Source organism: Cornus florida, unplaced genomic scaffold (assembly GCF_030987335.1).
Source record: "Cornus florida cultivar Cherokee Brave unplaced genomic scaffold, ASM3098733v1 CherokeeBrave_3.0.0_Hap2_Chr03, whole genome shotgun sequence".
Classification (NCBI taxonomy): domain Eukaryota; kingdom Viridiplantae; phylum Streptophyta; class Magnoliopsida; order Cornales; family Cornaceae; genus Cornus; species Cornus florida.
In genome coordinates this window covers 3666722-3728667 of record NW_026775573.1, presented here as the reverse complement: position 1 = coordinate 3728667, position 61946 = coordinate 3666722, and the positions used below count along the sequence as shown (strand labels likewise).

General features: G+C 33.5%; 3 protein-coding genes across 5 annotated transcripts; all 3 read right to left on the bottom strand.

The window, feature by feature from the left end:
- Positions 1-15150: 15150 nt before the first annotated feature.
- LOC132299102 (AT-hook motif nuclear-localized protein 7-like) lies at positions 15151-31010 on the bottom strand. 2 transcript variants are annotated; one of them, XM_059795558.1, is made up of 7 exons: positions 30858-31009; positions 30704-30769; positions 29329-29818; positions 25981-26048; positions 17890-18021; positions 16050-16214; positions 15151-15764 (listed from the first exon to the last, which is right to left on the bottom strand). In XM_059795558.1, exons 3-7 carry the CDS (start codon positions 29750-29752, stop codon positions 15504-15506), a joined length of 1050 nt encoding a protein of 349 aa, XP_059651541.1. In that variant the 5' UTR covers positions 29753-29818; positions 30704-30769; positions 30858-31009; the 3' UTR covers positions 15151-15503. The 2 variants fall into 2 exon arrangements, with proteins under 2 accessions (XP_059651541.1, XP_059651542.1); XM_059795559.1 differs by lacking the exon at positions 30704-30769 and having other exon boundaries at positions 30858-31010.
- Positions 31011-33933: 2923 nt separating this feature from the next.
- On the bottom strand, positions 33934-48935 carry LOC132299101 (AT-hook motif nuclear-localized protein 7-like). The gene is made up of 7 exons (XM_059795557.1): positions 48826-48935; positions 48358-48419; positions 46910-47365; positions 43973-44040; positions 37135-37266; positions 35145-35309; positions 33934-34795 (listed from the first exon to the last, which is right to left on the bottom strand). Exons 3-7 carry the CDS (start codon positions 47337-47339, stop codon positions 34532-34534), a joined length of 1059 nt encoding a protein of 352 aa, XP_059651540.1. The 5' UTR covers positions 47340-47365; positions 48358-48419; positions 48826-48935; the 3' UTR covers positions 33934-34531.
- Positions 48936-52302: 3367 nt separating this feature from the next.
- LOC132299100 (65-kDa microtubule-associated protein 3-like) lies at positions 52303-60422 on the bottom strand. Of its 2 annotated transcripts, XM_059795556.1 has the most exons (14): positions 60098-60422; positions 59627-59662; positions 57472-57559; positions 57099-57305; positions 56734-56985; positions 56132-56341; positions 55885-56040; positions 55615-55774; positions 55203-55354; positions 55020-55107; positions 54329-54402; positions 54068-54142; positions 53699-53966; positions 52303-53259 (listed from the first exon to the last, which is right to left on the bottom strand). In XM_059795556.1, exons 3-14 carry the CDS (start codon positions 57541-57543, stop codon positions 52847-52849), a joined length of 2127 nt encoding a protein of 708 aa, XP_059651539.1. In that variant the 5' UTR covers positions 57544-57559; positions 59627-59662; positions 60098-60422; the 3' UTR covers positions 52303-52846. The 2 variants fall into 2 exon arrangements, with proteins under 2 accessions (XP_059651539.1, XP_059651538.1); XM_059795555.1 differs by lacking the exons at positions 59627-59662; positions 60098-60422 and having other exon boundaries at positions 57472-57706.
- Positions 60423-61946: the final 1524 nt, after the last annotated feature.

The following is a 61946-nucleotide window of genomic DNA, read 5'->3' as shown; positions in this document are numbered from 1 at the left end:
ATTGTAAATTAAAATAAAATAATTTTGTAATGATTTTACTTTATAGCATGTTACTTCATCATAATTTTAGTTTGGTCAATACACTTTATTTTCTGTCCAGATTAATGTGAAAATTGAACAATACCTTTAGTCTCCCTATGCCGACCAAAATTCGGTTGGTACTGATTTTTATTACAAATATTTGGACTAGCTCAAATACAAGAATATAAAGAATTTTCTAGTAGTTCTTAGTTTGAGAGAGAGACTTGTTTGATAGAGAGAGGTGTGAGAGAGAGTTAAAGTGAGCCAAGAATTTCCTATTTTGAAAATATAATATTTTTCTTCTTATGGTAGTAACCTTTTTATTATTGGTTGGTATTAGTCATATCAATTAATTTGGAAACTAAAAATTGGGAGAGAGTATTTTTGTAGTAAAAGAAAAGAAGATAGGTGGGTTTAGAATGTATGGATAAATTTTCTTGCTCATTGTTGAACAAAGGACATGACTATATATATATATATAAATAAATAAATTGTAGCAAGTAAGAATTACAATAATAATTAAAAAGTTTTTTTTACTAGATTCACAATTTAAAAATAAATAAAAAATGTTTAATTTTTCTACACAAAAATCACCATTACTAGATATAAATAAATAGCATTAATAGAATTTTGAAAGCTGTCATATTTTGGGAGTCACAAAAATGTTTTGAGTTGGTCTTGGGCTTAGGCCCACTAAATCAACGATCCATTTTACCCTATTAAACTAGGAAGCAGGCATTTTGAAAAAATTAGGAAGCAGGTCCAGTGCCACTGAATTTTAAAAAATTTACATTATTATCTATAATTTTATTAAAATTTTAAAAATATCCCCACTCAATTTTTTAAATTGCCTCCTTCACATTTTTACCTCATTGATTTCTCCACTGAATTTTTTCCAATTTATATTATCACCTAAAGGTAGTAGTTAAAATTTCAAAAATACCCCCACTCAATTTTTTAAAATGCCCCACTTCACTTTTTATTTTTATTTTTTTTAAAAATTGTCTACAATTTTTTTTTTTTTATTCTCCGACGGCGCCCCCTTTCAAAAACAATTTCTGTATCCATCAAGGAAGTAACTAAGTGGACTGTGGTTCACGTTGGAACGATTGACTATGCCATGATTCTTACCAATATCATTAATGACCGTGCACACTAGCTACTAACTAGACCTCAAATTAACCAATGGAATTCATATTTAATGAAATTTATGGCTAAACTTCTAACTAAATCACCTAAACTTGAATGAATTTATCTCAAAATGACTGGGTGAGTTAATGATTAATTATCAGATGTATAATGATATCAGTACATCTTTTTGTACTCGAAATCAAGTGGAGTCGAATTTAATTTGTATGATTGAAGATAGTTACATAAGCTTCTTGACAAACTTAAAATGTGTTGTTACTGCTTACTAACAGGTCAGTGGTCTAGCGGTACCAAACATGTATTTTTTAAAGAGAGGTTAGGAGTTCGAGCATTAGTGAAGACATGTGTGTGTGAGTACCCAACTAGAAAAAAAAATATGTTGTTGTTGCTTGCTACCAAACGAAAACATTACAAAGAAACACAAAATGAAATTATATTGAAGATCGGATTCCAAATTAATCTCACACGTAAAAGTGACTGTTAATTTATTTGGATTATTTATGCGCATAATGCAAACAAAAACATGTAGACATAAAACCACGTGGATGGCTTTAAAGCCCCTAATTTATAACCTCCTAGAAACATTAAAGACTTAACGTACGGTGGTCATTAGGACACTGTTAAAAAGTCAAGAAAAAAATGTATATGTTTTTTCATGTGAATATTTAATGATAAGATAAATATTGATTAATATTGCTACTTTGCTAGTACATTAGATGAGTATTTGCTGAGTAGAATTGAGGAGACAGGCATATCTTGATACACAAAAGGACACATTACCAAACAAATACCCTAAAACTTTGATTTTTTTTTTTTTTTGGGGGGGGGGGGGGGGGGGATGAGTGAATAAAGTGTCGTATTATATGAAATAAAAATTTTAAAAAATAGATGGAACTTGGAGCACAAGCCACCATGCATGTTTCTAAACTAACTAGAGCAATCGGTACAAGGGCTTGTTTGCTAGCTCTTGAGTCAGTTTTGCTAGTCCGTGAATTGGTATGAAGCTAGCAAATTCTGGGACCCACAAGAAAGCTAGCAAAGGACATCGCAACAGGTAACATGTCATTTGCGAGCCAAACAAACGCCCTCAATTCAACGGCTCTTGTCCCTTTTTCTTTTTTGGTTTTGTTTTTTTTTTTTTTTTTCTTTGGCCCACAAGCAACGGCTCTTTTCCATTTTTTTTTTTTGTTTTTGTTTGTCTTTTGGTTTTTTTCTTTACTATTTCTTTTTATATATAATTTATTTTTATTGTAAAAAATAAATTTATGATTTTGATTATTTTATTTTTTATTTTGAAATAAATATTTATGATTTCTATTTCTTAGTCTTTTGAAAAAAAATTTAAAAAAATTTGTCAACAAATATATATGAATTTTTTAAAACAAAATATCTTATTGTTAGAAATGGTTTTTTTTTTTTTTTCTTTACTATTTCCTTTTATATGTAATTTAATTTTATTGTAATTTTTTTTTTTTTTTTTTTATGATTTTGATTTTTTTTCCTTTAAAATTTGTCAACAAATATATAAGAAAAAAAAAATTGTACAGTAATATTTTATTCATCACAAACATACAATATGAAGAAATACATTTTACTCAATATTATCGTTAAACTTCTTCATTGCCAAATTTATTCCACAAATGCTCCATAAGATCCCTCCTGAGATCTCCATTGTTTTCTACATTGCGAATCCGGCCTGTTGAGGCGAGTGGAGAGTGAATGAGACTTCAACTTTCCATGGAGAAACAACGAACTAAGCAGCTGACGATATAATCAAATTTGGATAAAGAACGGACTAAACAGTTAAAAATAAAAACAAGATAAAGGATGGCTGAAATGGAGTTTGAAAGAGATATAATGCGTCAAGATCCATCGAAGGCTCTAACAGAAGCAACAAAGGCATGGATCATTCAACAACAAAATCTAATCTTAAATAAACTAAATGAAGGTGGTGGTCATATGTAATTTATTTATATTTGTGAGAAAATATGCAATGTCTTTTTATTTTATTTATTTAATTGTGAGAAAATATGTAATGTCTTTTTTTATTTTATTTATGTAATTGTGAGATTATATGTAATGTCTTTTTATTTATTTTATTTATGTAATTGTGAGAAAATATGTAATGTATTTTTGATTTATTTAATTATGAGAAAATATATTAATTTAAATGTATTCAAAGAAGTATTCTATTCAAATATATATTAAAAAAAAAAAAATCTAAGTGGTTGAAAAAGTAGTCGTTTTAAAAAATACAAGCAAAAATAATAAAATAATAGATATTAGTTAACCTATGTCGTGACTAAAATATAGCAATATATAATTAAAATAAATATCAAGTGGTTGAAAAAAGTAACCGTTTTAAAAAATACAAGCAAACAAAAAAATAAATATGTTTTAAATTTTTTTTACTCAAAATATTAAATGTATTAAAAAAGTACAAAAAAAAAAATAATAAAGTAATAGATATTAATTAACCCATACCGTGTAAACTGGCTAGCAATATACTGTTGCTAACCACATCAGCACAATTGTTGACGTGGCTAGCAATCAAACCAAGCTACTGTACCACTTGCCCTTAAGTACAGTTTATTATATAAAATATATTTAATGGTTTTATTTATTTTTGGGACCACTTGACTTGAAGTCTAGTCATATGAAGAAATAAAAAATGTATACACGCCGTGTGTCTATATCATACACAAGATCGACTAAAACTCAGTCCATTTATTTGCTCAAGAAACTCTAGGAAATATATGATGGAACGTGAGGTCTAATCAGATTAAAGAGTGCTTACCACCTCCTTAATTGGTGATATGGTTTGATTTATTAATTCAGGCAATAAAGACAACAGAGCTCTTATATATATATACATATATATATATATATATGTGCACGCGCACACTCGTTGTTTGGCATGACATTAACTAGAATTGGTTTGTTTCGGATCTCATGAAACATTTCATAATTCACTATCGAGTAAGTCCCCTCCACTTTGTACTGGGCAATTATCGAAAAAAATCCTTTAGGGTGGTCCTAAGGGAGAATCTGCTCCACATATATATAGTTAATTACGTACTTTGAGAAAATGGTCTGTTTGGTTTGTAATTATGAAAACAGAAAACTGCACAAATAATTTTTCTTGGTTCAATTTTCTTAAAACTGTTTTATGAAAATTCAGTTAAAAAAGACTTGTTTTCAGATAACAGTGATTTATTATTCTCTTAAAAGTACTGTTCTCTATTTTTTGAATTTCTGAGAACTGTTTTCATAATTATAAACCAAAACTCAATTATCGTTCTCTAAAATTTCCCATTATTTCCCAAAATTTTCTCTGATATATGCTTATCATTAAATTATAGACATCCAAAATTCTAATTAAGACCTTAAAAAACAAATTTTCCAGTTATGTTATGATGGCATTTGGCTCCAGTGGTACCTTAAAATTATGCTATATACCAATGCATGCTAACCCTTTTCTTTAATATTATTTGTTTACCTTCCAAAAAAACATGGATGGATCATTAATTCTAGGAATTTGGCAAGTCTTTTTAGGACATTCCCTCTATCCACCATGCAAGATTTGTTTTTGAAAGGTACAAAAAGGCCAAGATTTGGCTACATGCATCTGGTGTCTAAATCAAGTTGTGTAAGTTGGTACATGCATCTGGTGTGCTGTTTGATTTTTGTGATGTAATTTGTGTATGTCATGCTTATGATATATTGAATATATATATATATATATATAACACTAATATATTGACTAACTCAATCGAATTGACTTGACTAGCAGTAGTAATTAATGAGAACATACAAAAGAAATTTTCTCTAGTGGGTTAATTTCATAACAATTTCTTTGAAGTTGACATCTCCCTTCTATATCATTTCACAGATTAATTGTATCGATGGATCCCAAACTATGAAATAATATATTATATGCAAATATATCTCAAAGTGTTCTTCAACTATATTAACATAACCAAATTAAATTATAAAACTAATTTTAATTACGTACATGAGAATCTTCCTGGACTAATTTAAAATAATGGTTTGTTCCGTAATTAGCTCAAACAAGACTGACTTCTAATCTAAATTGTATATATTAATTTGAAATTAATAGTTTTCAGAAATGATCAAACATCATATAATTTCTTATTATACTTAGGGGAGCACCACATTTGATAAAACCTAGCTAAAGCACTTCAACATCCTTAATAATTGTCATTATAGAAAAAATTAGAAAATATCTTCTTGTTTCCAAAGGTAGAAAATATATATCATTTTAGTACTGACAAATATATATAGACCAATTTGCAAGCTTAATGACTATTCAATAATTGCTAATTCATAATGAAGTTAAATAATCATATTCTTACACAATCGGTACTACACAAATGCTTAAAATTTGTTCTTCCAAACATTCAAAACTAACTCAATCTTGTAATAAATAAATAAAAGAAGAAGAAGATCGAAGTTTCAAGATGTAGGACCAAAGAAATATCAATAATTAATTCCCATAACTAAGATCATGGAAGTAAAACTAATAAAAATGTTCAAAATCAAGCAATTGAGTAGTAAGAGACAATACAATAATAGGGGACTAATTAGCAAGAATGATAGTTTGTGAATAATTTTTCTTTTATATCAAAATTTTAATCACAGCTCATTAATTTACTATAAATAATAATATCAATATTATGAGTTAAAATATTGGTAGATTAAATAAGCTGATTATTAGAGATTCAATGAGAAGCTCATATCACATTAATAAACTGTATATATAGATTATAAATTAATTATACAACCATAATTTATACATGTATATCGATCCAGTTGATAATATGGATACATCTTCTAGCTATATATCTCAGGCTCATCATGCAGCTTGAGCCTCTGAAGACACTAACTGATCAAAATTCCTTAGTCCCACCCAAAAAAAAAGGGAAAAGAGAAACAAATACATAAATAGTCACATAGAGGAAAAAAAAAAAAAAAAAAAAAAAACATTCACAGTACAGTATAAGGCCAAAATAGGATGTTTCTACATCTTGCAAGCTAGCAGAGACTGAAAATTCTGAGTTAATTAAGCTGTTCTATGTGAAGCAACCTGTCTTTGATCAACTCCTCCCTCCATTTCTCATTGACCTTCGCTATGAAGTTCTCGATTCGCCACTTCAGATCATCCTCATCTTTTTCATCTCCACTACTTATATCACCATCACTACCAAAACCCTCGTTATCTCCATCATAGCCATCAATAATATACTCATTGTTATTATCGAAACCTCCTCCATCTTTGGCTTTTTCTCCTTTGTATTCCACATACACTAAACGAGGAGCAAAGAACTCATTATCTTCGGTATCAGTGTAGCAACAATCTCCGTCTTTTGCCTTTTCTCCTTCGTATTCTAAAAGCGGAGGACTCGAGAAACAATCTGAATCTTCACTAGATGGCTTAGAACTCACCAAGAAGAGTGCTACAACAATTACATTAAACGCGAAAAACATAGCCAAGTGGCTTGGTTTGGCCATGGCGATTAACTTCCAAGCAGGAAGGATGTAATGTTGAGAAAGTGAAAGCAATAAAGAGAAAAAGAAGAGGGAAATTTTACAGACTGTTAGACACAAGAATTGAAATACAAGTCTAGGTACTATGACTATCTTCATGCCTGTTTTTCTCTACTAAACTGATCCAAGGAATGCTTGTCTCATGGGGTTCAGTTAATTTATATATATATACAGCCTATAGTTGGGAGGTTCTCTTTAGTTGCATAAAGTCTTCTTGTGGAAGTAATTAAACAAGATTACTGTGTGTGTGTGTGTGATGACCCTGTGGGCGGGTGTGCCATGGGCGGGTGCAAGAGACACTGTCAGGCTATTACAATGGCGAGTTACGGGTGCACAGTCCCACATCGCCTGGGTAGAGGAAAGATAAGTGTCTCACCTCCAATTGGTATGAGGCCTTTTCGGGTGAAGCCCAAGAGCAAAACCGTGCCGGCTCAGGTCCAAAACGGCCAATATTATACCATGTGGTGAAGTAGATCGTTACAAATTGTAAAGTGTGCCGATGGGGACGTCGGGCGGGTGTGCCGTGGGCAGGTGCGAGAGACACTGTCAGGCTCCCACAGACTTGAAGTCCAAGAGCAAAACCGTGCAGGCTCAGACTCAAAACAGACAATATCATATACTACGTGATGGAGTGGGTCATTACAATATATGTATTACATAATTATTTCAACACTTGTACATGTCATTCATGAATAGACAAATGATATTTTTTAGGGAAAAACAGTAAAGCTCAAGTGTAGTAATGTTCTTTTCTATAAATGTCCATGACGGTGGGTTTTTTTTTTTTTCTTTTTCAAGTTAAACATAATTCAACTTTTCTTTCAGCATACTATTCTAATCAGATGGGAATTTGGTTTAAGATGGTTGAAAAAAAAAAAAAAAATACAGATGGGAATCTCTTGTCTAGCGAGGTAATCTGGTTTGAGATGCTTGAATTGATGTCAACATCTTATATTAATAATGCAAGGAAAGTGATTAAGTTAGTAGTTGCCATATGTCATTTAGGCGAGCATTTAAAATTTATAAAATAAATTTAAAGTACATCTCAGTTGGATGTTCGATTAAGTTAATTTTGTTGTTAAATATCTAACTTAATCACCCAAACTTGAGTTTAACTCGAATGGTTGGTTGATTATAATGACAAACAAAAGATCATAAGAATATTGAAGATACTAACAAAAATTACTTAACAAACATGAGATGCGTTGTTACTTGCTTGTTTGTTGTCAAAAAAAAAAAAACATTACAAAGAAACACTAAAATTAAATTATATATATATGATTCCAAATCAGTCTCACACCTAAAGTGACTGTTCATTTATTAGGATTATTTATATATGCATATAATTGCAAACAAAAAATGTACACATAAAACTACGTGGATGGCTTTTAAAGCCACTAATTTATAAGTTTCTAGAAACATTAAGACTTAACGCAAATATCAGAAAGAAAATTCCAAATGTTTACGAAGATCCACGTACGGTGGTCGTTAGGACACTGTTAAAAGTCAATAAAAAATGTAATTTTTTATGTTAATGACAAGATAAATAATATTATTTAATATTGCTAATTTACATTAGATGGGTATTTGCTGAGTCGAATTGAGGTGAGATGAGTATTTGCTGAGTAGAATTGAGGTGAGACAGGCATCTTGGTACACAAAAGGACACACTACCAAACCACGCTACCAAACAAATAGCCTTAAGCCTTTCATTTGACCTTTCAATTGTTCTACATGGGTGAATAAGAGTGGTAACGCACCCAAAAAAAAAAAAATTTAAAAAAATGAAGTTCGGAAGTTGACAATTTTCATAATGATATCAATCTTTATTGATATAAATTAATTTAAATTGTCTCAGACTCTTGATCAATATTTAAAAATAAATAAATAAAATAAATAGAACTTGAAGAACAAGTCGCCATGCATGCCTTCAAAGTAATTAATTATAGTCTCAAACTTAACCAAATATCACCACCAAACTTTTTTCAAAAATAACTATCACTTAAATATATTTTTACTTTTCAGTCATAACCTCCGTTAAAAATATTAAAAAAAATAACTTTGTCCCTAATTTTTTAATTCCATTTATTTCTAAATACCAAGTTATTTAAATGACCATTATACCTTCGTTGATAACCCCTAAGAAAGTGCTCACTGCTGCAGTAAGACCACCACCCACAAGCCCACCGCAGTCGTCGACGGCGACTGGAAGGTTGAAGCCACCATGGATGGAGGACTGGTGCGTGCTGAGGGTCACTTTAGCTTTAGTTTATGTAGGAAGCATTTCAGCAAGAAGAGGAGGATGTTCAGTCTGTGGCCGAATCCAGAGGAGCTGTGCAACGTTGTTAGAGAAGATGATTTAATGGGTTGTGATTCAGTGCTCCGCGGTTGCAATACAATAATTTGATAGACGGTTGAGATGAAGGGAAGCAAAAGGAGCTGATCTGCTGCTTTGCGGTGCAAAGTAAACAATTGAGATTAACAGCAAGGATTAAAGTCAGCCGCGGGCAACGCTGAGGGGCCGCACACGAGCATCAGCAGGCATGCACCCACGGTGTGGAGTTAGCTAGAACATAAGAAACAATAAAGATTTATAATATAATTTGTAAATTTACAAAATATTTAGGGATATTTTAATATTTTATCTAATTATTTAAGTTAAAGAGTTGTTTTGACAAAGTCAAAGGATATTTAAGTCATTTTACATAGTGTCGAAACTGTGTAGGTAACAATTGGGATTTTTTTTGGTCATTCAAAGGCACAAAGGCTTCTACGGTACAGTGACATAAAGCTAAGCCAGAAAAAGTATACAAATCTTGAAGCAAAGCAAATAAATGAAGAACAAGCTCTTTATATGAAGAAAGAAAAATGTATATATGAAAAAAAAGTGTATATGGTGTGTCTACTGTCCACGTACATTGTACTTAGACTAAAGCTCGGCCAAATTATTTTATCTAGGAAATCTATGATGGAATGTGAGGTCTTATAATTTCAAATATAATGAATTGATTTATTTATAGTTCCTATATATATAAAAATATATATATAATGGTGATACTCACACCGAATACTTGGAGTGAATTGTGTAACCGAATATTTTTTAATTGGCTATTTATATACCGAATACAATTAAGTGATGGACTCTATTTTCTTATTTGTTATATAATTGGCTAATTAAAATAGTAAGTCTAGCAATTCATTACAATTATTTGATACAAAAATCATTTCCTATATATATACACACACACGCTTGTGTGGGTGGGTATGTACGGTCGGCTGTGGCGTCTCATAATCCACCTTGTAGGAAGCAAATGCAGTCCTCGGCCTCCATATGCACTTGAAAGTCTATTATATATTGGGGTGCCAAACTTTCAAGTTTTTCAGTCATTGGATGTAATGACGCGGGACACACTTAATGGATAATCCAATGACTAAAAAGGCTCTGGTACTTGTAAACTTTTTTCATATGCATTGAGTAATTATCAAAAATTTCTTGAGGAGGTGACCCCAAGGGATAAAATTTGCCTCTTGAAAATTTTATTTGATATATGCTTACCACAAAATACTAAATTCATCCAAAGTTCCAAAACCTTAAAAAATAATTTTTCGATCTATTGCTAAAAATTAACAGAAAAATAGATCAACCACACACAAGAACGCACAGATTTTACATGACTCACTCAAAATTAGGGCCATGTTCATAGATTACAAGATTTCACTATGTTAATAAAAGGGCACACGATACAAAAATTTCAGAATTAATAAATATCATACTTTAATTTCGTGCACTAGAACAACGTAGCAAGACCCAAATATATCAAAATACTCCCAAATAATCGGGCTTAGGTGTATAATACTTATGAGACTCCACACTTCCCATCGTTTTCCAGTTCTATTGTCATGACATTTGGCTCCAGTTTTAAACCCTTTTTTTTGGGTTCTTTTTTCCTTCCAAATAAAAAACATATATGGATCATTAATTCTAGACTGTTGTAGGTAGCCCAAGTCTTTTTAGTACATTCCCTCTCTCCACCATGCAGAAGCAAGATTTGGTTTTGAAAGCTGCAAAAAGGCCAAAGATTTGGTACATGCATCTGGTGTCTAAATCATGTTGTGCAAGAATGACTATAATGCATATATATATATACTCCTTTAATCAAACATTAATTTGAATTAATTATTTAATTAAGCTCTAGCTTGCAGTCATAGTCAACACTTATATATGTTGTTTGATTTTTGTGATGCTATTTTCTGTATGTCATTCTTATGATATAAGTATTGAATACTATTGCGTGTATATATATATATTATATTTATATATAACACTAATTTGTATGTATACATATATTATATTTTTACATATATAACACTAATATATTGTGTAACCTAACCTAATTGACTTCACTAGCACTATAGTAATGAAAGCATAAGAAAAGAAAATTCTGTAGTTGGTTGGTTTCATAACAATTTCTTTGAAGTTGACATCTCCCTTAATTATCATTTCACATATTAATTATTTAATTGTACTGATCGATCCCAAACTATGAAATATATATATATATATATATATATATATATATATATATGCAAATATTGCAACCATCCTCGCATTATTCTAACACAATATTGTTTGTCTTTGGTTCTCTCAAATCAGAAAATTTTCAGGCAGTCACCCATTTTGGTGTTACTTCAGGTTGGACGGGTGTGTGTGAGCGTGTGCAGGTGACACCAGAAGGCTACCACATTGGGCAAGCTACATGTACACAATCCCACATCGACTTGGTGTAAAAAGAGAAAGTGCTATATGTAGATTCAATATTTTTCTACAATACAATGCATTTTAAAACCGAGATGACTGTAAACTCATCATAACTCCAGAGTTAAGTCTGCTTAACTTGAAATAGTACCAAGATAGATGACCCCTGAAAAGTCTTTGATCCAGAGGGTACTTACATATATACTAAGTGTTCTTCAACTATATTAACAGAACCTAATTAAATTATAGAAGTATATAGCTAACAGAAATGATCATATATATATATCATGTGTACTTAATGTGTCTAAAAAAAATAATATGTTATTCGAGTATAATAAATAAACTGTTCAGTATTAATGCAGGAAGTATATGCATATTTTAATGCATTTTATGTATAATTATATAAAAATTTCTATGGTGTATATATATGTAAATTATACTTAGGAGAGGACCACAATTGACAAAACCTAGCCAAAGCACTTCAACATCCTCAATAAATTGTTAGTATAGAAAAAAATAGAAAATTAATATCATTTTATTATTGACAAATTCTCACCAATTTGTAAGCTTAATGCCCATTCAATAATCACTAATTGATAAAGTTCTTCAAATCTTATATACATGGAAAATTTAATAACAGTTACATAATCATATTCTTACAATCAATACACAAAGTTAACCTGATTAAAACTTAATCTTCCAAGCATTCAAAACTAACTCAATCTTGACCCCAAAAAAAAAAAAAAGAAAAAAGATAAAAAGAATGCAGTTTCAAAATGTAAGACCAAAGAAATGTCAATCAATTAATTCCCACAAATAAGATAATGGAAAGTAAAATTAGTAAAAATGTTCAAAATAAAGCAAGGTGTAAGAGACTATAATAGGGGACTTAGCAAGAATGATAATTTGTGAATAATTTTTTATTTTATATCAAAATTTTAATCATCATGGCTCGTGAATTTATTATAAATAATAATATCAATATTATGTGTTATAATGGCAGATTAAAAATTAACCTGATTATTAGAGATTCAATGAGAAGCTCATATCCACAATAAACTGTACATATTATTAAATATATACAATATATCATAATTTATACATCCAGTAGATATAATATATATGTGTGTGTGTGTGTGTGTGTGTGGATACCTTGTCTGGCTATTCAATTAAGGCTCGTCAGCTTGAGCCTGTGAAACTAGATAACTGATCAAAATCCCTTATGTTTGGTGTGCAGGAATGGAATCAAATGCAAGTGAAAATGGAATGAGAATAGGAATGAAATGGTCATTCTCATTATATTGTTTGGTTGTAAATATGAAATGTGTAGAAATAAAATGATAATAACCATTCTAGTATTTGGTTTGACCAATTTAAAATTTAGAATGGAATAAATTTCTAATTGAATTTTCCAAAATATCCCTCTTAGTAACAAATAAATTAAATTAAATTAACAAAATGATATTCTCTAATAATTTTTTTAAAAATAAATGGTGGCAGTGGCGGTGGTGGATGGTGGAAAGCGATAGTAGTGTAGGTAGTAGTGTTGGAAGGCAGCAGTGGTGGCAATGGTGGAAATTGGTGGCAGCAGTGGTGGTAGAAGGTGGCAGTGGTGTTGGTGGAAGGCGGTGTATTAGTGTGGTGGTTGTGCTGGAAAGAGATAGTGGTGTGACTATGGTGGTGGTGGAAGGCAATGGAAGTGGCGGTGGTGGTGGAAGGCAATAGAAGTGGCGGTGGTGGTAATGGTGGAAGGTGGTGACGGTGGTGGTGGTGGTGGTGGAAGGCAGCGGCGGTGGTGGTAACGGTAGCGGTGGCGGCGGTGGTGGTGAAAGGTAGTGGCGGTGGCGCTGGCGGTGGTGGAAGGCAGTGGCGGCGGCGTTGGTGGTTATTGAAGGCGACGGCGGTGGTGAAAGGTGGCGGTAGAGGTGGTGGAAGGCGGGGGTGGTGGTGTAAGGTTGTGACGGTGGCGGTAGTGGAAAGTGGTGGTGGTACTGAAAGGCGATAGCAGTGGTGGTGGTGGAAGGTGGTGGCAGTGGTGAAAGGCGATGGCGGCGGCAATGGTGGTAGTAGCAGTGGTGAAAGGCAATGGCAGTGGTGGTGGTGGAAGGTGATGACGGTAGCAGTGGTGAAAGGCGGTGACAGTGGTGGTAGTGGAAAGTGGTGGGCAATGGTAAAAGTCAGTGATGGTGGAAGGCAGTGGTAGTGGTGGTGGAAGGAGTAGATGATTGTGGTAGAAGGTAATGGTGGTTTTTAAACTTGGAATATGAGGATGTTTTGGGAAGTCGATTTTTCAAAATAAATTACTTGGGAATGGAATGGCCATTCCCATTTTAAGTTGCATACCAAACAAAGGAATGGTTGGAATGGACATTCTATTCTATTCCATTCCTGCATACCAAACGTAGCATTAGTCCCAATCAAGAAAAAGGGAAAAGAGAAACAAATATATATAGTCACATAGAGGACAAGAAATAAATGAAAACAAAATTTGAAAAAGAAAAAAAAATACCAAAAAAAAAAAAAAAGAAGAAAAAGATGAAGAAGAGGGATTTGCAGTATAATACAAGACAAAAAGTAGGATTGATTATTGTCATGAGTCCATATACTAGATCACTTATTGTGATGATTTGGGTAATTCATTTTTTTTCCTTTTGGGAAAGTTGAGCAAATGTATATATTGCAAAGAAAAACCCTAAACTTGCCAACACACGAAACATGACAATCGACTAAGATACATGATTTGGGTTGTTGTAGTATGATCGATTGTTGTGTGTGTTGGCAAATATATCACAATTCAATTATAAAATACGTGTGTAAAGAAAAATGATTCACTTAAAGTGATTCGCTTGACTTATAAATTTTTATTGATCATGTATGTAAAATGTAAGGAAGTAAGACTTTATATTTTCTTATAATTGGTAAAGATAATCAATCAAAAGTTATAAGTCAAGCAATTCACTTTACAACTTCGGCCCAAGTACATCACTGCTTGCGTAAAAATGGACCTGGCCCAGCCAGCTACTGCAGTCAAATCTGAAGAAGAAAAAAACCTTATGCAATCAAAACAGGTAAATTAGAACCAAGCTAACAAATACCCTATTGTTAAAGGGCCAAAGGAAAGGAGATTATACAACTTTAAACAACACACACTTGAGCCCCAAACATTTCAAACTAGCCTTTGTAAGGTATGGTAAAGGGTCAAGCTTTCCATGCCCCCCACCCTACGGTACTTGGTTCGAATCCCCTTCCCCCTATTCCAACTAACTCCTATCCCTGGCTATTTTTCCCAGCCAACTCAACGAGTTGGTACACGGGCCAAAGGTTTAGGAGCCTCAACCTTCCTTCAGACCGATCATCTCTTATCATTGATGCAACTAGATTGGCCCCTCAAATAAATCTATGACTGTCTCATCATCGAGTCCTTTCTCGTAGGTAAAACTACATACATTTGACCTCTTCAGACCCCACAATGACAGGACTCAGGAGCTTCATTTAATTGCTCCCAGAGAAATTTCCAACCTACAATTGGAAAATCAAACTGTTTGTTTCTTCAGAGTCCAATAAAGAGAACTAGTGGACTTGAGAGCTACTGTTGAAACTGCAAAATGTTCCAAATGCCCTTTCTGCATCCAACAAAATGCTAAAGTAGGAGCCAGTTATGATTAGCAACCTAGAGAGAGAAACAACATGGGATTACCACCTTTAGAAGGTAGCATCTACCATGCATGGAAGCACAACATGCATAAACAAAATACCAAATTGTACATGATAAAATCGTACTGGAAAGTCGGCCGATAAAATTTAAAAGCAGTGTCTTTGCAGCAGAGGCCTACATAACCACCCTATTATTCTGAACTCCTGCCTAACTACAACAAAGAAATACATAAACCTGCTAATAGATAATAAACTGTGTAGTTCCAACCTACACTAACTAATAGTAACCAAATTGCAATTTGACATTACAAGATCAAGGAGCCTCAAAATATGGAAATTGGCTAAGTCCATCAGATTATTCTCCATGCAAAGATATGTTGATGTCGGTGGTAGACTTTCCTGGGCCTTGCATGGTCTGCATGCCGGCCCAGTTATCCGTGCCAAATGTAGAAGGTGAAGCAAAATTCAGATTTTGGGTTGCTGAATTTTGATGCTTCACCACATTAGAAGGATTAGCAGCAGAGCTTGGAGCAGTCGTAGCCGCTTTAGTCTCAGATTTCTGCTTTTTGGGTTTCGGCTCATTCTGATTACTTGGAAGAAAACTGCCCAGTATCAACTGAAATAAAAAGAAAAGGATCAGTAAAGCAATGAACCATGGTTCATCACACAAGTAAGGAATTTCCATCCAGTGTCACTCGAGAGTACTTAAAGAGAGTAAAATCATTCAGCCGCCAAAGATGGTTTTGAAAACATCCTGCTATCTAATATTTGGTCAGGAATATAGTATACACAGCCATGTTCATTGACCAAATAGTCTGAATAGAATAAAAATAGAAAGAGAGAGAAGCAACCAGGTTTGTAGCCTTGTCTTTTCCCTTTCCAGAATGAAAAAAGAACTTACCTGGACAGGACTGGCAGCTACAAGTAGTCCTCCAAGTACGCCCGTTAAGAGACGGCCGTCAGGGCCTGCCAAAGATATGGTCAAGGAACCAGCCCTACTAAATTTGGATCCCTCAACCTCTGTGGGGGTGAATGACCCATGTAGTGAGACAATGTCAAAACGTCCCTACAAGAAAGTGATTGAAAAAAGAGATCAGGTTATCCATATATACAAAATGAAAATCATAAATTTGGCTAAACACCACGACCTAATACAACCAAGGTTCGCTGGGAGGATTGAGAGAAATAGTACGAATACACATGGATACATAGATAGATAAAATCAGTACCTATTCCCATTTCCCAGTTCCTTGTAAAACTAACCTTCAAGTTTGCCACCCTTCATCATAAACATTTTACGGCCTCTAAATATAGGCCTATTCCACAAGTATAATGAACAAACAAACAACGGGAAAAAAAAATGCAACAATGAAGATCTAAAAGCACCTCAAAGCTCTTACAAGACCTAAAACAGAAATCTTATGTTCTGAAATGTTCTGACAAATTACTGGAGAGTACCGAATGAGCAAATAATGAGAAATAATACTACTAGAATTATTCCAAATCAACTAGTGAATTGTCCAATTTTTGTCAAAAGCTTCCAGACTTAAACCAGAAACCCAAGAACTAACCAAGGATTGCAACAAATCATGGAGACAAAAATCAACTACCAATAGGGGAGAATGAAAAAAAAAAAAAAAAGAAAAAGAAAAAGAAAAAAGAAGCTAGCGAGAACACTAATAATTCATGTTAAGTAAATTCTTCACAATAGGTGTAGTACTCATGTTTAACTCCACACAAAAAAAAAAAAAAAGGATAGCTGCTAAACACATTGCAATAAACTATGTATCCAGTACTGCCAGAGGCAGAGAGACACATTCCCAACTCCTCAGAAGATCTCTAAGATGCTTTCCTGATCTGTTCCAATGCTACATAAACATTCCAAATGGGTGAAGCACTTATGACGGACATGCCAAGGCATTAACAATTATTTATTCAAGGCAATAAAAGAAGAAAGACAAGGCATAACACAATCTGACCATACTTACTACCTACAATTTGGAAATTACAGTATTCTTACCCCAGAACACATATCCATCCCCAGATAGTGGAGTCCATGTAACATAGCTTATGACCCTATCTGACAAGAAATGCAAATTTTATGTTCTTCTTTGAAAGTCTGTTATGTTTCATATTTTTCCTTCTCTTCATGGAGAAATTTTTGGTGCAGCATAAGAGTTGCACCGTCAAAGATCCATCTGGATAATTACTATGATGTTAACTGCTTTCAGTTAATGAGGTGTTTCACTATTACATATATAAGTAAATATCACGAGGAAAATTGGTTTAGGAAGTCACTGAATAGAGTTAATTTTTTCTATTTCTTTAATTTTTAGGAGCTGTTGCCCTGTTCAATTGGTAAAACGATTAAGCATCAGTGCCGCCGGTACAAGTTTGAGCCTCAAAACAGCCACTTTGAATAATTGCACAAGTTAGGTCTGTCTCAAGTCCTCCCTCCCCAGGATCCGCCACGGCGGTATCAGAACTGGGTAATACCCTTTTATTTCATTAAATTGTAAAATATATCAATTTATAGAGATGCTCTATAAATGAAGCAGGCAATATCATATCCTAAATTTAGATAATCAGACCCATAAAAGGTGCACTGCAACACATTAAGCTTTGGTATGCAGCAAAGCCATCAATATACAATTCAGTCATTATTCAAGAAATTAAATTTTGTGAGGAAACCCAAAATTATAAATAAGAAAATTGTTGAGAAGAAAAGATGAGTGCCATACTTCATAGGTCATAGTACCCCCAGAAGAATCAGGCTGTCGAAGTGTAACATTTGAAATTGAACCCGTAGCAGAAATAATGCAGATAGCTCGTGGCCCTTGTTGAGAAAATGAGAGAATCTTCATTGTTATATCCTAAAAAAACCAAAACAAACACACATATGAAATTTTATAAAACATAAAACAACCAATAAAATGTTAAAAAGGCATCAAAATAAACATTTCTATGAAGTTACTAAGAATATTTTTTTTAATTTTTTTTTGATAAGTCTACTAAGAATTTTTATATACAATAGTTCTCATTTTCTTGTTCATCTTTTCCTAGTGTATTGAGAATTTTGTATCTTTGAGAGACAGCATATTTTTCTTACAATGCACGTTTCAAATGATGAGGAGCTGGTTGATTATGTCCATCCACCACCCCAGAATCATAGCATTTCTCATGATTGTTGTGAATCTCTGACTTTTTCCGGTACGTTAATGAATAATTAAATAATATTCTTTTTCATAGTAGGTAACCGTCTAATTATTTTGACTTGTCATAAAACAAGTTATTCTATTCCGAGTCCTATCAACACTGAATTGATAGGGTAAGAATTTAAATAATTCCTACATTTGATGCAGTTCCCAGTTTTGGTTGCAAGATCAGATTAATCAAGTTGCAAATATGACTGCCTTATCACACAGTAAGTATATTCCAAGCCCCAATAGTTCAGATAACATTCATTCATATTACTAACCAAAAACAGAAAAGAAAGAAAGAAAGAAAGAAAGAAAGAAAGAAAAAGAACCTTCATCTATAGTGTAAATTCAACTTGTGAGTGATTTGTTAATTCTTTCTTCTAATTTTTTTGAATCCATCAATAACATAAATTTATCACTAATAAGATGCAACAGAATGTCTGCCCAAATGAAATCATTACTCTCGTATCCATTTGTTACTGAAAATATTTGACAAAATTCAGTTTCCATGTATGAATCCTCTTTGTGTGCATAAGAGCTGTCTTTGAGGTGAGACTCATGGATGCATGGATGCATTCAACTAACCTAACAGATTTATTGCACTTGCCAAAATTTATTCCTCTTGATTTCCAAAGTGCCTCGTCACAATACTTTTAGTCCATAAGACATCTGTTCTAGCAGTATGCAGTGTTTGATTTTAGGTATAGAGGCTCCATCACAGAACACACATTTCATGTTACTGTTTAATTTTTATGATAGTCAAAATCCTAAGAATCTCCTCAGTTCACATTAAGGTCTTCCAGTCAGGTTGTTTTCAAATGTCTATTTTGATGGTACTTCCATAGTTAAGGATGCAGATAAATAAAGGAAATATCAATTTGATGATGTGAAAAACTATGAAATGCTTTGAAATTAATGGTTATAATGTGGATATTGGCAAAAATGCAAAAGAAGCATAAAGAAGTATCAACAAACAATAAAAATAAATAGCTAAAAGAATGCATGTTTGCAGGCATGTATGTTCCATGAACAAGAAGAATAACGTGTAAATCCTACACCAAACTAATACCATGATAAAACAGAGCATGCTTAATCAGAACACACACACACACACACAGGGGGGGGGGGGGGGGGGGGTGGGGGGCCGCGGCGAATAAACTTTTCAATGAACAGATAAATTATGGAAGAATGTGAAAGTTCAACATCTTGCTTGATATCAAGCAAAAATTATTAATACATCCTAAACTTTCTAAATTTTCAATGACAATCTTCAAAATACCGGGTTTTGGAGTAGTTAGTTGATAATGACTATATTGTTGACATTTTGACAAGTCTATCAATCTAGGCTCATCAACTTCATAACTTCAATCAACATCTTTCCATCCTTCTTTTGGTCCCATTATTATCAATTATACAATCTTGTTTCTTAGTTTGGTAAGTTGTATAGTATGATGTATAGCCAATTAAAAAAGGGTAGAAGTTGTATGTCTTATTATGCCACAAAGGCATATAAAACACTAAAGCACTAAACTGACCAATTGTAGATGCAAGTCTAAGTGAGATGACAATAGAGCGTAAATTGACAAGTCAGTCTTTCAGTAGGTAAAAAATGATGTCACTGTGGTAAGATCTTCATATATGAAAAACTGGAGATACAATATTGGGTAAACAAAGAAATGGAATGAATAGAGTAAAATTCAGGATTGAATGCAAGGGTACACATGAAACTCTCTAATGGAAGCCTTCCATAAGGGTGCTTCACTCGTGTATGTTTGTAATTGTCTGTCTATTTCATTATGTATGTGGGTCCCGTAACCCACACTTCATAACCATTTTCCTTTTTGGTTTAACTTTTTTATGTTACAGATTTTCACCTTAGGACAATAATAACTAACTATTGGTCCTAAAAATAGATTCCTTCTACTTTTAGCTGTAATACAGAAATGTGGGGTAGGAAAAATTCTGGTGACATTGAAAGATAGTGCTATAAATATATGTATGTATACTAGCACTGATAGCAAGTGTGTATAGTATATGTACATACTAAAAATAGGTATACAATGTTCAAATATTAACTTCAACTTGCTCTCCAAGGGGTATTCATTGATAGAAAGTTTAAGAACTAGTAAAATACGTTCCACATGAACTTTTTCTTTTCATTAATCATGTTCTAAACTTTGAAGAATTTATTCAACACCCATCTAACAAGCATGGAAATTTATATAGAATACACACACAACATGACAAGAACATGTCAACACCAAAAATCTTTAAAAAGTAGGATATAAAAACAATGAAGAAACATTTATTAAAAAAAAGAAAGAAGAGAAAACGACAATGAAATATATATACGAATATATATTATGTAAAAATGATGTAATATACCACAAATATAGCTTCATGACAACAAAATATATAATAATTTATGATACATAAAATTGATAACTTGTAAATTGTATAATCATAATCACCCTAGTCATATAGAGAAAGTCATAACATGAACATAACATATGTGTTTATGCATATTTACATCGATACGTATACATACATGAAATCAGATGAATTGTTTCCTACTCCGTGGCTGCTCCTTTTGTAGATCTTTTGTTTTCCAATATGATCCTTTTTATATATGTTATACAAATCTATAATTTGATATTTTATTATTATTATTCATTTTTTAGTGCCAACTGAAAGTTCTAACCAATATCTAAGATTCATTAGTTACATGCAGCAGAGTGTCTGAGAAATGACAGTGATGCGTCACTAGTTTTAAGTTTTATGACAAAATATATACAAGTCCCAAATGTGTAAAATATGAGCTTGGGAGTGTTCAATGAGTATCACTACCCAACACATGTCAGTCTAATACAGACAACTCCTCTAATGATGTGTCTGTGTTTACTGTAGGCTTACGTCAAGGGTAAGCATTAAGCCCATACCTTTTTACCTTAGTTATGGATGTGCTGACAAGACACATCCAAGATCAGATTCCATGGTCTACGGTGTATGTTATTTATCAATGATATCGTTTTAGTCAACGGGCCTAGAGAATGAGTGAATGCCAAATTGGAGGTTTTGAGAGAGCAGGGTTAGGATAAGTAGAAATATAACCGAATACATGGAGTGTAACTTTAGTAAATCTAGAAATACAAATGAGGACGTACTAAGGATTCAGAACCAAGAGGTGCAAAAAAGTGAACATTTTCTTTATTTAGGAGATGAAATTTAATTATAGAATTAAGGCAGGATGGGTTAAACGGAGGAGTGCATCTAGTATATTGTGTAACAGGCATATTTCTATTGAACAACTATTAGACGAACCATACTTCATGTCAGAGAATGTAGGGCAGTTAGGAAACAACATATGCATAAAGTGGAGTGTGGCATAAATGTGAATGTTGAGATGGATGTGCGGTAAGAATAGAAAGGATAGAATTAGAAATAATCACATTCGGGAGATGATTGGAGTAATTCGAACGTGTTTCAAAATTTTATATATATATACTTTTATAAATCTCCTGAAATGTCTTTAAATTTATTAATTCCCAATCTTATGACACAAATGAAAAGTTGGCTAGTTGGTAGATGGGAGACCTTTAGTTTGCCACAAGAGGTCCTAGGCTCAAGTCACGCTGATGAAGCTGATATTTTCACTTTTAACCGATGCAATTTCGCTTTTTCATTCACGATTTTAAGGTTTGACAACAAGATTTTCAGTTCCTTCTGGTAAAAAAATATGGGAATTCTTGGAATTCTAATTTGGTAAACCTTCCAACTTCTACGCTTAAAAGTATGATTTCTCAACATTATATTTTACTTTGGAAAAATGATTGGACAAAGATGAATACATAGGTACATAAAGGGTCTCACTTCATGGACATTCAAATTGTTGAATCTGGCTTGGTTGAATTTTGAAGATAATGTTGCCATTTTGATAATCCGATTGCACCTAAGAAAGGCTTCAACTATGTTCAAGAAGCGCTTTTTTTAAAAAAAAATCTGCCATTTTGGAATATTATTATTTTAATGATCTCCTCTAATAATGAAGATATTGTTGCTTATGTGTAAGCCATTTTTTTTTTATCATGCTCCAACTGGACTAGCACAATTGGAAATAAAATAAGAGAAAATCGGTTAAGATGGTTTGGACATGTGCAAAGAAGACCTTTAAGTGCACAAGTGGAAGAGTGACATTGTCAACATTGAGGGTAATACTAGGGGAAGAGGAAAACCAAATTTAACGTGGGTAGAGTTAGAAAGGAAGAATATGGCAGCATATGGTTTGACTGAGGCAATGGCCTTCGAGCGGAATGAAAACATAGGATTCATGTAGTTGACCCCAAGTAGTTAGGAAATCTTGTTTTCAGAGTAAAGCTTGTATATTAGAAAGTGATAAGGAGACTCGAGAGAGACAGCCCAACAAACTCGCCAGATAAGCCATTCAACAGGATAAGATAGTCCAACAGTTCGGTTGGCCAATTTGAAATAAAATGAGCTGTTACTTGTTAGGATTCGAGCACTTGAAATTTAAAACAGGATAACAGTGATTCAAATTCAAAGCAATGGATTAGCTCTCGAAAGGATCGAACCTCAAACCAGCTCAGAGGATTGGCTATAAGAACTAGCCTGACCAAACCAAAAAAGTACATGTCAATTAATTATATTAAATTCCTGTTTTTACTTCAGAACTACGGGAATGCCTGGATCATCAGAGAGCTCTTGGAAGGCACCACACCAGTGTTGTCAAGGTGCGTTCTTTGCAGGAGAGTCAGGAGACAGTGCCGTTCCGGCCGTGCAAAATCTCGCATCAACAAAAAGAATATATATGGATAAATTTTCATTTGTATTCCATTATAGACATTTACATTAAGACTTGAGCTCTACTAATTCCTTTTAGAGTGCGTATTCTTTCTTTTTGAGATAAAGTAAGTTACTTGATCGACCCTCTTTATCCTTGAACTCAGCCCACATATACTTCAACTGCTCAAGCAAGTCTGCAGCTTTGGCTTTGACTTCTTCAAGCTGGGGGAGTTCACCAGACAGCTCTTCCCAAGTCCCAAGTCTTCTGATAGGCCTCGGATTCCACATAAACGGTGTTCACCTGCTCATCCAATGCATTCTCCTCCTGAGATTTGGGATTGTTTGGGCACACGCTCGCTAAAAGTACAATTGTGAACCCCAACTTTCGCCCTCTCTCTATGCTAGTGTGGTATTCATCCTTCAGCTTCGGAGATTCACACGTTAGGTCTCGATTGAGCCTAGGACTGCAGCACTAAGGAGAACAGAAAAGTGGACTGTATTGGTCGTTCCGAGAAGGTCCTAAGCATTATTGTTACACTTCTTTTCCTTATATAATGTTGAAGCCAAGGACATGGTTTTAAGACTCGACTGTCAGTGTATCAGTCGAGTTTTAACGGACTCGACCAGGTTCAAGTTTAATATTCACTGATATATCGGTAGGATTTCGAATCACACGAGAGACCTAGTCTTGTCTGAGTCAGCCAAGTTTCGTCCAACTTGGCCAAGTTAGGGCATCTGATGGAGTGCAAGGTCAATAAAATTTCACGTCACAGTTTCTGATACCGTTACATAATGTTCCTTATACCTGGAATCTGAGTTTGTGGCTCCTCTCTCCTACCCCACACACAAAAACAAAAGAATCAGGATTAGGGCATAACCACAAGTCTTTATAATCCTTCAAAGGCACATGAACGGGAATTGCCATCAAAATAACCCCAAGAGGATATAGGTGTGCCAACAAGGGACCTCCTTACCCCCTGACAACCAACAAACCCAAATAATTGGTTGGCCTTTGGTTGCAAGCAAACTCCCAAGAATGACAGATTTAGGAGATCCCATTTCACCAACCCAAAATGTATATTATGAATTTATGATGAATTACTTGAGATAGAAATTCACTAATTGTTAATCGTTTGTAATCGGGACTCCAAAAGAACACAGCTTTCAATGTATGCACGTATGTCAGCTGACCACTCACCTCAAATATCATTATCATGATAATGATGACAATCACAATGAGGACAAAATGGAGATTATTACAAAAAGCACAATAACAATGATAAAGACAAAAGGTAATAAAAAAATAATGGTGTATATTTTTACACAGGGAATTGTAATAAAATTGGGCAACTAGCTATTATTGCATTAATTATCAATCCAGACTTGATATAAGCTCAAAATTAAATACATGATAGGAAAAGTTTTATAGTAAGTTCACGCTCATATGAAAAGTTTTAAAGACTATTTGAGAATGAGAAGGGAAAAAAAACTTGTTGGGAAAAAAAAAAAAAAAAAAAAAAAGCATCTCGATCCAAAAATCAACCTTAATTTTCAAGAATTGTTACATATCAGTTTCAATAAAATCCAACTTTTATTGAAAGTTTAGAGGCCTTTTTGGCCTTGTGTAGTTCCCTTGGGATACGCTCCCCTTTTGAGTGCTTTTTCTACATTTTACTTATTAAAAAAAAATCCAACTTTTAATCCCAAAAAATTTAGACAATGATACACATATTGAAATGCCCCGGAGCCATGGGATCAGGCTAACTAACACAATCAGTGGCATCCTCTACTTAACTAAAGCAAATCCGAACCCAATCTATCCAAAGATCGACAAACATACAAACTTCTCAATAGGGGTCATCTAAAAATAGAAATCCGAAAATCTTGTCTATGCTTAAGATTTTTAATTATAAATGATTAGAGCTTCATAAACACCATAAAATTTTGGTTTCTAGCAACTTGCTCCCCACCCCTTTCCTCCAGGAATGAGAGTAAACTCTAACATCTGCATCTGTAAAATTGGAAGCTTGTATCTGTTGATGTAGCTCTCTGAGTCCAATAGAACAACTAATGTCATATGCAGCCCATAAGCCAGCAAAAACTAAAAAAAAATAACATCATATCAAGAATACAATGACTACACCCCAATACAAAAGATAACATCCAAATGTTGAAGATTATCTTGTGGGAAGATAGGGGAAAATAGAACGATTAATGTTGTATGCAGCCCATAAGCCAACAAAAACTAAAAAAAATAACATCATATCAAGCATACAAGGACTACACCCAATACAAAAGGTAACATATCCAAAATATTTAAGATTATCTTGTGGGAAGATAAGGAGAAACATAAGGAAAGACAAACTTGGATATTAGAAGGCCTCTACTTACCAAAAAATAAAAGGAAAGAAAGCTGCACATGAATTGGACAACAATTGCATCTCTCTTAAGCAATACAAAGCTAACAATAACCAAAGAAAACACACTTGTTTCCAAAAGGGAACACTAGTTTGTTTTTCCTATTGTGCGCTGCTAAACAAAAGTTTTTCATGTTTCAACTTCATCTTCTCTTATTTAGTAGCCTTCATTACAAATTCTAAGAACAGGGAGACATTTTCAGATCCCGCAAAGGAAACTCTCCATCACAAATTAATATTTAAAAATTTGGACAGCATAAAAAACTACTACATGTTTGAAACTTGAAAAAGTAGTTATAGTTAAGATATATTTCACCCCACGTAGTTGGCAAGAGGCATTCAAGGTGATGAAAAAATCCAAAACCAAGAATACGGTATTTATAATGAAGCTTGTTTCTTATCTAGTCAGACATACCTCACCAGCATTAACAGTGATTGTGTGTGGCGTAAAATTGGCACCGGTAGTAAGTGTGAAGTATTCACCTGCATCAAAGTAGAAGTGTGAAAAATATTAGTAGATTTGGATTATAGATTATGCAAATAAATCTGCAAATTTAGAAATTCAGTATTCTCCCCTCCCCTGGAACCTATGATTAGATAGAATTTTCTATGACCATGGCAAGGTGACAGTAAAGAGATTCACCAAAATTGAAAGGGCCATGGTGTTTGTAAGTCGCTTCATGTTGAAAACAACAAAAACAACTTCAACAACTATGTAAGAATCCATGCTTCACAAGATAGTGGACAACTGGAGATTCATGGAAAGTTTACATAGCAAAATTTCATAAGTTACAAATAGTTTTTGGAGAAGGCGGCAAATACAAAGATCTGTAAGGTATTCTGGACTTTCCTTGGTTGTGTGACACAATCTATATGCACACAGATGAAAAAAATAAATCACCCACAACAGCAGCTTTGCTGGGTCATAAATCATCCTACAACAGCAGCTTTGCTGTCTCTTAAATCATTTCACATGCCCATACCACATGCTGAGTGAACAAAATTGAAAAAGCTATGGTGTTTCTATGTTCTGTTCATGTCAAAAACAACCTTCAACAACTATGAAAAAATCCATTGGACAACTGGAGATTCATGGAAAGTTTAAATAGCAAAATTTCAAAAGTTACAAATAGTTTTTGGTGAAGGCGGCAAATGCAAAGAACTGTAAGGTATTCTGGACTTCCTTAGTTGTAACAAAATCTATATGCGTACAGATAGAAAAAATAAATCACCCACAACAGCAGCTTTGCTGGGTCATAAATCATCCCACATGCCTTTGCTACATGCTGAGTATAAGTTTGTTATTCTATCCTAGTGGTATCTTATTTTAATTATCTAGCTCCTGTCAAAATATATTTGAATAAAAATTTATAGTAACGGAAATAATCCTGGGATATATTTCTCTCTTCAACTATTATGGATGATTAGGCTTTTCATTTCTCATGTAAAACTCATACTCATCCCAACATCACCTTACAGTTAGCAAAACTCATAAATGATCAACTCGGGAGTAAAAAACCTACCTTCATATTACTGATTCCATCTTTAAAAAAGGAGTATACAAGATAACCACCTGACATTTTTTTGACCAAGAACCAACTATATGCAAAAAATGACGAACAATGGTTGCACTTATATTCAACAAAAACTAACAAGTATCTAAATACCAAGTAGTCAAAATATGACCTCTATTGATAAACCCACACGGTCTAAGGAATTGCTTCAACTTAGGCCCAATATGGTTTATTCTACTAGATAACTAAGGCTATAAATAACTCAACTGTGTGCACCCATTAAGATCCATAAAATTCAATTAATTCCAGGAAACTAATTCCAATTCCATAACTGCTGAAATTCATTGAATTCAGGAAGGCCATGATGCTCTATTTCTTTAGGTTGGGGAACATCATACTGGAATAAAGGCCACAAGTCTCATTTGAGGTTTTGCAAGGTATCCACACTCCTCCTTGGGATGACTTTCAACATTCCAGGTGTCAAGCTAATATTTTCTCAGGCTAATGCTGGTTATTAGCATATTTGTTGCAAAGGAACTGAACATTTGAAAACCTTTTTTTTTTGCTAATAATGCTAGAGATATTCAGGATTGTATAACTCTCTCAAATCTGGTCCTGTGAGAAAGGTATTCCACTACCCTAGGTTAACAGAAAAATATTGTATTATATTAGAGTAAAAAAGTTATGGTTCTTAAGTGTTCTTTCTCACGATTATGTCAAATTAGACTCAAAAGCTATAAATTGTTAGTGTTCTTTCCCTCCTTGCCATAGCCATACATCCATTTCATTAAACTCTACTACTTGACTAGTTACCAGCATATTCCTAAATGAAGGTAGCCATTGCTCCTAGATTGGATCAGTCATTGTTCAAAAATGTACTGAAGGTACCCGTTGCTTCTAGAAATGGATCAGTCATTGTTAAAAAATGTACATTATGTACCATTTACTTGCTCAGAAGGAACAATTTACTTATTCATAATTTACAAAAATTACTGAAATGGAAAAAAATGGACAAATTGTTAGTAAGAAATTCCAAATTCATATTTTTCACCAGGTAAGGCTTTTTTTGCACTCTCCCCACCTTGGTTACCCCACCACAGCAAAAAAATAAAAAATATTACGTAATTAAGTAGATTTAATAAAATAAAAAATAAAAAAAATCTACTTTCCAGCTTCTACAAATAATTTCAACTTCTGAAGCAAATGAATTTTAACACAAATTCAAAGGTTAAACCTTTACCAAACATAAAATTTAATGGACTTTCTAAGTGAAAGTTCAACTTTGACCACTCGAATCAGACCAGAAGATTTGGCTATTTAACAGATAATGTATATCAAAATGTTGTTTGCAAAGTGACATTCATTATTGGAGTTATATGAATGTATTGGACAGAAGAAATTTTGTTAAATTGCCAAATCTTCTAATAAATAAAGAAATTTTGTTGAGTGGGAGTAGGCCCTTGTTTATCTTGGTGCCAATTGAATAACTGGTTTTCTGACAAATTGAATAATGGAACTTAAGAGTTTTACATTAAATCAGACGGTCAAAATTGAAACAAATTTGTCATAGGCATTAGAATTCTGCAGCAACATGCAACATCGTCTGTTGAATTTAGTTTATCAGGACTTGGCATTTAGTGAGAGGTTGAAACAACTTTTATTTCATCTGAACTCGTGACTACATAACTCACTAACACCATAATTTGAGCAAGCTCGCACATCCGACAAGTTCCCTTCTCTGTCATATCATTGTATTGTACCATGAAATGGCAAGAAGTAACAGATTTAGTCCAGGATGAATAATCCTCACTATTGCCACAATTGCTTAAAAGACCACCTTTTTTTTTCTCTAGAAACCAACATTTACTTTCAGATCTAAACAGAAGCATCACCAGAAATGGTCCCACAAACTTCAATTATTAATAACTCCTCAAATGGAACGACTCACATCCCAGGTCCAAACAAAAATGATGCAACTAAAACAAATACAGGCTGTAAATAATCAAGAAATATAAAATAAAGCTCGACATTAATATCAGAACCAAAGCAATTATTATTATTATTTTTGGATGGTAAAGTAATTCACTCACACACACTGCCTCCACTGAGGCTCGAACACATGACTTCCCTTAGGGAGGTATGGGTCTAGTACCAAAATTTAAGCAATCTTGTTATAGATATATATCAGAGATATTAAAATGCTAAAATTTAAAATGAAATCAATTGTAAAAGGTTTTTAACAATATTACTTGAATTCTCCCACTCAACTCTATGCCGTTTCTTGTTCACTGAACCCTTTGGCCGCCCTCTACTCTTTCCGGTTGAGAAGTCACCAGTAGGTGGTGTACTCTGCGTTCCTGCTGAGAAGTCACCAGTAGGTTGTGTACTCTGCTTTCCGGATGAGAAGTCGCCAGTAAGTGGTGGAACTGAGGAAGAAATTGGCATTGGTGACAATGCTTTGGAAAGTGTCCCATCTGGTCCGAACTTTCTCGGTCTACCTCTCTTCTTCTTTTCTGCCATTCCAGACATTCCCAAACTCACAGGCATTGCAGTCACTGCCGGTGCTGCAGGCACCTCGGTTGAGTTTACCATCCTCGGCATCACATGATAATTTGATGGAGTCTCAGCTCCAATCACAGTCACTCCTACACTGATACCTTCTGTTACTTCCATGCTTTACCGTAGTTCTTGCAGTTAACCAAACAATTCAAATGTGGTTGAATCAAACACTACAATTTTCTGTCACCAACAAGAAAGAAATTCATCAAACATCAAGAAGACAAAACCCTGGAAATGAAAACAAAAAGAATGAAACCTTCAAGCAAAAAAATACTTCATCATATAGAAACAGTAAAAGAAGCTTCTTCAAACTCAACATGTTCTTTGGTTTTAAAATTTAAACAAACACAAAATTAGTAAACAAAACTATAATAAAATATTTTACCAAAATATTAATAAATAAATAAGCACAGATATGCAAAAATAACCAAAATTAGTAATAAAAACTGAAACATAATTATTAACCCCCCTTCTCACTCACTCACACATACACAAAATTAGTGAACACAAAAAATTGTTATAAAATCTTAAACAAATTGTAAATAATAAATATACAAAAATAACCCCCCATCCCCCTCCTTTTCTCTTTCTCTCTAACACACAAACACAGGCGTACACTAATTAGGAGACAACAGAAAATAATAATAAAATAAAATAAAATAAAAACGAAAAACAAAACAAAGAGAAAATCTACAACCGAAAAATAAGTAAAGATAAGTAAAAATATACCTCAAACAGACATTTACTTAAATCTTCAGAGATCAAAACATTTAAGGGGAAAAAATCCAACCAAAGTCCATGGCACAAAAATAATAATAATAGAAATAAAAAAATAAAAAATAAGAGGAAGGAAAAAAAGAAAAATCATCCAAAACCTACCAAAAAATCAAATATATACTCGACATTTCGTTTGATCCTTAAAGATTAAACATGCAAACCCTCAAACCCATATAAATATCAAACTTAAAATCAGAAATCTACACATAGTCAACTTCAAACACAACCACAAACAGTAACAGTAACTTCTACATTCAAAATCAACTGTTCATATAAAAGCAGTAAAACCTTCACTGTTCTCTGTCAGAGCCTTTTCACACTCGCAAAGCTCAAACAGTGCTCTAATGGCATCCTCTGGTCACAACCACAAACAGATCAAAAAAATTCAAAAATCAACAGTATAAAAAACAAAGAAATTTTGTTTTTTCTCAAAAGTACTAACCGTTCTTCTTCCGGCGATAAAAACAGTTTTCAGGTGCCCCAGAAAACCGGTGACCGGTTTTGCCCAAGCCGTCCCGACACAGACTATTTGAGAAATAAAAAGACAGTGAAAATTAATGTATGTAAAACTATTTAGTTATACATAGATGATAAATATGTGTGTGTATATATATATATATCAAAATAAACCAGTTAAAAATAAATAATAAATAAAAAAACTCAAATAATGACTAATGCCACACAGCTTGGATTGATTTTTTAGGTACTCTAATATTGTTGAATGAAAACACTTATAAAAAAACACACTAACTTGCTTTGCAAACTTTTCAAAATTTGTAAATCATCTAAAAGTTAAAAGTGGCTGATAAACTATTTTTTTTTTTTTTTTTTTTTTTTTCAACAAAATAAACTCACTGATAATCAATAAAAGAGAGTTTTTTTTTTTAAAAAAATAAAGTAAATAGAGTCCATTTGTTTTTTTAAAAGTATTTAATTAAAGGATTGTTACATTAGTCCATTATACAAAAGGGTCAAGATTGTCATTTTTATATTTAAAAAATAAAATTTTATAAAAGGACTAAAACAGTATTTTAATCTAAGTTATATAATCATTCTAGACAGGTGTAATTCACACGTTTCGAGCACGTTTTCGTTTTCACGCTCTGCGCGCGCTTTCGTTCAAAATTTCACTTCTTATGACTTAATTCTGTCGATTTTACGCTCTCGCTATCGCTTTCGAACTCACTTATTCTCCCCTTTTATTAGACTTAAATTTTGATACTAAATGAAAATTTTGAAAAGTTAGCAAATTCTTTTTTTACGAAATTTGAATTTTTTTTTTGGTATTTAAAGCAATAACAGAGGAGGTCAGACGGTCGGATCACTTTTATGCCAATGAGCTGTAAATTGTCATTTTCAGATAATACAATAAAGAAGACAATAGAGAAGTGTGAGTTATGCCCTTGTAGTTTGTGTAAATTACCAATATTGCCACTGAGATTTTAAAATGGGTCCCTATCTCGATAATAAATGTTGTTTTAATATGGAGTAATTGGTTAGTGAGGTGTGATTGCGTCACCTGGTGGGGCCACAGTGGAAAACCAGGGGATAAAATCTTGTGAAGGGATTATTCACTGCATCCTCAGCTAGTTTCCCTTCTTGCATCCCATTATTCAATAAAGTATATATTAATTACAAACTTATTAATTCATCATAATATTTAACAATATACTTAAAAATACAATATTATATTATACAATTATTTTATTTTATTTTATTTCGGGTAAGTATGATGCCTTTAATGTTTGACATGATATAACTTATAAGTATTGTCTAAATAATTAATTTTTCTATTAGTGTCGAATAGGTAATCTCTCATAAATTATTTGTTTTTTAAAATTCCTTAGATGCATCGTTTTATTTAATAAAGTATGTATTAATTACACACTTTAATTCATCATAATATTTAACAATATACCTTAAAATACAATATTATATGATATCACTAATGTATTTTTTCGGGTAATTATGATACCATTAATTTTTGACAAGATATAAAATTATTATTATTATTATTTTATTAATTTCGAATATGTGTAATCTCCATTACATATTATTTAAATTAAGGTGTTCTTGAACCGAGTTTATTGTTGATTTTTTTTAAAAAAAAATCTTACCTAATATATTACTAGTGCCGATTAACAACTATACATACTTAAATCTAAGGATTTTTTTTTTTTTTGGGGGGTGTGAAAGAATTGATGTTCTTAACTATGAATCACAAATAAAAGCAGCAAAATTAATATTCTGACTAATAAGTTTGTAAACATCTAATGCTATGCATGCATGGATAAGAATTAGGAGTAGATAGCATTGTACGTATATGAATCCACATAAATTACTGTGTGTATTTATATACCGTATATATTACAGTATATGGTTCCATCTATAAAATTTGAAAAGCTGACGATTTTGGCAGTTGAGACAAGCTAAACGGACCCCACCGTTGGATTTGGCACCACATTGTTAACTATCACGTCATCTGACAGCGCTTGAATGGGACATACTCAGACTTTTTGTTTCAAGTGTGATTATATAATAAGTCTACGTGGCATAAGACAAGTTCAACGTGGTGGTATGGACAATGTCACAATGGTCCGACTCAATGGACTTCTCAATTTCTTTGCTTTTCAATGTCAAGGTCACAGACATTATATTATATATATACATACATATATTAGTATGTGTGGTGCTTGGTTTCTTTACTTCAAAATGTTATTGATTTCACATGCTAGTACAAATGTATAATAATCCACTTCTTTTTAATAGTATTCTAATCATGAGTTCTTACCCAAAAATATAAATAATAATAATAAATAAATAAATAAAATAACCCTTTAAAATTTCCAAACCAAAGATATATTGAAAACATAAATGAAATCAAGATAGTTCAAACCCAAAATGTAATGACTACCTCCAAACATAAACAACATTAATATATAATGAAAACAACGTTCAACTGCAAAACAATCATATGATTGGTAGGTGAATATGGACATTGTGTTGCTTCACATGATTAATGCTAAAGAGTACTCCTATAAAGCAACAAGCCAGCCAGCGTATATGCAAGACAGAGAGTGCCAAAAAAAGACCTAACAATCAACAGTTTCAAAGTCTGTCAACACCAGCATAAGTTAGAAAAAAGCAGTGGTCCCCCATTTCATGTTGAGGCATGAATATATATATATATATATAGAGAGAGAGAGAGAGAGAGAGAGAGAGAGACTTATAAGGTCTTCTATTTAGAAATTTCCTGGTAGATTCCCAAATCTAACCTGCTTAACTTTTATAACTAAAGCTAAAACTTGCAAAAGCAAATTCAGTATAAATCTTGAATTCTAACCAAAAAGGCAAGTAAAGCAACAGATGACCTAAATACCTTTTTGCTTGACAAGCAACTTTATACACACATGCTGAAACATACTCTCTTCAAGATCCAGACAAGAAATTCAAATTCACATTAGTGCGCCAAAAGAACAAAGAAGAAAAAACAATAAAAAATAACAAAACACAAGGTAGTAACCGGATATCAATCACGTCGGATGAGCCATAACTAAAAACCAATATCTCTCACATCTGGAATCATAACCTTTCATAATCTCTGGTCACATTAGCAGAGTTTTCTGGGACTCAATTAATGATCTTTTGCATTAACAAAATATTTTGAAATATTACAGTATTTGCATGTTATACAAGAGTAAAAAAGAAGCCATGAAAATTAAAATGGTCACTTGAAGGAAACTGCAAGAAGATTGATATACTAGCTCATATTCGTTGCCAAGTCCAAGTTGCAACACTGACTTTGGATGCGTTTAAGCAAGGATGAAACCGGCTCCTCTCTTCTCGTAAGAGTATTCGATGCCTTCAGCAACTCGAGGCAGTTGAAGGAGTTGTTGGCATTGGGATTGGCATCTTCGTCGGGGTTTCGTTCCCATCAACAGCAGAAAGAATCTTACCCGGAGTTACAACAAGCATTTTTGTTATTAGGGAGTGCTTTCTGAAGTGCATTTGGTGTTCTGTTCTGGTCTTTGCATATTTGCAGTGTTGGCCTTAGATGATAATGCAGAAGATACAGGAGAAAGGCTAAAAATATGGAAATTGGTGAGGTTCATCAGATTATTCTCCATGCAAAGATGTGTTGACGTCAGTGGTGGACTTCCCGGGGTCTTGCATTGTCTGCTGCATGTCAGCCCAGTTATCCGTTCCAAATGTAGAAGGTGGAGTAAAATTCAGATTTTGGGCTGCTGAATTTTTCTGCTTCTTCACATTAGAAGCATTAGCAGCAGAGCTTGGAGCAGCTGTAGTCGCCTTAGTCTCAGATTTCTGCTTTTTGGGTTTTGGCTCATTCTGATTACTTGGCAGATAACTGCCCAGGATTAACTGAAATAAAAAGAAAAGGGTCAGCAAAAGTGATGAACCATGGTTCATCACACAATTAGGGAATTTCCATCCAATATCACTCAAAAGGACTTCAAGAGAGTAATATCATTCAACCGCCAAAGATGATTTTGAAAACATCCTGCTATCTATATTTGGTTAGGAATATACTCCACAGCCATGTTCATTGACCAAATAGTCTGAATAGAATAAAGTCAACCCCTCCCTTCTAACTCCCCAATGGAAAAGAAAAAAGAAAATTATATCTATATATATGGATATATATATAGAGAGAAAGAGAGAGAAACAACCAGGCTTGTAGCCTTGTCTTTTCCAAGAAAAAAGAACTTGCCTGAACAGGAGTGGCAGCTATAAGTATTCCTCCAAGTGCGCCCCTTAAGAAACAGCCATCAGGGCCTGACAACGATATGGTCAAGCCACCAGCCCTACCAAATTTCGATCCCTCAACCTCTGTTGGGGTGAATGACCCTTGTAGTGAGATAATCTCAAAACATCCCTACAAGAAATTGAAGAGATCTGGTTATCCATATATAACAAAATTAAAGTCATAAATTTGGCTAAAGAACATGACCTAATGCAACCATGGCGGCTTCACTTGTCAGCTGCTAAAACATACATAAGCCATTGTTCAAAGTCAAATACAACTGCTTGTATAATGTATTCCGATATGGAAGTTGAGCCAAAATTTTAGTGCACAATTAGCTAATTTGGTCTCTTTCAGCATCTTTCTTTTCACTCATGCTCCCTTCAACAAAGCTTAAACTCAACTCTTTGGAGCCTCCTCTCAATGAATCCCTCTCATAAAAAATTATTGAAGTATAAAGACATACGAATACACATGTATACATAAATAGAGAAAGTCAGCTCCTATTCCCAGTTCCTTGTAAAACTATCCTTCAAGTTTGCCACCCTTCATCATAAACATTTTAAGGCCTCTAGATATAGGCCTATTCCACAAGTATAATGAACCAAAAAACAACGGAAAAAAATTGCAACAATGAAGATCTAAAAGCACCTCAAAGCTCTTAAAAGACCTAAAAACAGAGGTCTGACAAATTACTGGAGAATATTGAATGAGCAAATAATGAAAAATAGAATCAACTAGTGAACTGTCCATTTTTTGTCAAAATCTTCCAGACTTAAACCGGAAACCCAAGAAATAACCAAGGACTGCAATCCTGGAGACAAAAATCAACTACTTAATGGGGGGGGGGGGGGGAAATGAAGCTAGCGAGAACACTAGTAATTCATTAAAAGAAAATTCTTCACAATAGGTGTAGTAGTCATGTCTAACTCGAAAGGAAAGGATGGATATCTGCTAAACACATTGCAATAAACTATGAACCCAGTACTGCCAGAGGCAGAGAGAGACATTCCCAACTCCTCAGAAGATCTCTAAGATGCTTTCCCGATCTGTTCCAATATTACATAAACATTCCAAAATGGGTGAAGCACTTATGATGGACTTGCTGAGGCTTTGACAATATTTTGTTCAAGGCAATAAAAGAAGAAAGACAAGGCATAAGCCGCATAACACAATCTGACTGTACTTACAACCTACAATTTGGGAATTACAGTAATCTTACCCCAGAACACATATCCATGCCCAGATAGTGGAGTCCATGTAACATAGCTCATGACCCTATCTGACAAGAAATAAAATCATTATGTTCTTCTTTAAAAGTCTATTATGCTTCATATTTTTCTGTCTCTTCATGGAGAAAAGTTTGGTGCAACATGAAAGTTGCACTGTCAAAGATCCATCCAGATAATTACTATGATTTTAACTGCTTTCAGTTAATGAGGAGTTTAACTATTACCTATTTTAAGTAAATATCACGAGGAAAATTGGTTTAGGAAGTCACTGAATAGAGTTAATTCCTCCTATTTCATTAAATTTTGGGAGCTGTTGCCTGGTTCAGTTGGTAAAACGTTTAAGCATCAGTGCCGCTGGTACAAGTTTGAGCCTCAAAACAGCCACCTTGAATAATTGCAAAAGTTAGGTCTGTCTCAAGTCCTCCCTGCCCAGGACCCTGCCATGGCGGCACCAGAGCTCGGTAATATATCAATTAATACCCCTTTATTTCATTAAATTGTAAAATATATCAATTAATAGAGACGCTCTATAAATGAAGCATTCAATATCACATCCTAAATTTAGATAATCAGACCCATAAAAGGTGCACTATAACACATTAAGTTTGGTATGCAGCAAAGCCATCAATAAACAGTTCAGTCATTATTCAAGAAATTTATTCATTGTAAGGAAACCCAAACTTATAAGTAAAAAAATTGTTGAGAAGAAAAGATGAGTGCCATACTTCATAGGTCATAGTACCCCCAGAAGAATGAGGCTGTCGAAGTGTAACATTTGAAATTGAACCAACAGCAGAAATAACGCAGATAGCTCGTGGCCCTTGTTGAGAAAATGAGATAATCTTCATTGTTATATCCTACGAAACCAAAATAAACACACAGATAAAATTTTATAATAGAACAACCAATAAAATGTTAAGAAGGCATTATATAAATCATTTCTATGTACTAAGAATTTTTATATTCAATGACTTTTCATTTTTTTGTTCATCTTTTCCTCACGTATGGAGAATCTTTGTATCTTTGAGAGAACATATTTTTATTGCAATGCATGTTTCAAATGACGATGAGCTGGTTGATTATGTCCATCCACCACACAAGAATCATAGCATTTCTCATTGTCTATGGTGTACGTTATTTATCAATGATATAGTTTTAGTCAATGAGCCTAGAGAATGAGTGAATGCTAAATTGGAAGTTTGGAGAGAGCAAGGTTAAAATAAGTAGCAATAAAACCGAATACATGGAGTGTAACTTTAGTAAATCTAGAAATACAAATAAAGATGTAGTAAGGATTAAGAATGAAGAGGTGCAAAAAAGTGAACATTTTTGTTAGTTAGGCTCAATTATTAATAATAAAAGAGAAATAGGAGATGACGTTATTTATAGAATCAAGGCAGAATGGGTTAAACGGAGGAGTGCATCTAGTATATTGTGTGATAGGCATATTTCTATCGAACTATTAGACCGACCATACTTCATGGCACATAATGTTGGGCAGTTAGGAAACAACATATGCATAAAGTGTGGCAGAAATGAAAATGTTGAGATGGATGTGCGATAAGACTAGAAATGATAGAATTAGAAATAATTACATTCGGAAGATGGTTGGAGTTATTCGAACATGTTTCAAAATTATATATATTTATTTTTATAAATCTCCTGAAATGACTTTAAATATATTAATTCCTAATTTTATGACACAAATGACAAGTTGCCTAGTTGGTATATGGAGACTTTGAGTTTCCATTTTGCCAAAAGAGGTCGTTGGTTCAATTCATTCATGATGAAGCTGATGCTTTCACTTTTAACTGATGCAACTTCTAATGACCAAGTCCAAATTTGCCACAAGAGGTCCTAGGTTCAAGTAACGCTGAGGTCTCTGAAGCACGGACACAGGTACGACACGACACAAATACGGTAACACGGCAAATTTCAAAAAAATAAGACACGGACACGACGGGGATTCGCCTATAAAATTATATATATATATATATATATATATATTCAAAATCCACAATACCATAAATCTAACCTCCCCCCTATATTCAAAATCCACAATACCATAAATCTAACCTCCCCCCAAAAAATACTGCAATAAAAGAAATATTTCAATTAATTAAGAACAAAGCAAAGTTATCAGCAACTTTACAGTTTACATTTTACACACATCCACAAATATAATTGTTCTGATTTCAATATGTTTTTCTTGCTAGTTTATTTAATTCCAGTACTAAGATGAATGAATCAAATAAAAAAATAAACATAATTGAATCATAAAATGTAATAAAAGTAGAAGTTCAAAATCTCAAACAAAAGAATCAAAAGAGTTAAACTTCTAAAATTACATTAGGTACCCCATTTTTCTTTAAAAAAATTAAAAAATATACCCCACCGTGTCCGGTACGTGTCCTCCGCGTGTCCCAGCCATGTCCACCCCGTGTCCCAGCTGTGTCCACCCCATGTCCAATAAAAAATAATTTCTGGACACTTCACAGAAGTGTCTGACACTGGTACGGGACCCCTGGGAGGGGTGTCCGTGCTTCATAGGGTCCTAGGTTCAAGTCACGCATGATGAAGCTGATATTTTCACTTTTAACCGATACAATTTCTAATGACCAAGTCCAAATTTGCCACAAGAGGTCCTAGGTTCAAGTCACGCATGATGAAGCTAATATTTTCACTTTTAATTGATGCAATTTCTATTGACAAAGTCCAAAATCCGGAGAGATTCTGACGTTTTATTCAGGATTTTAAGTTATTGATTCCTCATCGATTTCAAATTCAAGATTTCAGTGGGTTTCCAAGTCGATTTCAAACTCAAGATTTCAGTGAGGATCCGGTGAATATTTGACAACGGGATCTTAAATTCCAATCATATTTCTAGTAAAAAAAAAGGGAATTCTAGGAATTCTAATTTGGTAACTTTTCCAACTTATATGCTTGATATACACACCAATATAAGTGTTTTCATTAAAAGTATAATTTCTCAACATTATATGTTATTTTGGACGAATGATTGGACAAAGATGAATACATGAGTTCATAGAGGGTGCCACTCTATGGACATTAAATTGTTGAATCTGGGTTAGTTGAATCCCGATGATAATGCTGCCAATTTGAAAATCCAATTGCACCTAGGAGAGGTTTCAACTATCTTCAAGAAGCTATTATGCACCTCTAAGCCTTGATTTCGTAATTTCTTGTTAATTTTTTAAATTATGCTATTTTGGAATATTATTATATTAATGATATCCTCTAACAATGAATATATTGTTATTTATGTGATAGCCACTTTTTTTATCCTGCTCCAACAGGAGTAGCACAATTGGAAATAAAATGAGAGAAAATCAATTAAGATGGTTTGGACATGTACAATGAAGACATTTAAGTGAGCAAGTTAGGAAGAGTGACATAGCATTGAGAGTGATACTAGAGGAAGATGAAGACCAAAATTAACGTAGGTAAAGTTAAAAAAGAAGAATATGATCACATGTGGTTTGACAAAGGCTATGGCCTTATAGACAGAGAGGAATGAAAACGTAGAATTCATGTAGCTGACCCCAAGTAGTTGGAAAAAATACTTGGTGGTGGTGGTTGTTGTTTTCATTGTCAAAGTAAAGCTTGTATGTTAAAAAGAATATATATGGATAAATTTTCATTTGTCTTCCATTATGGAAATTTGCATTAAGACTTGCGCTCTACTAATTCCTTTTAGAGTGCATATTATGTCTTTTTGAGATAAGGTAAGTTAGTTGATCGACGCTCTTTATCCTTGAACTCGGCCCACATATACTTAGACTGCTCAAGCGAGTCTGCAGCTTTGGCTTCTTCAAGCTAGGGGAGTTCACCAGACAACTCTTCCCAAGTCTTTAATTGGAGAAAGAGGAGGTGACACGAGTGAATAAGAAAGATAGAATTATTCATCACCCAATGGAATCCACCCAAGGGATACAAAGTAAGGATAACAAGAAGAACTCCTCGGAAACGTCACACCTCATCATAAGGTGTTCAAATTCTGCAATGTAGTCTTCAACCAAAACATCCTCTTGCTTGAAGTTGTGAAATTGAAGAAAAGAATCTTGTTGATAGTTCTCCGGCAGAAACTCTCTTTAATTCCTTCTTTATTTTTTCCCATGTTACAATTCTACTCCTTCCTTCACGAACTCGTCGCTTCTTAAGGTAATCCCATCAAATGGAGGCATGCTGCTTCAATTTGATGGCTACTAACTTCCATTTACGGTGCTCCGAAATGTCTTCAAAATCAAAAACCTTTTCAACAGAGTGGAGCCAATCAATGAATTCATCCGGATGTTGCCTTCCTTCAAACTCTGGAATTTCAACTTTTATATCATAATATTGTTCGAATTCATCCGGATGTTGTCTTCCTTCGAACATGACAACGAGGAGAAGCCTCTTCGCTCGATGAGAAATTTTGGGCACGATTGAAGGGGTTAACCTCCTCCTCTTCATCATTTGATACCAAATTGATGCAGGAAAATTATGGAAAAATAGGAGGTAACACAAGTGAACAAGAAAGATAGAATTACTCACCACCCAATGGAATCCACCAAAGGGATACAGAGTAAGGATAACAAGAAGAACTACTCCTTAAAAGTCAATAGGGGCTTAAATAGTGAATTGGAACAACCCTCCAACAATAGGTAGATTTCCAAAACAAACTACATAAAGACCAAGGAAGAAAATGAAAATGCACAAGACTTCTTTGACTCAACTCTAAGTAAACTTATTAAAGACTTAGGGACTTGAAAGTCCATCAAAACAAGACCTAAAAATCAAAGTAACAAACTTGGAAACTCAACAAAATGTGCTGGAACCGAGAAGAGAGATGAGCAGCCCAAAAACTATCAATTTCCCGAGTTTCAGAATTTTCAGTCAGCAAAATTGCCCTTTACCAAAAAATCCATAACTCCTAGGAATGTCTAAATTGCGCACAGTTTTTTGAATTTGAAAGCAGACTAATAGAGCTTTCCAACCATATATAACTCTTCTTCTAATTCTTCTCCAGCTGTAATCAGCAAAGCTACAAAGTTGACCCAAAACGACATTCTGCATTTTCTAAAAAAACTTAGCCTAAATAACATTGAGTTGGTTGAGCTTTGGCAAGGGATGCTCCGGCGTCATTCTGATAGGCCTCAGATTCCACATAAACGGCATTCACCTGCTGATCCAATGCATTCTCCTCCCGAGATTTGGGGTTGTTTGGAAACACGCTCACTATAAGTACAATCGTGAACCCCAACTTTCACCCTCTCTCTATTCTAGGCTGGGATTCACCCTTTAGGTCTTGATTGAGCCTAGGACTGCAGCACCAAGGAGAACAGGAAAGTGGACCGTATTGGTAATTTTGAGAAGTTCCTAATTTTTATTTTTATACTTCTTTTCCTTATATAAGGTTGAAGCCAAGGACATGGTTTTAAGAGTTGAAGGTCTGTGTATCAGTCGAGTTTTAACGGACTCGACCAGGTTCAAGTTTGATATTCACTGATATACATTGGGATTTCAAATCACACAAGAGACCTAGTTTTGACCGAGTCGGCCAAGTTTCGTCTGACTTGGCCAAGTTAGGGCATCTGATGGTGTGCAAGGTCAATAAAATTTCACGTCACAGTTTCTGATATTGTTACATAATGAGGGCAACACCCCTCTCTCCAATCCCACACACAAAAACAAAAGAATCAATATTCGGATATTAACACAAGTCTTTATAATCCTTCAGAGGCACATGAACGGGAAAGGCCATCAAAATAACCCCAATAGGATATAGACGTGCCACCAAGGGACTTCCTTGCCCCCTGACAAAACCTTCAAACCCCCAAGAATGACAGCTTTAGGAGAGCCCATTTCATCAACCCAAAATGTATATTATAAATTTATGATGAATTACTTAAGCATAGTAATTCACTAATTGTTAATCATTTGTAATCGAACCTCCATGAGAACATAGAAACACACCTTTAAATATATGCACATATGTCAGCTGGCCACTCACCTCAATCATCATGGTCATGATAATGATGACAATCCCAATGAGGATGAAAATGGAGATTTATTACAAATAGCACAATAATAATGATAAAGACAAAAGGTAATAAAAAAAAAATTATGTTATAACTTTTTATACAGGGAATTGTAATAAAATTGGGCAACTAGTTATAGTTGCATTAATAATTACCAATCCAGAATGGATATCAACTAAAAATTAAATACATGATAGGAAATTTTTTATAATAAGTTCAAAGTTCTACAAAATTGGAGACGTGCATAGGAAAAATTTTAAAGAGTGTTTGAAATGCGCAGGTAAAAAAAATATTGGGAAAAAAAAAAAAAAAAAAAAAAAAAAAAGGAATTTGTTCCAAAAATCAACCTTGATTTTCGAGAATTATTACGTATCCATTTCAATAAAATCCAACTTTTAATCCAAAAAAATTTAGACAATGTTACACGTATAAAAAAAGACGAGGATATCTACAAAAATTTAGACCAAAAGAAAAATAATAAGTTATTCTAATTGTTTCTAAAGGATTTACATGACCATTTTCATTGTCATTTCATCTAAAAATGAACATCTGAAAATCTTATCTATGTTTAGGATTTTTAATTATAAATGCCTAGAGCTTCAAAAATGCAATAAAAAATTGGTTTCTAGCAACTTGCTCCCCACCCCTTTCCTCTAGGAATGAGAGTAAACTCTAACATCTGCCCCTAGCGCAATAAAAAGTTGCTCACGCTTAGAATTGGAAGGTTGGATCTGTTGATGTAGCCATCTAAGTCCAAAAGAACGATTAATGTTGTATGCAGCCCAATACAAAAGGTAACATCCAAAAATGTTTAAGCTTATCTTGTGGGAAGATAAGGAAAAATAGAACGATTAATGTTACATGCAGCCCATAAGCCAACAAAAACAAAAAAGTGAATCAAGCATATAAGGACTGCTACACCCCAATACAAAAGGTAAACATATCCAAAAAATTTAAGATAATCTTGTGGGAAGATACGGAAAAATATAAGGAAAGACAATCTTGCATATTAGAAGGCCTGTGGTGGGTCCTCATTTTTGGTATTGCTCGATGGATTTTACTTGCCAAAGGAAAAAAAAAAGAGAGAGAGAAAAGAAAGCTGCATATGAATCCGACAATAATTGCATCTCTCTTGAGCAATACAAATCTAACAATCACCAAAGAATACACACTTGTTTCCAAAAGGCAACACCAGTTTATTTTTCATATTGTGTGCTGCTAAACAAAAAAAAAATTTCATGGTTCAACTTCATCTTCTCTTATTTTAGTAGCCTTCATTACAAATTCCAAGAACAGGGAGACATTTCCAGATCCCACAAAGAAAACTCTCCATCACAAATTAAGATTTAAAAATGCAGACAATGTAAAAAACTAGTACATGGTTGAAACTTTAAAAAGGAGTAATAGCCAAGATATATTTCACCCCACGTAGTCGGCAAGAGGTATCAAGGTGATGAAAAAAATCCAAAACCAAGATTATGATATTTATAATGAAGCTTGTTTCTTTTCTAGTCAGACATACCTCACCAGAATTAACAATGATCGTGTGAGGAGTAAAATTGGCACCAGAAGTATGTGTGAAGCATTCACCTACATCAAAGTAGAAGTGTGAAAATTATTAGTACATTTGAATTATAGATTATGCAGAAAATCTGCAAATTTATAAATTCAGTATTCTCCCCTCCCCTGGAGCCTATGATTGGATAGAATTTTCTATGACCATGGCAAGGTGACAGTAAAGAGATTCACCAAAATTGAGAAGGCTACAGTGTTTGTATGTCTCTTCATGTTGAAAACAACAAAAACAACGTCAACAACATTGTAAGAATCCATGCTTCACAAGATAGTGGACAACTGGAGATTCATGGAAAGTTTACAAGCTAAATTTGATAAGTTACAAATAGTTTTTGGAGAAGGTGGCAAATGCAAAGAACTGAAAGGTATTCTGGACTTCCTTAGTTGTGACAAAATCTATATCTGCACAGATGAAAATAAATAAATCACCCACAACAGCAGCTTCGCTGGGTCATAAATCATCTCACATGCCCAGATCACATGCTGAGAATAAGTTTGCTATTCTATCCTAGTGGTATATTATCTTAATTATCTAGCTCCTGTCAAAGTATATTTGAATAAAAATTTATAGTAACAAATATAATCCTGGTATATATTTCACTCTTCAACTATTATGGATGGTTTGGCTTTTCATTTCTCATGTAAAACTCATACTCAACCCAACATCACCTTACGGTGCGCAAAACTCATAAATGATAAACTTGGGAGTAAAAAGCCTACCTTCATATTACTGATTCCATCTTTAGAAAAGGAGTATACAAGACAACCACCTGAATTTTTTTGACCAAGAACCAACTATATGCTAAAAAATGACTAACAATGTTTGCACTTATATTCAACAAAAACTATCAAGTATTTGCATACCAACTAGTCAAAATATGACCTCTATTGATAAACCCACATGGTCAAAAGAATTGCTTCAACTTAGGCCCAATAAGGTTTATTCTACTAGATAACTAAGGCAATAAATAATTCAACTGTATGCATCCCTTAAGATCCATAAAATTCAACGAATTCCTGGAAACTAATCCCAATTTCATAATCGCTGAAATTCATTGAATTCAGGAAGGCCGTGATACTCTATTTCTTTAGGTTGTGGAATATCCTACTGGAATAAAAGCCAAAAGTCTCATTTGAGGTTTTGCAAGGGATAAACACTCCTCCTTGGGGACGGCTTACTCCATTCCAGGTGTCAAGCTGCTATTTTCTCAGGCTAGTGCTAGTTATTAGCATATTTGTTGCAAAGGAACTGAACATTTGAAATTTTTTTTTTTTTCTTTTTGCTAATAATGCTAGAGATATTCAGGATTGTATAACTCTCTCAAATCCTTTCCTGTGAGAAAGATATTCTACTGTCCCTAGGTTAACAGAAAAAGATTGTATTAAATTAGAGTAAAAAAGTTATGGTTCTTAAGTGTTCTTTCCGACGATTATGTCAAATTAGACCCAAAAGCTATAAATCTTTACTGTTCTTTCCCTCCTTGCCATAGCCATACATCCATTTCATTAAACCCTACTACTCGACCAGTATATTCGTAAATGAAGGTACCCAATGCTTCTAGAATGGATCAGTCATTGTTCAAAAATGTACTCGTTGCTTCTAGGAATGGATCAGTCATTGTACAAAAATGTACCATTTACTTGCTCAGAAGTAACAATTTACTTATTCATAATTCATAAAAATTACCGAAATGGGAAAAAAAATGGACAAATTATTAAAAAGAAATTCCAAATTCATATTTTTCACCAGGTGAGGCTTTTTGCACTATCCCCTCCCTGGTTCCCCCCAGCTCAGCAAAAAAATAATTAATTAATTAAGTAGATTTAATAATAAATAAATCTTGTTTCAAGTTTATAGAAATAATTTCAACTTCTGAAGCAAATAAATTTAACTCAAATTCAAAGGTTAAACCTTTACCAAATATAGAATTTAATGGCCTTTATCAGCGAAAGTTCAAACCACTCGAATCAGATAAGAAGATTTGGCAATTTAATAGATAATGAATATCAAAATGTTATTTGCAAAGTGACAGTCATTATTAGAGTTATACGAATGTATTGGACAGGAGAAGAAATTTTGCTCAGAGAGCCAATCTTGTCTACTGCTATCTAAATTAGAGAGCTCATAACTTTAATTGTACATTACACCACTCAAAGAAAAGGAAATGAGGGAGTAGGCCTTTGTTTATATTGGTGCCAATTAAATAACTAGTTTTCTGACAAATGCTTAGCACCTGTTCATTAGAAAGGACAATGGGACTTAAAAGTTTTACATTAAATCAGACGGTCAAAATTTGACACACATTTGTCATAGGCATTAGAATTCTGTAGCAACATGCAACATAGTCTGTTGAATTTAGTTAATCAGGACTTGGCATCCAGAGAGGGTTGAAACAACTCTTATTTCATCTGAACTTGTGATTGCATAACTCACTAACACTATAATTTGAGCTAGCTTGCATATCAATGTATTTTGCCATGAAATGGCAAGAAGTAACAGATTTAGTCCAGGAGGAATAATCCTCACAATTGCCCCAATTGCTTAAAAGACCTCCTTTGTCCCCCCAGAAACAAACATTTACTTTCAGATCCAAACAGAAGCATCACATGAAATGGTCCCACATAAACTTCAATATTAACAACTCCTCAAATGGATGACTCAAATCCCAAGTCCAAACAAAAGTTGCAGCTAAAACAAATACATGCTGTAAATAATCACGAAAGATAAAATGAAGCTCTTGACATTAATATCAGAACCAAACCAAAGGGACAAAGTGGATGTTGAGTAGGGTGTGAGTATGTTTCTTGGCAATGAAATAAATAAAAATCTGAGATATTAAAATGCTAAAATTTAAAATGGAAATCAGCTGCTAAAGGTATTTACCAATATTACTTGAATTCTCCCACTCAACTCTATGTCGTTTCTTGTTCACCGAACCCTTTGGCCGCCCTCTACTCTTTCTGGCCGAGAAGTCACCAGTAGGTGGTGTACTCTGCTTTCTGGCTGAGAAGTCACCAGAAGGTTGTGTACTCTGCTTTCCGGCTAAGTCACCGGTAGGTGGAGGAACCGACGAAGAAATTGGCATTGGCAACAATGCTTTGGAAAGGGCCCCATCTGGTCCGTACTTTCTTGGTCTACCTCTCTTCTTCTTTTCAGCCATTCCAGGCATTCCCATGCTCACTGGCATTGCAGCCACTGCCGGTGCTGCAGGCACCTCGGTTGGGTTTACCGTTCTAGGCGCCACATGAAAATTTGATGGAGTCTCAGCTCCAATCAGAATCACTCCTGCACTGATACCTTCTGTGACTTCCATGTGGTTGAATCAAACACTACAATTATCTGTCACATAGAAGAAAGAAACTCATCAAACATCAAGAAAACAAAACCCCGAAAATGGAAAGAAAAAGAAAGAAACCTTCAAGCAAAACCAGTACTTCATCATATAGAAACAGTAAAAGAAGCTTCTTCAAGCTCAACATGTTCTTTAGTTTCAAACACACAAAAAACTAGTAAAGAAGACAAAACTATAATTAAATCTTTTACCAAATAAAATGGCACAAATATGCAAAAATAACCAAAATTAGTAATAAAATCTTGAACAAAATTATTAACCCCCCTTCTCACTCTCACTTACACACACACAAAAGATTACTAAACAAACAAAACTGTAATAAAATGTTAACCGAATTGTTAATTAATTATGAAAAAATAACACCCCCTCTCTCTCTCTCTCACTCTCACACACAAAATTAGTAAACAAGCAAAATTGTAATACAATCTTAACCAAATTGTTAAAAAATGAATATGCAAAAATAACAACCCCCCCTCCTCTCTCTCTCACACACACACACAGACGCGTACACAAATTAGTAGACTACAAGAATAAATAAATAAATAAAATCTCAACCCGACTTTTACTAAATTAAAAGGAAATCTACAACCAAAAAATAAGTATGAAGCTAAAAAAAAAAAAAAAAAAAAACTCAAACAGACATTTACTTAATTAAATCTTCAAAGAAGGAAAAAAATCCATCCAAAGTCCATAGCACAAAAAAAAATATATATATATATATATAATAATAATAAAGGAAGAGGAAGAAAAAAAATAAAAATAAAAAGTAGAAAATCATCCAAAACCCACCAAAAAATCAAATTCATACTCGACATTTCGTTTGAACCTCAAAGATTAAACATGCAACCCTCAAACCCATATAATAAATCAAACGTAAAATCAGAAATCTACACATAATCAATTTCAAACACAACCACAAACTGTAGCAATAACTTCTAAATTCAAAATCAACTGTTCATATAAAAGCAGTAAAACTTACACTGTTTTCTGTCAGAGCCTTTTCAAACTCGCAGAGCTCGAACAGTATTCCAATGGCGTCCTCTGGTCACCCCACAAACAGATCAAAATTTTCAAAAATCAACAAAAAAACAAAGAAATTTTGTTTTTTTTTTTCTCAGAAGTAACCGTTGTTCCGGCGAAAAAAACATGTTTTAAGTTGCCCAAAAAAACCGGTCCACATATTTATACATATAAGGTGAGTGAAATCTATATACAAGTTATACTACTATGTAATTATGTATACATAAATATGTGGGTATATATATATATATATATATATATCGAAATAAAAATAAAAGGACTATTTCATCAAAAACACCCTTACTTACTATTCTGAGTTTGCAAATTATATGACAGTTTTAAGTGAGTAGCGGAGAGTGAATTGAAATTAATAAAATTAAATTAAATTAAATTAAATAGGGTTGCGAGTGAATTGATTCTTCATTACCTGAAAAATGAGGCTAAGGAGTGAATTAATTCTTTTTTTCCCGAAAAATGAGGCTAGCTAGTGAATTGGTTTTTGGTTACCAAGAAATGAGACTAGAGAGAGAGAGTCTATCTTTGTTGAAAGTATTAAGTTGAACAATTGCCTCATCAATCCGCTTTTTATAACGAAAAGAAGTTTACCATTTTCCATAAATGAAAATTAAAATTTTTTTAAGAGGAATTTGAAGTCCGTGAAATAAATGAAATTTCAAGGGAATGGTCAAAAGGCTAAAACAGTATTCTGATAATAAATGAAAATTTTGAAAAGAAAGTGTGTGTGTGTATATATATATATATATATATATATTTGAATTTTGATTTTTTTATAAGGTGAAAGTGTAAAATCCCTAAACTATTTAAATATTGCAAAATGTCCCATTAACTATATTTTGAAGCAAAGTAGTCCCTAACTTTACAAATATTACATATTGCCCCTTCGGGTCATCCACCAAAGTACATTATCCTACCGTCAAAGTGTTACAATTACTTATTTATCCCCACTTGTTAATTTATCGTAAAAGCTATAAAATATCATGTGTAAAATATTTATAATATCCTCAATCAAGTTAAAATTATTGATGAAGATCATATTATATTAGAGAGGAAAATGTAAAAGTACATTGTGAAGACTATATATATATATTTTTTTTTGAGACAATCCTTTATTTGAAAATTAAAATAAAAAAACGACGGGTCATTAATTGGACTACTGGACTTGTTTCGACCAACCTGACTCTAATACAATTGTTTAGAAGATTGAACTAATGCCTTTAAACGCCTATATCATTGTGTTGGTAAAATATTGCACCACTAATTTATTTATTTATTATTTTGTAAATTTTTGTCCAAAAAACTAGTTTAAGATTGAGAAGTTGAAAAAGGAATATTGCTGGTTTTATGGTTTCTTGAATTGAAAATAACTCACCTTTCAATATATATATATATATATAGAATCATCGTATGTATGTGTGTGTGTGTATATATATATATATATATATCCTAGGGATTTCCAAGTTTTATATGAAGTCAAACAAACAGCCATATTGATCAAATAAGCACTGAGAATGGTCAACGTTGTCAAACTACATTGCAATAGCAAATTGTTTCTTATAGAGCAAGGGGTAAAATGGTCATATGACCGGGCATTTTGGCCAACAAATGCAAAACCAAAGTCAGGTGACTCTGATCGCTGGAAAATGTTTAATCCGTGACCTAAAAGGCGGCAATATGTAATATTTGTATAGTTGAGGGTTAATTTGTTCCTTATGCTTTAGGGTCATCCCTGCAATTTTTCAATAGTCTAAGGGAATATATTTTATTTTATTTTTTTTTAAAAAAAATTTAGCTATAAACAGATGGGGTCACTTTTATGCTAATGACCTGTAAATTGAGTTTTTTTTTTTTTTTTTTTTTTTTTGAGATAATACAATAGGGAAGTGGGGGGTAATAAATTATTGTGAAGGGATTCGCTGCATTGTCAGCTTGTTTTCCTTTTTGCATCCTATTATTTAATAAAAGTTGTATTAATTACACACTTATTAATTCATCATAATATTAGGAAAAAAAAATATTTCATCATAATATTACAATAAACCTAAAAATACAATATTATATGATACTTTTCCGGGTAAGAATGATGCCATTAATGTTTGACGAGATATAAAATTATTATTTTTTCTATTAATGTCAAATATATAATATTATTATTGTGTTTTTTTTTTCCAATAAATATTAATTTTATTTTATTAATGTCGGTTTTATGAAACCATTAATGTATTCTTTTTTCGGTAAGTATGATACCGTTACGGGATATAAAACAATTAATTTTTTTTATTAGTGTCGGATATGTGTAATCATTAACATCTTATTTAATTTCAAGTGTTCTTAAATTGAGTTTACTGTTCATTTCAGAAAATTCCTTTTCTAATGAATTCACCCGTGTGGATTAACAATGATTTATACTTAGATTTAAGGTTTTTTTTTTTTAAAAAAAAAAAAAAAAGAATTGACTTTCTTATTATTCTCACTGATAAGAAGTTTGTAAGGAAGTATGTATTAATATTCTCACTTTTTGCACCCTATTATTTAATAAAGTATGTATTAATTACACACATTAATTTATCATATTATTTTACAATATATCTAAAAATGCAATTTTATATGATACCATTAATGTGAATATATATATTTCTTTCGATAAGTATGATACTATTATTGTTTGACGAGATATAAAATTATCAATTTTATTTTTAATTAATGTCGGATAGATGATACCATTAATGTGGTTTTTTGATGACGAGATATAAAACTATTAAATTTTTTTTATTAATATGGAATACATGTAATCTCTCATAAATTACATGTTATTTAAAACCTGCTCTAGAACCGAGATTATGTTCTAGTATTAAGAAAATTCCTTATCTAATTAATTACCTGTGCAGATTAATAATGATTTATACTTAGATTTAAGTTATTTATTTATTTTTTATTTCTTAAATAATTGATTTTCTTAACTAGATAGGTGAATCATGAATAAAAACAGCAAAATTAATATTCTCACTAATAAGTTTGTAAACACGTATGCATTAATATTCTCCCTTTGTTGCATCCTATTATTTAATAAAGTATGCATTAATTACACACTTGTTAATTAATCATCAAATTTAACAATATGCCTAAAAATACAATATTATATGATACCGTTAATGCTTTCTTTTTTGGGTTAGTATGATACAATTATTGTTTGACCAGATATAAAACTATCTATTAATGTTGGATATATAATACTATCGGTTTATCATTCGCTTTAGAGAATTCTTTATGTAATAAATTAGTCGTTTGAATGAAGAATGATTTATACTTTAGATTTAAGATTTTTTATTTTATTTTTGTTGAAATAATTGATTTTCTTAGCTAGATAGATGAATCATGAATGAGGGCAGCATTTGCAAACTTCTATCCCATAAAAATTACAGTAAATAACATTCGTCTGTAACTCTATGAATCCATATAAAATATGTATTTATATATATTGCAATATGATTTCTATCTAAAAGTTTTGAATAGCTGATGATGGGCAGATTTTTTTTTTTTTTTTTAAATTTTAAGCAACTGAATATATGAAAATAGATAATACAAAGGAGGGCCTTAGGCCAAACATCCCAAATGGGACACAAAACAAGCCCAGAGTCAGCAAGGGCTAAGCCCAAACACAATACATATAAACAAATAACCGTAATTAATTGATGAAATATCCGTTAATTGTGGTTATGAGTTATTAACTATGAAGCACGGACACTCCTCCCAGATCTCCCAATTCATGTCGTGGCATTAGTATCTAGAGTTGAGTTCATAAATAAACAAAAGGATATATATATATACATACAGATAGAGAGAGAGAGATGTATATTATGGTATTATACTTATAAATCTACTGAGATTCCCAAATCAAAATTTACCCATCTTTTAAAACTAAAGCTAAAACTTGCCAAAGCAAATTCAGTAGAAATCTTGAATTCTAACCAAAAAGGCAAGTAAAGCTACAGAGGACCTATTTGCTTGACAAGCAACTTTATACACACTTCAAATTCACATTAGTGCGCCAAAAGAACAAAGAAGAAAAATACAATAAAAAATCACAAAAAAACAAGGTAGTAACCTGATATCCACCACAGAAATTAAAACCAGCCTATATTCCCCAAAACAATCAAAAACCAATCTCTCGGATTCGGAATCATAACCTTTCATATTCTCTGGTCACATTAGCAGAGATTTCCAGACTCAATTAATTATCTTTTGCATTAACATATTGCACTTTGTTAAAAAGTCCCAAAATACTTCAGTATTTGTTATGCTATACAAAAGTAAAAAAACGAAGCCATGAAAACCAGAATGGTTACTTAAAGGAAACTGCAAGAGGATTGATATACTAGCTCATTCTTTGTTGCTAAGTTCCAAGTTGCAACACTGATCTATGGATGCGGTTAAGCAAGGATGAAGCCGGCTCTTCTCTCCTCATAAGAGTATTCGATACCTTCAGCACCACCATGAACAAATGGGGTAGCTGGGGTTGTGGCTGTCTGCATTGCACTCGAGACTGTTGAAGGAGTTGTTGGCATTGGGATTGGCATCTTCTTCGGGGTTTCGTTCTCATCAACACCGGAAAGAATCTTACCCGGACTTGCAACTAGCATTTTGTTATTAGGGATTGCTTTCTGAAGTGCATTTGGTGATTTGTTCTGGTCTTGCATATTTGCGGCGTTGGCCTTAGATGATAATGCAGAGCATACAGGAGAGAGGGGCTTACGAACTGAAGGCGAATCAATTTCAAGTGCATTTGATGCATTGACGTTGTGCTGCTTTACCGGAGGACCAGTGACATCCAGGTTTTTCTTTCCTGCACAAAAATTCAGACCAAACAAGTGAAAACAAATGCAGATGAAAATTCATGAAAGTTTACAATCACAATTGTCTTGGATGCACTGACTGTAACCAACCAGGAATAGACAGTTTCCCTTGCATGGTGAATTGTTACAACTATTGCATAAATCTCCAACAGTTCGATTTTTTCATGTCTTTTTGGTAGGAGAAAAACTATTTGTAAAGAAAATAATGGTGAAACATTTTGATATCATCAATTGGTCTAAACCAACAGATCGTGGTGATTTTCATGAATTCCTCATACAAAGCCCATATGACAATAAAAGATCCTCCACTGCTTCAGAGAGACAAGCCCGTTAATGGAGCTTGGTTTTAAAGGCCCAGATGCAAGTTGAGTGCAACCAACAATAAGAGGAAGGGAAAATACTTGGAAGAATACAGTTTAAAATAATTACCAGAAGACAGAGATGCAAAGCTACCACATTGATGGTCGTTTCGTGAACTGTAGTGCAAAGCTACCACATTTGTTATGGGACGAGAACGGAGAGCACTTTTCCCAACATTAGGGTTATGAAGCATAGCTCCTCCAAGCGAGAATCTTTTATTACTTGCACACCCTGTTGAAGTTGTAGAAACCTTTTTCCCACTGTTTAAAGGACTTGGTTTTGACCCAAAAAGTGCTTCCTGCTCTGTCATCAACTGTCCCTGAAGCTTCTTATTGTCCTAAAATACATAAATGAATCGTGCATAGAGAAACTTGGTCATATTCAGGGGAAAAAATCATTAAAATAAATGAACGATTGGTTAAGCAACAAAGCCCATACTCTGTGTCTTTGCCGTTCTTGCTCTTTCTCCTGCTTTAAGTTGCTGTATTGTTCCAGCAAAGAAAGAAGACGAACCTAAATTACAACAGAGATCACATAAAGAGAGACCAGTTGGCATAAACAGTGAAAAATAACAAACAAGTAAGAAACAATGAAGATCAACCTAAATCAAGTACAACTTAAAAATATAGGCTGTAGAAAACAAAATGACTGTCAATTGTCGATATAACAAATTTTAGCATATCGAAAGGGAGTGCTTACACCATCGTATGAGAAATCAACTCCTCTTTCTTTCTTCCAAGCAACTGCTTTTGAGGTCAATGCCTCCACCATTGCTGCCCGACACCAAGCAGAACAAGAAACTCATGAAAATGCCAATTAGAATAATGAAGATGTTCTATATACATCTAATTGAGCGAGAAAATATATGTGCCAAAATGACTGTCCATGATTTTATTACGCAAATGTTTATGAACAGATGTCACAGCAATAAATTCAAATGGCTTTCTTTAGCAACCACATAAAACTAATTCTAACTGCGGCTTCTCTTAGTGGGATGGCAAATTCCCACTGTACAAACTTAATTCTTCTGTAAAGCAAAAGAATTATCATCATCATCATCATCCTTGCCTCTATCCCGTACCAACGGAGTCGCCACATGGATTCTCTTTTTCCAATCTTTTCTATAGTAAGCCATTTCTCCTAATAGATTTAATATTTTAAAATAATTTCGTATCACTTCATCCCATATATTTTTGGTCCACCTCTGCCTTTTACCTTCTATGCAAATCAATCTTCCTTTCCTCAGGTCAATTCTATATTAAACACAAACTGAACCTCTAACTAATCGCATTGTGGTTGACATCATTTAGGGTCAACCTAGCTTTGCATAATTTTATCCTCTAAGACTCATCTATAAAGGATCTGTTGCTAATAAAGCAAAGATGCATACCTGGAATTTTATTAACCAGAGCCCGAGCTTTCTCAGCACGCTTCAAAATAAGATGCGTACCTCTTCCAGCATTATAACGATTATCATCCTATTATAACCACCATATTTTAGAACACTGAAGCAGGAATATGGAAATTTAACTACATAATATTCACAATCACGAAAGCAACAAAAGTATCCAACCCTGTTGTACTCTTCAAGCCAGCACTCCTCTTCACGTGCAGCCAACCACTTCTCAACCTTGTCAAGTATGTCTTTCCTGTTAAAAGCTTCCTCTTTAACCTTTGAAATCTGAAGCTCAATTAATTCCAGTAAGTATGAAGGGTCGATTGCTCCTGCAAATTAATAATTGCATTATCAAGGACAGTGAAGAAATAGGAGTGAAAAGAGAAATAACATATAACCCAAAAAGCTAAATCACAAACAAGCTTTGAGAGTGTACACTCCCTCCTTGAATAACACAGCTTGATGTCGGTCATGTGGAAAATTAAAAGAAAACAACATTCGGTATTGCAGTATTAGAAATATTTCCAGTATAAATTAACACAAATTTATGTAGTTAGTATTCTATGAACAGTTTGGACAAGACTTTCACCAGACTCTATAGCTTCAACTGAAACATCCATTGTGTTAAGTGCTTCATCAACCATGTGTGCCTTCCTGCATATCTCCTCTAAATTGGACCTCTTTTTCAAAAGAACCTCCTTTATTTTACTTAATTTCATCTGTTGCAACCTCAGCACTTCTTCCTCAGCCTGCAGAAAAAAAATCTTATAACTTGTTTACTCGCTAATATAAACTCTTTGTAGAGCAAAGAACCAGATGAATAAAAAAATTTGCTGCTGTAAAGTGACAAATTACATACAGTGTTTAGGAAATCCACTGAGAGAAGATTGGGTTCAGTAATTTCGTTTTCTGAAGCAACTATATTCCTTGTAATATTCTGAAACATTTGTTGCTCCTCAATAGGTGTATCCATCAGACTCCACAGCTCCACCATAGTAGTTGCAAGATCTTGAAGCTGAAGCAGCTACAAAGGTCAGTACTGCTAGGCAGAAAATCATTGAGCAACATAAGGAAGAGTGAGACACATTTTTTAGACCAACACTGACCCTTTGCATTCTTTCCAGCTTCAATTCTTGCAAACCACAGATTGCATTAGACAACCTCTCAATTGTGTCAGAACTAATGTTATTTGTGCCACTGGAATCATCCAGATTCGGGTGAATCTCACTAATCGTAACCTTGAAATCCATACCAAGTACCACACATAGCGAATTCAATGTATTCAGGAGATCTAGCACCTGCTTTAGGCGGTCACTCTGCAAGAAAGATCAAGCAAATTCAGTTAAAGAAGCGTTCATTGTGAGAGCACTCTTTAAGAACTCAAAAGGTTTGAACAAAATATGACTTCTATAAATGAAACTGGATGGGAAAAAAATGCTGCAAAAAAATTCCTTCAATTTCTGTTTTTTCATACTGTTCACCACCCAAAAGACATTTTTGAACCTTCTCCAAACTACAAAATTCATGCTAAGGTTTGGTATAACTGCTTGCATCCCAAGTTTTCTCAAATTTTATTTATTTATTTATCATTATTATTATTATTTCTATTATTACCACTTTCAATCAAATGCAAAACAGACAAATAATTACTATGAACGAGAACCGTGACCAGATGAAACAAGGAAAATAAGAAAAATGGAAATCAGACCTTCTCTTTTTGGAGTGCAAGCAACTGACTGCGTAGTTCTTCTAGTTTTTTCAAGGACAAATCACTCTCATCGACAACCGTCGTGCAAAGGTCATCTTCTGTAGATCTATAAATCTCCTTTGAGATGCTCCGTATTTGATCCAGAACTTTGACAAATTGGCTCCTCCTCTCACTTTTTCTCTTCCGCATCTCCTCTAGTTGGGGCATAATGGCTTCCAGCTCCTTTTTCAAGCTTCCAGCACTCTGCTCAAACTACAGAAATTGCATAAAATTCTAAATAAAATTGAAAAATACTATAGATGACCAAGAGAAAAAAATTAAAAACATACAAAAATGAAATTTAATTCTTCTATCCTATTCCTAACCTGCCTTATATGTACTGGTCGCTCACCCATTGCAGAACATATGTAAGTAAGTTCTGCATTAGAGTCAGCCAATGCTTGCCGCAGATGAGCTCTACACTTGCTTGCTTGATCCACCTTTCTTCTGTAAACCTCCAGACACTGTTGTTCTAGTTCGAAGAGCATTCTGTCCCTTTCAGCATCAAGCTCGCCAACTTCGTCCCAAATTTTCTGATTTCAACAAAAATTATGAGGTAAAATACTGGATAACAGTATCCCAGGGGAAAAGGCTTATGCAGGAAACATTTCAACAACGCATACTAGAAAAGGAGAGAAAAACGGATGGGCAGGTGATTGATGTATAGAATGACAAGGATCAACAAGAATTCGATAAAACCTGTAGCTCAGATAGGAGAGATCCACACGGCGTTTCTGTATGCAAAAGCTGATTATTTTGGTAATTATACATGTTGAAACAATTGCCACTGAAAGGAAAAAAAAATGTGTACCACTTAGATCTCAAACAAAAGTAATCCATGGAGAACATTCGACAAGCGAATAATAACCAGGGAAGGGGAAAGAAAAAGAAAAGAAAAAATTCAACAATTGGCATCACAATAAAAGCACTTGTATCCCGTAGATGAGAGCAAAGATATGTCAGATAAGACGGAAAAAAGGATGATCACAGACAACATGTCAGAAATATTTGAGAATAAATATTTCTGATCATTATCAAGAGTCTTCAATTTTATGCCAGCTTTGGTGAGTTGAATTGCACATTTTATCTCAACAGTTGATTAAATTGACATCTTAAATATTCCAGAATAAGCTGAGAGTTCAAAGCTCCTCTCACTACTATAATATGTCCATGAACCCTATTGGGCTGCTTCTACTCCTTATTAAGTCTTCAATCACTAAAAAAGCTTCTTCATTGATTTCATCCTGTCTAAGACCATGACCAAATCAGAAAAGTGAACTTTTCCTCAAGTAGGTTACCAATGGGTCACCCCTAATATCTCTTTCTGTGATTATTTTATCCCCTCTTTTTTTCACAACAAGGCTTTCTATTCATACATCTTAAAACAAATTTCTTGATTGCTATAATTCAAAAATTCTTGCTTACAACCCTCATACCACCATGGGCCTCTTGGTAGTGCTGCTGCTACTGCTAAGGATTACACCTCTTCCACATAGCCTACACACACACACACACACACACACACATATATATATTGTAATCCTTTGTGCACTAAACAAAATCTATCAATTAGCTTAATTTATCAAATAGAGGGGCGACTATTACGATTAGTACACAACTTCACCGTTCTGAGCTAACTTTCCAAACCTTTTCGGGTAACCCCACCTATAGGTTAAACTAATGCCCTCGTCGCATGCACATGCTCCCAGAAACGTGCACTGGATAAACCAGCGAAAATCCTGTAAGGTTGGCTCCAATGGGAAGGGGGAGTCAAATACTTCAAAATTTCATATAAAGATGGGATAATTCACTAAATCAAAAAAGGAATTTCTATAGTTCATAGTATAATTAATGTAATTTTCATTTTCATAACACACATGTAACTGCAAATATTAGAACACTTACATCCACACAATATTTCATTTCATCCAGGAAAAAGAAACACACACAACACATTGGAACAGCAACATGATTATAAATTTATATAAATAAACAAGATGAAGATTATCAAAAACTCAGTGTCCTTTGAGATTAAAACGCATATAACAAGAAAGATTGTAAGGAGCCAAAATCAGATTAAAACTAAAACACAGACCCCTGGCAACTTCATGTGCCCAGGACCTGTCTGGTCTATATTGTTCAAACTTCAAAGTAAATAAATTATATAACTATCTAAAAAAAATCCTCTACTTAATTGACCAAGCCAGATGGACCAAATTTACATTCTCAGCCCAAAGAGTGTTAACAGCTATTAACTGATATCAGCGCATACCATCGGTACATAATATATCTAAAAGATCTAATAACAATTTAGGGGATCTCAAGATTTCAATTTATTAATACTAGAAAACTCTAGATTAAAAGAGTAAATAAATTAAAAATAGATAAGTAATGTTTAATACATGTTAATTTGTAAACAGAAAAAGTTAGTGACAAGCATGTTTTACGTGTTGAGCATCAAGTATTTTATACTACCTTAAATCATAGGTTCGTAATATTTGACCTAGCTGGTTGACAAAGAGCTCCATAATAGGAACATTCAAATGGTCTAATGAAATAACTAAGACTATGCTTTCACCTAATATAAAAGATTGAGTAAAAGTTTTTATCAAATGTCTTGTAGGTATTACTCTATTAGATCATTCTTTTTATCCAAATATAGCATAATTTAATAGTCACAATGGGTCTGACTCTGACATGAAAACTAGCAACTTCACAAACCAGTTATCACAACAATCTAAAACCTTCAAAGGGTAATTCCAACAAGAAGTGAAGAAATACTATAATACTACTACTAAAACTAATTACCACAACACGATTATATAGCATGATTAAACTTGTAAAATACACACACCTCTTGATCAGTTAAGGTCACCAACTATCTCTGATCCTGTAAATCATATTAGAGCGCGAAAAATCAGACTAGGTAAAAAAAAATTGAAATAAATAACAGTAACTTTCTAAATGCTTTCTCATAACACACACACACACTATTTTATCCGTTCATGCTATGAAGATCATCAATGCCCTAAATCCGAGGTTGCACACTATGATACCACTATAAGAAGCAAAGAAAATTCAGCTAATGCCCTGTTTGATCGGTAAGAAAATGCGAGTATAAAAAAGAAATAAAATCAAAATTAATTCCCAGCAATTAATCCTCTTCCATTCCCAACAAGACCTAGAAAATCATTCAAGTAAAACAGTGCAAAATTTTCTTTTCCTCTATCTTCTCATCACATAACAGAAACAGAGCATAACTTCAATCGACAACGACAAGTCAAAACAAGACTGATTAAGCGACTTAATCACCGAACTTCCTGACCTTTGCAGTCACTGGAGAACACTTCAAGTGTCGCCGCAAAAATACAACTTCGCCGTCGGAGAATTCTTTACCCGGCGAGAGGTTGGTCGAGATTTATTCAAACCCTACAGAAAGCGTAACGCCCTTTCGAATGTGTGTGTGTGTGTTTAAGAGCGAATTTGAAGGAGCCTAGGAGAGGGGAATGAATTATGGCAAATGAGCCGTTTGTTTTAGGAAGGAAACATAACGAGCGTTATTCCTGTTGTAGTTTTATTTCAACGGACGCTGATTGAGCGGTATTATATTACATTTGAATTTCAAAAAAAATAAATTAAAAATAATAAAAAAAAGGTTTTTCTTATTTTTGGTTTGTCATTCTATGTTTTTAAATTATCCCTGACACGATTGAAAATTTTTACGTTCTTGTTTATTCTAAGTTATGTGAAACTATGGCATTAAAACCAAGTAAATTTTTTTTAAAAATTTAATTATTTCTTTTATAGAGGATTGCATGCTATCTTCTTATAAATCATAATTGTCGTAAATGTCATAAATCATACTACATAAACTATTAGCTGGTTACAGAGTGTTGTTGAGCTTTTATTTTAAATATTTACTTTTTATTATGTTTGGTAACTAAAAAATTCATTTTAAATGGCAGACATTTTAGTTCACTAAATCCTTTTATACTAAGGAAGAGAGGTTCTATATTTTAAGTAGTCATTTTGTTAGCCAATTTTATCCCTTTTTATTATTTATTATAAAAAAATTATTCCTTATTTGATAGAGTACCATTATCAAACATTTCAAGAAAATGCATTAACGTAAAATTAGTAATAAAAAGTGTTTTGAGAAATACTGAGTAATTGTTATCAAACTTGTTAAAACATGTATTATCAAGAACTTAACATCTTTGTATTGATAAAAAAAATTATGAGGCTACCGATCTCAGAATAAAAAGGGACAAAATCTAATACGTGAGACACTCTCGCCATTACACGATTTAGGAAAGGTAGGGATATATGCTGAATAGACTGTTTCTTTATTTGGAACAGAAAATTGGCCCCTAGTTCAATACGACTGCCCTTTCAGTGCATCATACAATACCAAAATGAGAGGATGCTGTATTGTTCCTAATATGGCGCTACATGAAATTGATTTTAATAAAGACCAAATCAGTAGTCCCATCCCAACTCACGGCTACTGACTGATACAACTTGGACTTGTATTATACCTTCGGTAGACCATTTATGCGAGGAGTGGACAACAGATCTTGCTATAAAAACAGTTTTAAGTCCCGACCTAATGCGCTGCCATATTTGTGGCTCAGTTCCATGAGAAATTTTTATATGGTCCCGCCATTCAATGCCATATAGAAACAATTTTAAGTCCCGACTTAATGCGCTGCCATATTTGTGGCTCAGTTCCATGAGAAATTTTTATATGGTCCTGTCATCCAATGCCATATTTGTGGCTCAGTTTCACAAAAAAAATTTATATGGTCCCCGCCAATCATCCAATGACGCGGGACCATGTAATAACTTCTCCAGTCCCATGATCCCATCATGTATAGTCTCATTTTCAAGTGTTCAATTGGTGAGCTGCACATGATATTCTAATTTGACCGACGCACACCCAATTTTGCTCATTTGCTGCTGTTCTTGGACTCCAATTTGAAAGATGAATTTGGAGGATTGTCGACGCAACTGATCAAGGAAAATTTTGCTTCACTGACTTCTTCATCCATTTTCCCAAGGAGTTGGCAAGTAAATCCAATACAGACGGTAAGGGTACGTGTCTAGAAGCTTCATCCGTGACCACCGGCCAACATAGACCCTTGATACGTAAATCTCTACTGTACAGCACTGGA

Coding starts and splice junctions, on each gene's coding strand:
- LOC132299102 (XM_059795559.1), bottom strand. CDS start 29,752: ATGGAAGTAACAGAAGGTATCAGTGTAGGAGTGACTGTGATTGGAGCT. Junction 26,049..29,328: donor AGTTGAGTGGGAGAATTCAA/GTAATATTGTTA, acceptor ACTTTGATGCAG/GTGAATACTTCACACTTACT. Junction 15,765..16,049: donor TAGCTGCCAGTCCTGTCCAG/GTAAGTTCTTTT, acceptor TTTTTATTTCAG/TTGATACTGGGCAGTTTTCT.
- LOC132299101 (XM_059795557.1), bottom strand. CDS start 47,339: ATGGAAGTCACAGAAGGTATCAGTGCAGGAGTGATTCTGATTGGAGCT. Junction 44,041..46,909: donor GGAGAATTCAAGTAATATTG/GTAAATACCTTT, acceptor ACTTTGATGTAG/GTGAATGCTTCACACATACT. Junction 35,310..37,134: donor GGGGTACTATGACCTATGAA/GTATGGCACTCA, acceptor AATTTCTTGTAG/GGATGTTTTGAGATTATCTC.
- LOC132299100 (XM_059795555.1), bottom strand. CDS start 57,687: ATGCCAATTGTTGAATTTTTTCTTTTCTTTTTCTTTCCCCTTCCCTGG. Junction 54,143..54,328: donor TTGATTTCTCATACGATGGT/GTAAGCACTCCC, acceptor GTTGTAATTTAG/GTTCGTCTTCTTTCTTTGCT. Junction 53,260..53,698: donor CTTTGCATCTCTGTCTTCTG/GTAATTATTTTA, acceptor ATTTTTGTGCAG/GAAAGAAAAACCTGGATGTC.